The sequence below is a fragment of the Dendronephthya gigantea genome, unplaced genomic scaffold (assembly GCF_004324835.1).
Source record: "Dendronephthya gigantea isolate DGI-Jeju-01 unplaced genomic scaffold, DenGig_1.0 000111F, whole genome shotgun sequence".
NCBI lineage: Eukaryota > Metazoa > Cnidaria > Anthozoa > Malacalcyonacea > Nephtheidae > Dendronephthya > Dendronephthya gigantea.
In genome coordinates this window covers 716427-777500 of record NW_021163121.1, presented here as the reverse complement: position 1 = coordinate 777500, position 61074 = coordinate 716427, and the positions used below count along the sequence as shown (strand labels likewise).

The window sequence follows — 61074 nt, the reverse complement described above, 5'->3', positions numbered from 1 at the left end:
TATTTCTCGCAAACGGAAGGCTTGCAATCTTTTAACGCTGTGTGCGATCAAGCAGAATCACAATCAAACTTCAACGCATTTCATGCCAAGCGCAATTCTATATGCACAACGGGCAACGCGCGATATGCATATTAATTATAAATTGTGCTTCGAGAAATATACCCGCATGTTTGTATATAAGAATATTATAAACAATTAACCTTTTATGTTTTTTAAAGTATCCTCAAAACAATATACTCTGATTCATTAAATACTTCACATATCCAATGACTATAACAATTGCAATGCACGTCAATGATAAAATTTATCGCAGAGTAAAAGCACAATTTATGACAAAGGGATCAGAAATTAATTCAGTCCTGTGTCGCTTCAAAGCGTCTTCGTTCCAATGAACCTAAACAAGCCAGATATATTCTACATATTCTGCTACAAGGTCAGTGTTTAGTTTCTTTCCGAGCCGGAATAGAATTATTTCTTTCTCAAAAGCGATATCGGCTCTAGGATACAGGCGAAGTTGTATAGAACAGGTGTAGTAGTAATGTATAGTTAATGATATACCGGCAACTATATATTCCCTTAACCCCACTCAGGACACGTTCTTAAGAGCGAGGGCGCAGAAATAATATATTAAACACGTTCTAATGACATTGCTTTGGTAACACACTTAAACTGTGTACAAAAGGAAACGCAAACGTTTTAACCGCCAGTGGATACGAATACAATTGCGTTTATAGTTTTCATGATTAAAGCAATTTAACTCCGAGTCTATAATTTAAAAATCAGATATTTGTAACAAAACTAAAAAAAATGGAAAACTCACGCTTTTTAGCTGTATAGCGAAGGAGAATTTTTTTTCAATCATTTGCATGCACCTGTCGCAATGAAGGTTTTTAGTCCCATTGCAGTCACCGGGTTTCCCTGGCTTTATCTCATCCTGAGTTATTTCCAGTCATCGCATTGTTAAGACAAAACGAGGCAAGGGGGCAGCGTGAAACCTGCGGCTCCCACAAAAAATTGATTGTAGAATGCATGCACTTGCACAAGCCCTACACGACCCTTGCACGACCCTTTTGAGGCCTGACTACGTCCTTTGTAAAGGTCTATACACACAATACCACTAGTAAATAGTGGTTTTAACAACGAGCAAAGGAAAGCTACCTAACACCTCTCGCAATTCTTCATATTTTTGAAGTCATCGATCGCGTCTGCCTCGTTTTATTTCATTAAAGGTTTTATTTCTTGTCATCTCACTCACTTACAAATAAACCTCGCTTCACAGGCAGCTTATCATTGTCTCATGCACGGACGATATATTGCAATAATTATCTAACATGAAGCATGATATCGTTAGAGTCGAGCTATAAAACGATGACAATTTCATTTTACATTTTGCTTTATTCAACCTTGCAGGTGTTTTTAACAAAATATCTAGACTTATACAATGCAATACTTGTAAACATGTAAAATCTTCTTAATAATTATTAATAGGTTTCCAAGGCTATAATTGGTAAAAATTTTGAGTTTATATACATGTAATAAAGTCGGATAAGTTCCCAAATTGGAATTGAACAAATGAATTTGCTTTTAATTTGAAGAAATTAGACGGGAATTGGCTGTAAATTGAAATGTGACTCAGTGTGGTTCTAATCTGCCGAACCGAGAGCGCTACGCCGCTAGCTTGGGACAACAATCAGGCTTTAACGTACCGTGAAGATAAGGTTGAAAAAAAAACGTACGAAACAAAACAAAACAAAACAACAGCAGTCGCTTCAAAACAATTATACTTTACTCAAGGTATACATGAATGCATTATACAATATATAAATTCATGCTTCGATAAATAAAACTGCATGAATGAATGTATTAAATGAATATAAACAAGCCCATGAAGCTCCATAAACTTTAATTTTATCTTTCATTCCATAGAATACAATCCATTTATAAAATAATTCATATGTAATTTCACTGAACTAACAAATGCAACGAGCAACATCAGTAAAATATATCATGCATATATATAACAAAAGGAACAGTTTTTGACCACGATGAAACTGAGCAAGCTATAATTCTATGATAGAAAAGAATTCCTACCTTAGCTGGCTTGGTTTTTCTTTCAGAGGCAATATATAATAATGTCTTCTTCAAAACCGATATCTGCTATACAAGATATAGCAAAGCAGCTTATTTCTGAGTGAACTATATACGTGCGGCTACATATATTTTACATACATAGACACGTCCTTCAGATGAAGAGCTTTTGAAAATTTTCTTATTAATTTCACCGGTTTTTATGACATTGCTTTGGGAACGCACTTAAACTATGTACAAAGGAAGAAATTAAACGTTTTAACCGTCAGCATACGAGAATATAAAATACGTGTGCTTTTTTTGTAGTTAAGACTAAAGTAATATAAAACCACGTGAAAAAATGAAATTATTTAATTTAGTTACAAGATAATTACTATAATGTTGGAAAATTGCGATTTTATTAACAATATAGCAAAGAAATAAAAATATATTAAAATTTGCAGCTGTCGCAATGAAATTCATCTCATACATGCACTTGTAAAGGCGTATTCACACAATACGATTAGTGTCTCTTTCTCGACATAAATTATCAGCAAATCTGCTTAGAATCAGGGTTATAAACCCTAGCGCAACTTTGAATCATTATAAAATTTGCCAACATTTTAACCTTTCCCAGATTTTAAACAATAAACTGCAATTTATTTGGCGTAAAAACAATTACAGGTAAGAATACAGTAATAATTCCTAAGATGTTTTCAATATGATTACTGTGTTGTCGTTCTCAGCAGTTCATAACTTTCCCTTCGGAAGCGAACGGCAACCGCTATCGTATTTTCCCTCGCGGTCCACTATCGGTCGACCGCAACCATAGGCAGCCCAATGGCGAATGGTTTATTTGAGATAAAAGTGCACTAAAACATTGAAAATTAGAACAAAGCTATTTGTATTTTGATTAAACTGAAACACGTATCAGTTATTCGTGCTAACTATAATACTGACATCATGTGTATTACGCAACGGGCGACTCGCGTACCTGACAGTGTTCAGGCAATGCAGGCATTATATAGTATATATATAAATATATATATATATATATATATATATATATATATATATATATATATATATATACAGGATGTCAGGATTTTAGTTAGCACGAATAAATGATAAATGCATGTTTCAGTTTAATCAAAATACGAATAGCTTTGTTCTAATTTTCAATATTTTAGTGCACTTTTATTTCAAATAAAACCATTCGCCATTGGGCTGCCTATGCCGCAACCGAACCGCAACCGCAGTGTTAAGGCTGCTTTCCACTCACGCGTTTTTATACGCATACACGTACGGAAAATTTTAAATGCTTTTAAATTTTTATTATTTAACATCTAGGTCAACTGATACATACTAAAATATGCAGAAAACTAAGTTCCTTCGATTTATTCAATTAGTTAAAGTAACATGTATAAGGATTTAGACTTTTACGTGTGTGTTCGTGCGTATGAAAAACGCGTAAGTGGAAAACAGCCTTTAGGAAAAGTTTATACAGCGCCAAGCGCCGGTTGCCAAGTTCGGGATTTTATCCCGAGATCTCGGGATTTTTTCAACAGTTGGGATTCTTTTTGGATTTTTTTTTGAAGTGCAAATCTCGGGATTTTCTTTCGGGATTTTTAATTACAGTTTAATAGCCAATATTTCGGTAAACCTGACCAAAAAAACATGTGTCACAAATCTAGTTTTCGTCAAATCGTACTTATTTTGAAGTTTTGTTCAGCTGTTTAATTTGATTTCTAGTCGCATTTTGCGCCTTAAACATTGACGCACAAGATTTCATATAATCCCAGAGGCAAGATATTTGATTATTACAGGAGGACTGGGAACTATGGGCAGGAAATATCGGGTATTTTTAGGAAATCTCAGGATATTTCGGGAGCTTACGAGGTATTTTTTACGACGGAAACTGACACAATGAGTTTATATTACCCGTGATAGCCTGGCCCGCGAACAGGGTTGTATTGCTACCTCCCAAGCAGGCTCTAGGGAGCATTTCGGGTGATTTCGGGAAATCAGTAATACTGAATAATACTGATTTATACATAATCACTAATACTCTCGCTTACGTTTCTAAATTTCTGCCCGCGAAATATCACCGCCCGCAATATTTGCCCGAAAAGGGCCTGCGGATGAGGTAGGTTGTATTTATTTAGAGCCTGTTTATGAATAGGGTTCCAATCATTCAGTAATGAAAAGTTTGTTTTTTTAAATGTAGCAAAACTGCCTGTCAGTGTCTCGATCTTGTTAACCCATTAGCTTGTAATGCACCCAGATGTAATCTACTTTAGTATTTGACTCTGTCTAATGTCAGATGGTTTTACTCATCAATGGAAGAGTACTGTCAGTTAATAAGTTAACGTCAATTAATAAGTTAACTATCTGTCAGTGTCTCTTGTTAACCCATTAGCTTGCAATGCACCCACATATTGGTGTGGCCTACTTTAGTATTTTACTCTGGTGTCTATTGCCAGATGATTTTACTCATCAGTGTGTAGCGAGAAAAATTAACAATCTAGCCAGCGGTCTCTGCCAGCCTAGATACGATGAACTTAGTGTTAGAAGGATTGATAAGGTTAATCGAACATCGACATTTTTGTAGAGTGTAAACAATATATGTGTGTTGAATAAAGAGTTTAGAATATTGTTATACGCGTGAATTCTACATTGGTGACTCCGACGACACTTCGTTATCATGGCAACTCCTCCTTCGTCGAGTAACTCCAGCGAAAATCAACAATCTACGGCCGTTACGAACGTCGTAACTGCGAACGCCGTAACTGTCAAAATCCCGCCATTTTGGCCATCCGATCCGGAACTCTGGTTTGCCTAAGTGGAAGCCCAATTTACGGTGAAGAATATCACATCACAACGTACTAAATTCGCTCATGTTGTTGCGGCCTTATCTCCTGAAGCTGCCACTGAGGTTCGCGACCTGATTCTGACACCTCCTCCTACGAATCCGTTCGACGTACTTAAAGCTACACTTACCGCACGAGTATCGCTTTCCAAACGTCGAAAGATCCAACAACTCTTACACGCTGAAGAGCTAGGGGACCGAAAACCCTCGCAGCTTCTTCGACATCTACAACAATTACACGGTACTTCCGACAACGAGCTCTTACGTGAGCTTTTTCTACAGCGCCTGCCTTCCAATGTTCAAATTGGCCTATTATCCCACCCCGACAAATCGTCGGCCGATTTAGCCTTAAAGGCTGACGGAATGATGGAGTTAACCGACGTACGATCATCAATTACCCAGATCGCAACACCCGAGTCAGCAGAAGTCTCGTCCATCCGGTCCGATCTCAATAAAGTACTCAAGCTTCTCGACAAGGGAATGCACAGACCTCCTGCTACCCCAAGCCGTCCAAGGAAGGCCTATGTTGGTATCACACTCGATTTGGCGCCCAGGCCTCAAAGTGTCGTCAGCCCTGCACCTATACTGCATCGGGAAACGACAACCCCGGTCACCAGTAGAGGCGCACGTGTCCGGGGCTTCTTATAGCTGCCTGTTGTATGTGATGGACAAACATTCGAAGACACGGTTCCTCGTTGATACCGGAGCCGAGGTCAGCGTTTTCCCCGCTACTCGACAGGACAAGCAACACCGCAAAGAAGGTGTTTCTCTCACAGCGGCGAACAATTCTACAATCCACACCTATGGGACACGAGAACTTCGCCTGGACCTTGGTCTTCGCCGACAACTAAAATGGACTTTCCTTATTGCCGAGTGAATCAACCGATCTTAGGCGCAGACATCTTGCGACATTATAGCGTCCTGGTTGACGTTGCCAATTCTTGCATCGTTGATGCAGCAACGTCAGTCACTTTTCCTGCCCAGACTTCACCATTTCGCTCACTCTCCCTTAACCGCATTGCATTGACCACCCCCACCAATGATCTTAATAACATTTTTGCTGAATTTCCCGCTGTCTGCGAACCCTGCATCTCGGATCCAGCTGTTAAGCACAAGGTTCAGCATCATATTATCACCACCGGACCACCAACATTTGCAAAAGCCAGGCGTCTCTCTCCCGAAAAATTTGCAGCAGCAAAAACAGAGTTTGACCAGATGCTAGCGTCACATACCGTTTGTAAGTCGTCGAGTAACTGGGCATCTCCACTTCACATGGTCCCAAAGTCGAATGGTGACTGGCGCCCTTGCGGCGACTACCCCGCTCTCAACGCAGCAACTAAACCAGATCGTTACCCGGTGCCACATGTTCAGGATTTCTCTGCTCACCTTGCTGGTTGTAAAATCTTCTCCAAGCTTGATCTGGTCCGGGCATACCATCAGATTCCAATCGCACCTGAGGACGTTCCAAAAACAGCAGTAATCACACCATTCGGTCTCTTTGAGTTTTAACGCATGCCGTACGGACTTCGCAACGCAGCCCAGACTTTCCAAAGATTCATGGATGAGGTCTGTCGTGATCTAGACTTCGTGTTCGTATACATTGACGACATTCTCGTTTTCAGCACAACGCCTGTTCAACATCGCGAGCACCTGCGTCAACTTTTTCAGCGACTGGAGCAATATGGCTTGATCATCAATCCAACGAAATGTGAGCTAGGACGTCCACAGCTATCATTCTTAGGTCATCAGGTCAGTGCTCACGGGATTTCTCCCCTGTCGTCGCGCGTACAAGCTGTTACAGAATTTCCCCGTCCAGCTGATAAGAAGAAGTTACGCGAGTTCCTCGGCATTGTCAATTTCTATCATCGCTTCATACCTCATTGTGCTGGAAAACTACAGCCTTTGCATAAACTATTATCTTCCACCGAATTCACTTGGTCTCCGGAATGCGAAGAAGCATTTCAATTCTGTAAATCTGCTCTAGCTAATGCTACACTCTTGGTTCACCCACAATGCGATGTACCAACTAGCATTACGTCGGATGCCTCAGATCAAGCTGTCGGCGCTGTCTTTGAACAATTTATTGACCATGAGTGGCGCCCCATCGCCTTCTTTTCTCGTAAATTACAGCCGGCAGAAACACGTTATAGTACGTTTGACCGAGAATTGCTTGGGGTTTACTTAGCTATCCGTCACTTTCGTTGGTTTTTTGAAGGTCGTGTGTTTCATGTCTACACCGATCATAAACCACTGACTTTTGCAATCTCAAGTGGTTCAAATCAACACTCTCCACGTCAAACCAGGCAGTTGGCCTTTATCTCGGAATTCACCACTGACTTGCGACATGTCAACGGTAAGAATAATGCAGTTGCCGACGCATTTTCTCGAGTCGAAATTAATGCAACTTCCTATACCGAAATTGATTTTCGGGCAATGGCAAACGCTCAAGTTGTTGATCAGGAGAATCAGACGTTGAAAGCGGGTACGACCACTTTAAAGTTAGTCGACGTGAGGAGACGACAACCTTACGCTTCTCTGCGACACCTTTCAAGGACGTGTACGACCAGTCGTTCCCGAACCTTTTCGACGGGAGACCTTCAACTTGATACACAACCTTTCCCATCCAGGTGCCAGATCCACCTGTAAGCTTATTAGTGCTAGTTTCGTGTGGAACGGTCTCAATCGTGATGTTCGACGGTGGACGCGCTCCTGCCAGGCTTGCCAGAAATCTAAAATCCATCGTCATACTTCTGCGCCACTCCAGCAGTTTGATCTTCCCGACCATCGTTTCGACGAGATTCACGTCGACATTGTTGGCCCACTTCCATTATCACGCGGATTTCGCTACCTCTTCACATGCATTGATCGCTTCACCCGGTGGACTGAGGCTATTCCAGTGGTTGACATGACGGCGGACAGTTGTGCACGGGCCCTATTACATGGTTGGATATCACGCTTCGGCCTGCCTAGAAGCATTAAGTCTGATCGCGGCCAGCCGTTCGAATCAAATCTGTGGAGATCTCTCATGCTCCTTCGTGGAATTAAGCGAAAGCGTACTACAGCGTACCATCCACAATCTAATGGTATTGTTGAGCGCTTCCATCGCCAGCTCAAGACATCCCTTAAAGCTCGCCTCACTAGTTCCAATTGGTGGGACGAATTCAGTCAGTGGGACCTTCAATGCAGTCCAGCTGAGTTGGTCTACGGAACCACCCTTCATCTGCCCGGGGAATTTTTCACCCCCCACAACGATACAGTCGACCACACCTCGTTCCTTGGTCGACTACGAGCGACGATGAACGCACAACGCCCTCTCCCACCGAAAAACCATGGCTTGCGTCCATCCTACGTACCTCGTGAATTACGTCAAGCCACACATGTTTTTGTCCGTCAACGATGCGATCAAAAGCCCCCTGCAACAACCCTACGACGGTCCATTCCTAGTCCTTCACCGATATGACAAGTTCTTTACCATCAACAAGCCGTGAATGGGTCCCCAAACACTGTTTCCATCGACAGACTAAAACGCGCATTTCTGGAAAAACAGAAGGTCACCCTGCCAATCTCACATCCTACAACACCTGAACCTCCCAACCCAGTTGACCCACCCTTACCTATGGTCATACCTACACCACCGTCGTACATGACACGTTCTGGTCGTACGGTAACCGTACCAATACGTTACCGCACTGGGGGGGAGCCTTGTAGCGAGAAAAATTAACAATCTAGCCAGCGGTCTCTGCCAGCCTAGATACGATGAACTTAGTGTTAAAAGGATTGATAAGGTTAATCGAACATCGACATTTTTGTAGAGTGTAAACAATATATGTGTGTTGAATAAAGAGTTTAGAATATTGTTATACGCGTGAATTCTACAAGTGCATGGAAGAGTACTATCAGTTAATTTTTTGTTACTACAGCAGGAAACTTATTGATCCAGTATTACTAACTTACTACAGAAGGAAACCTGACCCTTTCGTTTGCCGTCAAAAAACAGTTCCATGTTTGGGGCCAAACCAAAATATGTTTCTTGATAGTGATGAAAACGCATGTTGGGCTTCTGGGTTGGATTTCAAATGAATTTCAAAACATGGGTACAGAACAGTGAACTCAAAAAAACTGGAAGGCTACCTCTGGCCGGAGATTTGAAGCCAAATTTTGGGGTCATGCCCAGTCTTTTCACGCAACTAAACACGCGGTTTTTTGAAACTTCAAAAATAATACTTCAACGTGGAAGCACTAAAAACATCTTTTAGAGAACATAAAGTGCGTTTTGCACAGTATTCTTACGAAAAAAGCATCCGTGAAATACTATACTAAAATACTAAATTTATCTGTATGAAACTCGCAATTAAATTGCCCTTTCGTGACCCTTGTGAAAAACGTTGAACGAGGAGTGAAGCCGGGACAATTCAAAAGTGTTTGTGTGAATTCACTTATTTAATTTCATTGTTTATCAATTTAATCCCTCTGAAACTTACGAAAAAACATTCTAACAATATTTATTTAACAACAAACTACAGCTAAATTTTCTTTAGAGTTCAATGGTACAGAATCATTACGTAATTACCTATTTCTGTTTGGAAATTGAAACTCTCGTTCTCAAAACTCAAATTCAAACTCTGACTATTGCATTGTTGTGGCTGATTTCAATAGTTTTGGGGTACATCGTGTAGAAATGAATAAAATGATATACAAATGACCCCCTCCACCCATATCTATATTTTATTTAAGAATTAAAAAACGAGTCGCGTGCCTTTATGGTGTAATAATGCACGATGGGGGAATGTTGGGAGAATACGAGAGAAGCTTGTAAAACACGAGGTGTAGCCGAGTGTTTTATAAGCTTCTCGAGTATTCTTCCAACATTTCCTCGAGTGCATTATTACACCATAAAGGCACGCGACGAGCTTTTTTAATTCTTTTATAATATAAGAAGAAATTTTAGAGCAACAACAAAATTTATTTATTTGATCAATAATGAAATTCTCCTTACATGTTATTTAAGATGTTGCTTAGCAACAAAAACTTCAAAAGCCAGAAGCGTGCATTATGGCCTCACAATGCACGCGCGGTAGCCAACCAAAGTGCTCGTTATATCGTACTTATATTATAATAGACTATATAGCATTTTGACCTGCCGTCCCTTACTCCAGTTCTTTCCCGAGCTCAGTGGTTGCCATGGCAGCTAATCAAAATTCAAAAAGAACCTGGTGGTCGGTAGGGGTCTGCGGGAAACATTCACTCACTGAGCTATATTATTTAAGAAATAGAAAACATTTTCCGTGTTTCTATACAGTTATAGAAACACGCGTGGGAGTTTGGGAGAACGAGAAATAATCAATGGGAAAACGAGCCCGTAGGGCGTGTTTTTCCACGTTATTTCGCCTTCGTTGACTATTCGCTCATACACAACTATCATAGACAACTCGGACTCGTTGTCTAATTGTTAAATAGAAACACGCTTCTCCACCAATCAGCACACGCGTACTATAAATGTTATATTATTAATATAGCTCAGTGATTCAATGCTCCAAGCCTCCAAGCACAATGTCGAAACGAAAACAAATCTCTTGTGTTTTGACCCTGGTTTATCGAGCAAGAGTGCGTTAAATCGACGATGATTTTACTAAAGAAAGGCTACTTTATCCCGTGCTAGACACCGAAGTATGTTCAATTACATTTCGAAATGTTTTTCTCGCATATCCAAGCGGGATTCAAGGTTTGTTTGTATATTGTGTTATATTTACATTGTATTTGTATCATTTGTCAAAGCTTCGTTCCTGATTTAAACCAAAATCTCGGACATCTTTCCGGTCTTATTTACTCATTTTGCTGTGCGTGAAAACAGCTTCATGGTGCAGTAAATTGCTCCGTAATTCAGTGCGGTTACACTCGACTTAAAAGCACAGAAAATGATTTTATGAAAAAAGAGTTTTGTTCTGTTTAGAGAATTAAAATGTTTTTCTTTCGCCGATCAAACCCGATTGAAAACGATTTACCTTCTTTACCAACCATCTATCTAGTTTTAGGTGGTATTTAATTTACTGCAAGCTAATGGGTTAACAAGAGACACTACAGATAGTTTAACTGACAGTGCTCTTCCACTGATGAGTAAAATCATCTGGTATTATAGTAAAATACTATAGTAGGTCAAATCTGGGTGCATTGCAAAATAATGGTTAACAAGAGACACTGACAGATAGTTTGGTAACTCGTTATTCCATCAGCTTTCAAATTGCAACCAGATGTGGCCTACTTTAGAATATTACTCCAAATCGAGATGATTTTACTCATTAATGGAAGGATACTGTCAGTTAATATGTTAACAAAACTATCTGTCAGAGTCTCTTGTTAACCCATTAGGTTGCAATGCAGCCAGATGTGACCTACTTTAGTATTAAATTACTCTAATACCAGATGATTTTACTCATCTGAGCTAAGCGTCACTCGTGACTGTTAGCTGAGATGTTGAAATCCTAAAGTGTGCGATGTCGTGTTCTGCGTTTTCTGGCAGGCGTGGTATCCGCGTCGGATATTCAACATGTTGAATAATTTTGTGCATGAGTGAAAATTTCCTGACAGTGTGCTCGCGTCCTGAGCTATCAGCTCAGCAGTTGGAGTGAATGCGTGCACGTGTTCTTTTCATTTTTAAATTTTCACAACCCAAGTGGGTGCAAAATAACTCAATAGTTGCCGAATCAGTACTGGGAAACAAATTAGCGGATTTTTTGGCACGATTATCCCTGCATGTCTATACGAGGTAAGGTGTCCTGAGTGACCCATTTTTTCGGTGCCTGTAAGTCTTAAATGATTTGTTGACTGCTAAAAAGTAATATTGAATGTAATTTTTCTTAAGTTTAAATGTGTTTGAACCCACTCTTAGTTCATTTTACACCAGTATCATTCGCTCCAACTGCTGAGCTGATAGCTTAGGACTCGCGCACACTGTGAGGAAATGTTCACTTGTGCACAAAATTATTCCACTTTTTGAATATCCGACGCCCATAGCAAGCGTGCAAGAAAACGCAGAATACGACACCACACACTTGAGGAAACAACGCAGCTAACTACTAACAGTCATAAGTGACCCTCAACTCAGTTTCCTCCAGTGTGTCCTGGGCTTTAGTATTTTACCCAATGCCAGATGATTTTACTCATCAGTGGAAGCGTACTGTCAATTAATAAGTTAACAAAACTATCTGTCAGTGTCACTTGTTAACTCAATAGCTTGCAATGCACCCAGATGTGGCCTACTTTAGCATTTTACTGTAATACCAGATTATTTTACTCATTAGTGCATGGAAAAGTACTCTCAGTAAATGAGTTAAGAAAGCTATCTTTCAGTGTCTCTTATATATGGTGTTATATTGTTACTACAGGAGGAAACTTAAACTAAAGTGACTTTATTTTTATTGGATAGCTCTATCAGCTCTTAACTGTTCTTCCTAGAGGTCCAGTAGGGATCATCTCTTATTGATCCAGTGTTGCTACAGGAGGAAACCTAAACTAAACAAACTTTATTTATACTGCATAGCTCTATCAGTTAATCTAAACTGTTCTTCCTAGAGGTCCAGTAAGGATCATCTCTTATTGATCCATTATTGTTACTACAAGGGGAAACCTAAACTAAATTAACTTTATTTATATTGGATAGCTCTATCAGTTCTAAACTGTTCTTCCTAGAGGTCCAGTAAGGATCATCTCTTATTGATCCATTGTTACTACAGGAGTAAACCTAAACTAAACTAACTTTATTTCTACTGGATAGTTCTATCAGTTCTAAATTGTTCTTCCTAGATGTCCAGTGAGGTTCATCTCTTATTAATCCAGTGTTACTACAGGAGGAAACCTAAACTAAACTAACTTTATTTATACTGGATAGCTCTATCAGTTCTAAACTGTTCTTCCTAGAGGTCCAGTAAGGTTTATCTCTTATTGATGCAGTGTAGTACTACTGGAGGAAACCTAAACTAAACTAACTTTATTTATACTGGATAGCTCAATCAGTTCTAAACTAGTCCTCCTAGAGGTCCTGTGATAATCTCTATTAATCGAGTGTTACTACAGGAGGAAACTAAACTAAACTAACTTTATTTATACTAGATCTGGATAGCTCTATCAGTTCTAAACTGTTGTTCCTAGAGGTCCAGTAAGGATCATATTTCTCTGGTTTCCCGCTCTTTCTTTTGGCATAAAAAAACAGTGTCCATGTTTGGGGCCAAACTAAAACGTGTTTGTTGATAGTGATGAAAACGCGTGTTGGGCTTCTGGGTTGAACTCCCAGAACGCTGTGGGAATGATTTCAAAACATGGGGACATTGCCTAATTACCTATTTCTGTTTGGAAGTTTCAAATTCTCGTTCTCAAAACACAAATTCAAACTGTGACTATTGTATTGTTATGACTGATTTCAATAGTTTTGTGGTTTTGGGGAACACCCTGTAGAGATAAATAAAATGATATACAAATGACCCTTCCACGATTTCTATAGAAGTAATTTAGCTTGTAGGAACACCACGTAACTATTCAATACTGCGCAAAGCTTTCGGTATATAGCTGAGTGTGAGTTAGTGACCTCCCGTCCCTTTAATACTCCAGTTTCTTTCCCAAAGTTGCCATGGCAGCTAATCAAAATTCAAAAGGAACCGGTGGCCGGTGGGTGAAAAATCACTGAGCTATATTATAACTGAGGAATTATTATATAGCTCAGTGGGAAACATTCAAATATTATGCTCCAAGCACAATGTCGAAACGAAAACAAATCTCTTGTGTTTTGACCCTGGTTTATCGAGCAAGAGTGCGTTAAATCGACGATGATTTTACTAAAGAAAGACTACTTTATACCGTGCTTGACACCGAAGTATGTTCCATTACATTTGGAAATGTTTTTCTCGCATATCCAAGCGGGATTCGAGGTTTGTATTATTATTGTGTTATATTTACATTGTATTTCAGGAATTATTTATCAAGTCTTCGTCCCTTATTTAAGCCAAAATTTTGGACATATTTCCGGTCTTGTTTACTCATTTTGCTGTACGTGAAAACTGCTTGAAGGTACGGTAGATTGCTGAATAATTCAGAGCGGTTACACTCGACTTAAAAGCACAGAAAATCATTTTGAAAGAATCGAATTTCAATTGTGTATAGATTTGCGACAAATTTTGATACAAAACTGTTATTGTGTGGAGATTTCAAACTTCATATGTTAGGCATTGATAACGCTGGTAAATCAACTACTATCAATAATTTGAAAGGAGGTATTAAGATATTATTTAGAGCCTTTTTACGAAAATAATATCTTCTTACTGATGAGAGTTTGAATCATACTGTGATGAAAAGTTTGACATGTTTTAAAATATAGGCAGATATGCATACCAGTATATTAGTATTTTACTCTGTCTAATGTCAGATGATTTTACTCATCATTGAAGAGTAATGTCAGTTAATGCAACTATCTGTCAGTGTCTCTTGTTAACCTAGCTTACAATGCACCCAGATGTGACCTACTTTAATTATATTTTACTGTTACATCAGATGACTTTATTCATCAATTGAAGAGAATTGTCAGTTAACGAGAAAACAAAACTATCTGTCAGTGTCTCTTGTTAACCTATTAACTGACAGTACTCTTCAATTGATGAGTATAATCATCTGGTATTACAGTAAAATACTAAAGTAGGACACATCTGCGTGCAATTTGCAACCTAATGGGTTAACAAGAGACACTGAAGTATATTTTGGTGACTCATTAACCGATTAGCTTTCAAATTTCACCCAGATGCAACTCCAAATCGCGATTATTTTACGCATTAGTGGAAGAGTACTGTCAGTTAATAAGTTAACAAAACTTAGCATCAAATGTGGTATATAACAACTGCGTAAACAGACAAAATACTTCTCGACCTGAGGTCCTTGGTCAGGAGAGTTGGAAAGCAACTCTCCTGACGAGGGTCCTCAGATCGAAACGTTGAGAAGTATTTTGTATATTTAAGCAGTTGTTGTAGCACATTTGATGCTAAGTTGTTTGAAGACGCTGCCACGTTGCTCTCTGGCTATATTGAAAGTTAACATAACTATCTGTCATTGTCTCTTGTTAACCGGTTAGCTTGCAATGCACCTACATGTGACCTACTTTAGTATTTTACTGTAATACCAGATGATTTTACTCATCAATTAAAGAGTAAAGTCAGTTAGTTAACGAGTTAACAAGTTAATGAAACTATCTGTGAGTGTCTCTTGTTAACCATCAACTGACAGTAGTCTTCCACTGATGAGTAAAATCATCTGGTATTACAGTAAAATACTAAAGTAGGACACACCTGGGTGCAATATTACAAGCTAAATGGTTAACAAGAGATACTTACAGATAGTTTGGTAGCTTGATCATTAACCAATTAATTTTCAATGCACGCAGATGTGAGCTACTGGTCACTCGTGGCTGTTAGCTGAGATGTTGAAATCCAAAAGTGTGCGATGTCGTGTTCTGCGTTTTCTGGCAGGCGTGGTATCCGCGTCGGATATTCAACATGTTGAAAAATTTTGTGCATGAGTTAAGATTTCCTGACAGTGTGCTTGCGTCCTGAGATATCGGCTCAGCAGTTAGAGCGAATGTGTGCACTTGTTCTTTTCATGTTGTAAATTATTTTTACAACCTAAGTGGGCGCAAAATATTAACTCAATTGTTGCCGAATCCGTACTGGAAAACAAATTAAGCCCGCTGCACACGAGGCCGAGGGCTATTAGCTAAATACCTCGTGCGGCGCTTTTAGCTTACGGCAAGTTACTCTCGTGTGCGGATAGTTTTTCGTGAGGAATTGACCTGGAGAGGCAAGTTTCTGACGTGTGCGGATGGTTTTCAGGCGAGCTCAATGCCTCGCATGGTCTTTAGCTCATCTAATACCTCGTGTGTGCGGCAGGCTTTAGCGGATTTTTAGCACAATTATCCCTGTCTATGCGAGGTAAAGTGTCCTGAGTGACCCATGTTCTCATTTTTTTGGTGCCTTTAAATCTTAAATGATTTGTTGACAGTGCTAAGAAGTATTTGAATGTAATTTTTCTTAACTTTAAGTACATATACTATATAAGCGCCTTGTTTTGAACCCACTCTTAATTCATTTTACGCGAGTATCATTCGCTCCAACTGCGGAGCCGATAGCTCAAGACGTGTGCACACTGTGAGGAAATGTTCACTTGTGCACAAAATTATTCTACTTTTTGAATATCCGACGCCCATAGCAGGCGTGTAAGAAAACGCAGAATACGACACCACACACTTGAGGCCACAGCGCAGCTAACTGTTAACAGTCATGAGTGAAATTCATCTCAGTTTCCTCCAGTGTGCGCTGGGCTTTAGTATTTTACCCAACACCAGATGATTTTATACTCATCAGTGGAAGAGTACTGTCAATTATTAAGTTAGCAAAACTATCTGTCAGTGTCTCTTGTTAACTCATTAGCTTGCAATACACATGCATATAGATGTGGCCTACTGTAGTATTTTACTGTAAGTATTTTACTCATTAGTGGAAAAGTACTCCCAGTAAATGAGTTAACAAAGCTATCTGTCAGTGTCTCTTATATTTGGTGTATTAATTAAGCTAAAGTAACTTTATTTTATTGGATAGCTCTATCAGCTCTAAACTGTTCTTTCTGGAGGTCCAGTAAAGTTCATCTCTTATTGCAGTGTAGCACTACAAGAGAAACCTAAACTAAATTAACTTTATTTATATTGGATAGCTCTATCAGTTCTAAACTGTTCCCTAGAGGTCCAGTAAGGATCATCTCTTATTGATCCATTGTTACTACAGGAGTAAACCTAAACTAAACTAACTTTATTTCTACTGGATAGTTCTATCAGTTCTAAATTGTTCTTCCTAGATGTCCAGTGAGGTTCATCTCTTATTAATCCAGTGTTACTACAGGAGGAAACCTAAACTAAACTAACTTTATTTATACTGGATAGTTCTATCAGTTCTAAACTGTTCTTCCTAGAGGTCCAGTGAGGATCATCTTTTATTGATCCATTGTTACTACAGGAGTAAACCTAAACTAAACTAACTTTATTTCTACTGGATAGTTCTATCAGTTCTAAATTGTTCTTCCTAGATGTCCAGTGAGGTTCATCTCTTATTAATCCAGTGTTACTACAGGAGGAAACCTAAACTAAACTAACTTTATTTATACTGGATAGCTCTATCAGTTCTAAACTGTTCTTCCTAGAGGTCCAGTAAGGTTATCTCTTATTGATGCAGTGTACTACTGGAGGAAACCTAAACTAAACTAACTTTATTATACTGGATAGCTCTCAGTTCTAAACTAGTCTCCTAGAGGTCCTGTGAGGATAATCTCTTATTAATCGAGTGTTACTACAGGAGGAAACTAAACTAAACTAACTTTATTTATACTAGATCTGGATAGCTCTATCAGTTCTAAACTGTTCCTAGAGGTCCAGTAAGGATCATCATATTTCTCTGGTTTCCCGCTCTTTCTTTTGGCATAAAAAACAGTGTCCATGTTTGGGGCCAAACTAAAACGTGTTTGTTGATAGTGATGAAAACGCGTGTTGGGCTTCTGGGTTGAACTCCCAGAACGCTGTGGGAATGATTTCAAAACATGGGGACATTGCCTAATTACCTATTTCTGTTTGGAAGTTTCAAATTCTCGTTCTCAAAACACAAATTCAAACTGTGACTATTGTATTGTTATGACTGATTTCAATAGTTTTGGTTTTGGGGAACACCCTGTAGAGATAAATAAAATGATATACAAATGACCCTTCCACGATTTCTATAGAAGTAATTTAGCTTGTAGGAACACCACGTAACTATTCAATACTGCGCAAAGCTTTCGGTATATAGCTGAGTGTGAGTTAGTGACCTCCCGTCCCTTTAATACTCCAGTTTCTTTCCCAAAGTTGCCATGGCAGCTAATCAAAATTCAAAAGGAACCGGTGGCCGGTGGGGAAAAATCACTGAGCTATATTATAACTGAGGAATTATTATATAGCTCAGTGGGAAACATTCAAATATTATGCTCCAAGCACAATGTCGAAACGAAAACAAATCTCTTGTGTTTTGACCCTGGTTTATCGAGCAAGAGTGCGTTAAATCGACGATGATTTTACTAAAGAAAGACTACTTTATACCGTGCTTGACACCGAAGTATGTTCCATTACATTTGGAAATGTTTTTCTCGCATATCCAAGCGGGATTCGAGGTTTGTATTATTATTGTGTTATATTTACATTGTATTTCAGGAATTATTTATCAAGTCTTCGTCCCTTATTTAAGCCAAAATTTTGGACATATTTCCGGTCTTGTTTACTCATTTTGCTGTACGTGAAAACTGCTTGAAGGTACGGTAGATTGCTGAATAATTCAGAGCGGTTACACTCGACTTAAAAGCACAGAAAATCATTTTGAAAGAATCGAATTTCAATTGTGTATAGATTTGCGACAAATTTTGATACAAAACTGTTATTGTGTGGAGATTTCAAACTTCATATGTTAGGCATTGATAACGCTGGTAAATCAACTACTATCAATAATTTGAAAGGAGGTATTAAGATATTATTTAGAGCCTTTTTACGAAAATAATATCTTCTTACTGATGAGAGTTTGAATCATACTGTGATGAAAAGTTTGACATGTTTTAAAATATAGGCAGATATGCATACCAGTATATTAGTATTTTACTCTGTCTAATGTCAGATGATTTTACTCATCAATTGAAGAGTAATGTCAGTTAATGCAACTATCTGTCAGTGTCTCTTGTTAACCTAGCTTACAATGCACCCAGATGTGACCTACTTTAATTAATATTTTACTGTTACATCAGATGATTTTACTCATCAATTGAAGAGTAATGTCAGTTAACGAGTTAACAAAACTATCTGTCAGTGTCTCTTGTTAACTTACTAACTGACAGTACTCTTCCACTGATGAGTAAAATCATTTTGTATTACAGTAAAATACTAAAGTAGGACACATCTGGGTGCATTTTGCAACCTAATGGGTTAACAAGAGACACTGACAGATAGTTTGGTTATTCATTAACCGATTAGCTTTCAATGCACCCAGATGCATGTGGGCTACTTTAGAACATTACTCCAAATCGAGATTATTTTACTCATTAGTGCAAGAGTACTGTCGGTTAATTAGTTAACAAAACTATCCGTCAGTGACTCTTGTTAACCCATTAGCTTGTAATGCACCCAGACGTGACCTACACTAGTATATTACTCTAATGCCAGATGATTTTACTCATCAGTAGACAGTAGATGAGTATTGACAGTTAATGAGTTAACTATCTGTCCATGTCTGTTGTTAACCCATTAGTTTGCAATGCACCCAGATGTGTCCTACTTTAGTATTTTACTGTAATACCAGGTGATTTTATTCATCAATTGAAGAGAATTGTCAGTTAACGAGTTAACAAAACTATCTGTCCTTGTCTGTTGTTAACCTATTAACTGACAGTACTCTTCAACTGATGAGTATAATCATCTGGTATTACAGTAAAATACTAAAGTAGGTCGCATCTGGGTGCAATTTGCAACCTAATGGGTTAACAAGAGACACTGAAATATATTTTGGTGACTCATTAACTGATTAGCTTTCAAATTTCACCCAGATGCAACTCCAAATCGCGATCAATTTATGTATTAGTGGAAGAGTACTGTCAGTGAATAAGTTAACAAAACTTAGCATCAAATGTGGTATATAACAACTGCGTAAACAGACAAAATACTTCTCGACCTGAGGTCCTTGGTCAGGAGAGTTGGAAAGCAACTCTCCTGACGAGGGTCCTCAGATCGAAACGTTGAGAAGTATTTTGTATATTTAAGCAGTTGTTGTAGCACATTTGATGCTAAGTTGTTTGAAGACGCTGCCACGTTGCTCTCTGGCTATATTGAAAGTTAACATAACTATCTGTCATTGTCTCTTGTTAACCGGTTAGCTTGCAATGCACCTACATGTGACCTACTTTAGTATTTTACTGTAATACCAGATGATTTTACTCATCAATTAAAGAGTAAAGTCAGTTAGTTAACGAGTTAACAAGTTAATGAAACTATCTGTGAGTGTCTCTGTTAACCATCAACTGACAGTAGTCTTCCACTGATGAGTAAAATCATCTGGTATTACAGTAAAATACTAAAGTAGGACACACCTGGGTGCAATATTACAAGCTAAATGGTTAACAAGAGATACTTACAGATAGTTTGGTAGCTTGATCATTAACCAATTAATTTTCAATGCACGCAGATGTGAGCTACTTGTCACTCGTGGCTGTTAGCTGAGATGTTAAAATCCAAAAGTGTGCGATGTCGTGTTCTGCGTTTTCTGGCAGGCGTGGTATCCGCGTCGGATATTCAACATGTTGAAAAATTTTGTGCATGAGTTAAGATTTCCTGACAGTGTGCTGGCGTCCTGAGATATCCGCTCAGCAGTTAGAGCGAATGTGTGCACTTGTTCTTTTCATGTTGTAAATTATTTTTACAACCTAAGTGGGCGCAAAATATTAACTCAATTGTTGCCGAATCAGTACTGGAAAACAAATTAAGCCCGCTGCACACGAGGCCGAGGGCTATTAGCTGAGCTAAATACCTCGTGCGGCGCTTTTAGCTTAGCAAGTTACTCTCGTGTGCGGATAGTTTTTCGTCAGGAATTGACCTGGAGAGGCAAGTTTCTGACGTGTGCGGATGGTTTTCAGGCGAGCTCAATGCCTCGCATGGTCTTTAGCTCATCTAATACCTCGTGTGTGCGGCAGGCTTTAGCGGATTTTTAGCACAATTATCCCTGTCTATACGAGGTAAAGTGTCCTGAGTGACCCATTTCTCATTTTTTCGGTGCCTTTAAATCTTAAATGATTTGTTGACTGCTAAAAAGTATTTGAATGTAATTTTTCTTAACTTTAAGTACATATACTATATAAGCGCCCTGTTTTGAACCCACTCTTAATTCATTTTACGCGAGTATCATTCGCTCCAACTGCGGAGCCGATAGCTCAAGACGTGTGCACACTGTGAGGAAATGTTCACTTGTGCACAAAATTATTCTACTTTTTGAATATCCGACGCCCATAGCAGGCGTGTAAGAAAACGCAGAATACGACACCACACACTTGAGGCCACAGCGCAGCTAACTGTTAACAGTCATGAGTGAAATTCATCTCAGTTTCCTCCAGTGTGCGCTGGGCTTTAGTATTTTACCCAACACCAGATGATTTTATACTCATCAGTGGAAGAGTACTGTCAATTATTAAGTTAGCAAAACTATCTGTCAGTGTCTCTTGTTAACTCATTAGCTTGCAATACACATGCATATAGATGTGGCCTACTGTAGTATTTTACTGTAAGTATTTTACTCATTAGTGGAAAAGTACTCCCAGTAAATGAGTTAACAAAGCTATCTGTCAGTGTCTCTTATATTTGGTGTATTAATTAAGCTAAAGTAACTTTATTTTTATTGGATAGCTCTATCAGCTCTAAACTGTTCTTTCTGGAGGTCCAGTAAAGTTCATCTCTTATTGCAGTGTAGCACTACAAGAGGAAACCTAAACTAAATTAACTTTATTTATATTGGATAGCTCTATCAGTTCTAAACTGTTCTTCCTAGAGGTCCAGTAAGGATCATCTCTTATTGATCCATTGTTACTACAGGAGTAAACCTAAACTAAACTAACTTTATTTCTACTGGATAGTTCTATCAGTTCTAAATTGTTCTTCCTAGATGTCCAGTGAGGTTCATCTCTTATTAATCCAGTGTTACTACAGGAGGAAACCTAAACTAAACTAACTTTATTTATACTGGATAGCTCTATCAGTTCTAAACTGTTCTTCCTAGAGGTCCAGTGAGGATCATCTTTTATTGATCCAGTGTTACTACAGGAGGAAACCTAAACTAAACTAACTTTATTAATACTGGATAGTTCTCTCAGTTCTAAACTTTTCTTCCTAGAGGTCCAGTAAGGTTCATCTCTTATTGATCCAATGTTACTACAGGAGGAAACCTAAACTAAACGAACTTTATTTATACTGCATAGCTCTATCAGTTCCTAGAGGTCCAGTAAGGATCATCATATTTCTCTGGTTTCCCGCTCTTTCTTTTGGCATAAAAAAACAGTGTCCATGTTTGGGGCCAAACTAAAACGTGTTTGTTGATAGTGATGCAAACTCGTGTTGGGCTTCTGGGTTGAATTCCCAGAACACTGTGGGAATGATTTCAAAACATGGGTACAGAATCATTATGTAATTACCTATTTCTGTTTGGAAGTTTCAAATTCTCGTTCTCAAAACACAAATTCAAACTGTGACTATTGTATTGTTATGACTGATTTCAATAGTTTTGTGGTTTTGGGGAACACCCTGTAGAGATAAATAAAATGATATACAAATGACCCTTCCACGATTTCTATAGAAGTAATTTAGCTTGTAGGAACACCACGTAACTATTCAATACTGCGCAAAGCTTTCGGTATATAGCTGAGTGTGAGTTAGTGACCTCCCGTCCCTTTAATACTCCAGTTTCTTTCCCAAAGTTGCCATGGCAGCTAATCAAAATTCAAAAGGAACCGGTGGCCGGTGGGTGAAAAATCACTGAGCTATATTATAACTGAGGAATTATTATATAGCTCAGTGGGAAACATTCAAATATTATGCTCCAAGCACAATGTCGAAACGAAAACAAATCTCTTGTGTTTTGACCCTGGTTTATCGAGCAAGAGTGCGTTAAATCGACGATGATTTTACTAAAGAAAGACTACTTTATACCGTGCTTGACACCGAAGTATGTTCCATTACATTTGGAAATGTTTTTCTCGCATATCCAAGCGGGATTCGAGGTTTGTATTATTATTGTGTTATATTTACATTGTATTTCAGGAATTATTTATCAAGTCTTCGTCCCTTATTTAAGCCAAAATTTTGGACATATTTCCGGTCTTGTTTACTCATTTTGCTGTACGTGAAAACTGCTTGAAGGTACGGTAGATTGCTGAATAATTCAGAGCGGTTACACTCGACTTAAAAGCACAGAAAATCATTTTGAAAGAATCGAATTTCAATTGTGTATAGATTTGCGACAAATTTTGATACAAAACTGTTATTGTGTGGAGATTTCAAACTTCATATGTTAGGCATTGATAACGCTGGTAAATCAACTACTATCAATAATTTGAAAGGAGGTATTAAGATATTATTTAGAGCCTTTTTACGAAAATAATATCTTCTTACTGATGAGAGTTTGAATCATACTGTGATGAAAAGTTTGACATGTTTTAAAATATAGGCAGATATGCATACCAGTATATTAGTATTTTACTCTGTCTAATGTCAGATGATTTTACTCATCAATTGAAGAGTAATGTCAGTTAATGCAACTATCTGTCAGTGTCTCTTGTTAACCTAGCTTACAATGCACCCAGATGTGACCTACTTTAATTAATATTTTACTGTTACATCAGATGACTTTATTCATCAATTGAAGAGAATTGTCAGTTAACGAGAAAACAAAACTATCTGTCAGTGTCTCTTGTTAACCTATTAACTGACAGTACTCTTCAATTGATGAGTATAATCATCTGGTACAGTAAAATACTAAAGTAGGACACATCTGCGTGCAATTTGCAACCTAATGGGTTAACAAGAGACACTGAAGTTATTTTGGTGACTCATTAACCGATTAGCTTTCAAATTTCACCCAGATGCAACTCCAAATCGCGATTATTTTACGCATTAGTGGAAGAGTACTGTCAGTTAATAAGTTAACAAAACTTAGCATCAAATGTGGTATATAACAACTGCGTAAACAGACAAAATACTTCTCGACCTGAGGTCCTTGGTCAGGAGAGTTGGAAAGCAACTCTCCTGACGAGGGTCCTCAGATCGAAACGTTGAGAAGTATTTTGTATATTTAAGCAGTTGTTGTAGCACATTTGATGCTAAGTTGTTTGAAGACGCTGCCACGTTGCTCTCTGGCTATATTGAAAGTTAACATAACTATCTGTCATTGTCTCTTGTTAACCGGTTAGCTTGCAATGCACCTACATGTGACCTACTTTAGTATTTTACTGTAATACCAGATGATTTTACTCATCAATTAAAGAGTAAAGTCAGTTAGTTAACGAGTTAACAAGTTAATGAAACTATCTGTGAGTGTCTCTTGTTAACCATCAACTGACAGTAGCTTCCACTGATGAGTAAAATCATCTGGTATTACAGTAAAATACTAAAGTAGGACACACCTGGGTGCAATATTACAAGCTAAATGGTTAACAAGAGATACTTACAGATAGTTTGGTAGCTTGATCATTAACCAATTAATTTTCAATGCACGCAGATGTGAGCTACTGGTCACTCGTGGCTGTTAGCTGAGATGTTGAAATCCAAAAGTGTGCGATGTCGTGTTCTGCGTTTTTCTGGCAGGCGTGGTATCCGCGTCGGATATTCAACATGTTGAAAAATTTTGTGCATGAGTTAAGATTTCCTGACAGTGTGCTTGCGTCCTGAGATATCGGCTCAGCAGTTAGAGCGAATGTGTGCACTTGTTCTTTTCATGTTGTAAATTATTTTTACAACCTAAGTGGGCGCAAAATATTAACTCAATTGTTGCCGAATCCGTACTGGAAAACAAATTAAGCCCGCTGCACACGAGGCCGAGGGCTATTAGCTAAATACCTCGTGCGGCGCTTTTAGCTTACGGCAAGTTACTCTCGTGTGCGGATAGTTTTTCGTGAGGAATTGACCTGGAGAGGCAAGTTTCTGACGTGTGCGGATGGTTTTCAGGCGAGCTCAATGCCTCGCATGGTCTTTAGCTCATCTAATACCTCGTGTGTGCGGCAGGCTTTAGCGGATTTTTAGCACAATTATCCCTGTCTATGCGAGGTAAAGTGTCCTGAGTGACCCATGTTCTCATTTTTTTGGTGCCTTTAAATCTTAAATGATTTGTTGACAGTGCTAAGAAGTATTTGAATGTAATTTTTCTTAACTTTAAGTACATATACTATATAAGCGCCTTGTTTTGAACCCACTCTTAATTCATTTTACGCGAGTATCATTCGCTCCAACTGCGGAGCCGATAGCTCAAGACGTGTGCACACTGTGAGGAAATGTTCACTTGTGCACAAAATTATTCTACTTTTTGAATATCCGACGCCCATAGCAGGCGTGTAAGAAAACGCAGAATACGACACCACACACTTGAGGCCACAGCGCAGCTAACTGTTAACAGTCATGAGTGAAATTCATCTCAGTTTCCTCCAGTGTGCGCTGGGCTTTAGTATTTTACCCAACACCAGATGATTTTATACTCATCAGTGGAAGAGTACTGTCAATTATTAAGTTAGCAAAACTATCTGTCAGTGTCTCTTGTTAACTCATTAGCTTGCAATACACATGCATATAGATGTGGCCTACTGTAGTATTTTACTGTAAGTATTTTACTCATTAGTGGAAAAGTACTCCCAGTAAATGAGTTAACAAAGCTATCTGTCAGTGTCTCTTATATTTGGTGTATTAATTAAGCTAAAGTAACTTTATTTTTATTGGATAGCTCTATCAGCTCTAAACTGTTCTTTCTGGAGGTCCAGTAAAGTTCATCTCTTATTGCAGTGTAGCACTACAAGAGGAAACCTAAACTAAATTAACTTTATTTATATTGGATAGCTCTATCAGTTCTAAACTGTTCTTCCTAGAGGTCCAGTAAGGATCATCTCTTATTGATCCATTGTTACTACAGGAGTAAACCTAAACTAAACTAACTTTATTTCTACTGGATAGTTCTATCAGTTCTAAATTGTTCTTCCTAGATGTCCAGTGAGGTTCATCTCTTATTAATCCAGTGTTACTACAGGAGGAAACCTAAACTAAACTAACTTTATTTATACTGGATAGTTCTATCAGTTCTAAACTGTTCTTCCTAGAGGTCCAGTGAGGATCATCTTTTATTGATCCATTGTTACTACAGGAGTAAACCTAAACTAAACTAACTTTATTTCTACTGGATAGTTCTATCAGTTCTAAATTGTTCTTCCTAGATGTCCAGTGAGGTTCATCTCTTATTAATCCAGTGTTACTACAGGAGGAAACCTAAACTAAACTAACTTTATTTATACTGGATAGCTCTATCAGTTCTAAACTGTTCTTCCTAGAGGTCCAGTAAGGTTTATCTCTTATTGATGCAGTGTAGTACTACTGGAGGAAACCTAAACTAAACTAACTTTATTTATACTGGATAGCTCAATCAGTTCTAAACTAGTCCTCCTAGAGGTCCTGTGAGGATAATCTCTTATTAATCGAGTGTTACTACAGGAGGAAACTTAAACTAAACTAACTTTATTTATACTAGATCTGGATAGCTCTATCAGTTCTAAACTGTTGTTCCTAGAGGTCCAGTAAGGATCATCATATTTCTCTGGTTTCCCGCTCTTTCTTTTGGCATAAAAAAACAGTGTCCATGTTTGGGGCCAAACTAAAACGTGTTTGTTGATAGTGATGAAAACGCGTGTTGGGCTTCTGGGTTGAACTCCCAGAACGCTGTGGGAATGATTTCAAAACATGGGGACATTGCCTAATTACCTATTTCTGTTTGGAAGTTTCAAATTCTCGTTCTCAAAACACAAATTCAAACTGTGACTATTGTATTGTTATGACTGATTTCAATAGTTTTGTGGTTTTGGGGAACACCCTGTAGAGATAAATAAAATGATATACAAATGACCCTTCCACGATTTCTATAGAAGTAATTTAGCTTGTAGGAACACCACGTAACTATTCAATACTGCGCAAAGCTTTCGGTATATAGCTGAGAGTGTGAGTTAGTGACCTCCCGTCCCTTTAATTTTCCAGTTTCTTTCTTTCCCAAAGTTGCCATGGCAGCTAATCAAAATTCAAAAGGAACCGGTGGCCGGTGGGTGAAAAATCACTGAGCTATATTATAACTGAGGAATTATTATATAGCTCAGTGGGAAACATTCAAATATTATGCTCCAAGCACAATGTCGAAACGAAAACAAATCTCTTGTGTTTTGACCCTGGTTTATCGAGCAAGAGTGCGTTAAATCGACGATGATTTTACTAAAGAAAGACTACTTTATACCGTGCTTGACACCGAAGTATGTTCCATTACATTTGGAAATGTTTTTCTCGCATATCCAAGCGGGATTCGAGGTTTGTATTATTATTGTGTTATATTTACATTGTATTTCAGGAATTATTTATCAAGTCTTCGTCCCTTATTTAAGCCAAAATTTTGGACATATTTCCGGTCTTGTTTACTCATTTTGCTGTACGTGAAAACTGCTTGAAGGTACGGTAGATTGCTGAATAATTCAGAGCGGTTACACTCGACTTAAAAGCACAAAATCATTTTGAAAGAATCGAATTTCAATTGTGTATAGATTTGCGACAAATTTTGATACAAAACTGTTATTGTGTGGAGATTTCAAACTTCATATGTTAGGCATTGATAACGCTGGTAAATCAACTACTATCAATATTTTGAAAGGAGGTATTAAGATATTATTTAGAGCCTTTTTACGAAAATAATATCTTCTTACTGATGAGAGTTTGAATCGACATACTGTGATGAAAAGTTTGACATGTTTTAAAATATAGGCAGATATGCATACCAGTATATTAGTATTTTACTCTGTCTAATGTCAGATGATTTTACTCATCAATTGAAGAGTAATGTCAGTTAATGCAACTATCTGCCAGTGTCTCTTGTTAACCTAGCTTACAATGCACCCAGATGTGACCTACTTTAATTAATATTTTACTGTTACATCAGATGATTTTACTCATCAATTGAAGAGTAATGTCAGTTAACGAGTTAACAAAACTATCTGTCAGTGTCTCTTGTTAACTTACTAACTGACAGTACTCTTCCACTGATGAGTAAAATCATTTTGTATTACAGTAAAATACTAAAGTAGGACACATCTGGGTGCATTTTGCAACCTAATGGGTTAACAAGAGACACTGACAGATAGTTTGGTTATTCATTAACCGATTAGCTTTCAATGCACCCAGATGCATGTGGGCTACTTTAGAACATTACTCCAAATCGAGATTATTTTACTCATTAGTGCAAGAGTACTGTCGGTTAATTAGTTAACAAAACTATCCGTCAGTGCTCTTGTTAACCCATTAGCTTGTAATGCACCCAGACGTGACCTACACTAGTAAATTACTCTAATGCCAGATGATTTTACTCATCAGTAGACAGTAGATGAGTATTGACAGTTAATGAGTTAACTATCTGTCCATGTCTGTTGTTAACCCATTAGTTTTGCAATGCACCCAGATGTGTCCTACTTTAGTATTTTACTGTAATACCAGGTGATTTTATTCATCAATTGAAGAGAATTGTCAGTTAACGAGTTAACAAAACTATCTGTCCTTGTCTGTTGTTAACCTATTAACTGACAGTACTCTTCAACTGATGAGTATAATCATCTGGTATTACAGTAAAATACTAAAAGTAGGTCGCATCTGGGTGCAATTTGCAACCTAATGGGTTAACAAGAGACACTGAAATATATTGGTGACTCATTAACTGATTAGCTTTCAAATTTCACCCAGATGCAACTCCAAATCGCGATCAATTTATGTATTAGTGGAAGAGTACTGTCAGTGAATAAGTTAACAAAACTTAGCATCAAATGTGGTATATAACAACTGCGTAAACAGACAAAATACTTCTCGACCTGAGGTCCTTGGTCAGGAGAGTTGGAAAGCAACTCTCCTGACGAGGGTCCTCAGATCGAAACGTTGAGAAGTATTTTGTATATTTAAGCAGTTGTTGTAGCACATTTGATGCTAAGTTGTTTGAAGACGCTGCCACGTTGCTCTCTGGCTATATTGAAAGTTAACATAACTATCTGTCATTGTCTCTTGTTAACCGGTTAGCTTGCAATGCACCTACATGTGACCTACTTTAGTATTTTACTGTAATACCAGATGATTTTACTCATCAATTAAAGAGTAAAGTCAGTTAGTTAATGGACAGGCGTTCGGAAACTCTATATGAAGTACGTGCTTACCATATCGCAGGCTCTAGAAAAACAACGTGGGTTGTAACGTTTTGCTTTGAAAATTGAGTTGTGGTAAAAGAATTTGGACAATTTGAACGTTTTCTGATGGACATCCTTTGTTATTAGACTGTTTTCGGTATCGTTCTGTTATTTGGCTTGAACTGAAGAAGATTTGACTGTGTTTGAACGGTAAAATAAGCATGATTTCACTGATTTATTTACGTCGTGAAAAGTGCCAAGTGACAGTCATAGTATTTAATTTGTATTGTCTTATTTTCCTTGTTTATGTTCTTTGTAAGGTTAATATGTTTGTTTAGATATTTATGTCCTATTTTACTTTGTAATTTTATAAATATTTGTCCTTTTTAGCGTGAAAATAAAACCGTTCGTTATTCTGTGTGTACTTCATGTAACATTGCACATAATTGCAAAATATCGAAGGCGCTTGGGTTGGTCGTCAACTAAACATTGAAACGAGGCCTAACGCGTGAACATTTTGGTCCTTCGAGCCGGATGAGAGTATAACTAGACAGAACTGACAAAAGCTAAATAATTTTGGAACAATACAATGTCTGTAGCTGAAAATACAAGATCGCGAAAGGATAAAAGGTCTCAAAAGGATGAAACGGAGCATGAGGAGACAAGGCAAACCTCTCAAGCTGATCAGAACGTCGAGAAGGTAGATAACTCAAGAAATGTTAGGGAAGACCCATCAACCCCCCTCTCCGAAGTAATTAAAGGTATTCGCTTTAAGAGACGTGTTGCGATAGGTGTTATCAACAGATATATTGATGCGACCAACAAAATGATGGAAGAAAAACGTAGCCGAACTGCTATAAAGAGAAATCTACAAGACATCCAAAGTAGATTCAAAGAAGTAGTAGCCTACAATGACCAGCTCGAAAAGTATCTTGAAGGGGATGAAGAAATACTTGCAGACATGTATATCCTCACCGACTTAACAGTGGATGTAAACTGCATAACCGGAATGGTACAGGAACATTTAGAAGATCGAGCCGGTGAGACCTCGACACATACTGGTTCGGAGACTAGTTCGCAGCATGGTAGTCCACCCCCTGAACCCCAAGTGGAAGGCGATGATCAAGATAAAATTGACAAGCAGCAACTGAAAGACCTTGAAGCTGAACAGAAAAGAAAAGATGAAGCAGCCCATCTCTCGGAATTAGCCCACCAAAAAAGAACTGAAGCCGCTCAACTTGAAGCAGAAGCCGAGGAAGCTGAAAGGCAGTCAGAAGCGATTGGAGGTATGTGTGACCAGTCAAGGCCGAAACTGCCCGTAAACCTGCCTACACAACCGGCGATATGTGGTGAAGAAAAGGCTGCGCTTTATGTACAACACCTTGAAAAGGTCAAGACGCAGGGAGCCCAATCTGAGAATCCTAGTACAGAAGATTGGATTGTTGAATTCCGAAAGACACTGGAAGTTGATGTTCAATCAGTGAACCCTGGAAAGCTTCCTGTAAGAGCGGACGTGCCCATTTATTATGGTGATCCATTAAAATGGTTGTCATGGAGTGGTCTCTTCAAAGCGCTTGTACACAACACGAAGATGACCTCGGAGGCCAAGATGGGATTTCTTCACACGAAACTGTCTAAAGAATGTGACCAAGTGATCGCGGGTCTATTCCCAGATGACGAAGGATACGCCGAAGCCCTGATGCTGTTACGGGACAGATATGGGCATCCAACTACGCTACAAGCAGCTCATCTACAAGTACTAAAGTCACTACCCGTGGTTGATTCCAGAGGCTCAGACAATTCAGCACTTAGTTTCCAGTCCTTCGTTGATCAAGCGAGAAGTCACCTTTCTGTACTTAAACGATATAGTAAAGGAGAATCTCCATTCGTGTCATCTCTTATTATGAACTGACTGATAAGTTACCACAGGAGGATGCCAAAGCCTGGCGGTCAAAAGTTGGTGAAGGTCAAGTGAAGATGACGCTAGAATCATTTAGTACATGGTTGGGAGCAAGAGGAAGGTGCTATTGGAGTGCATTACCCCCACAAAATGCTCGAAGAAAAGAGAATCGGAACAACCGAAATCGCCCCAGGAGATCTCTATTTGGCCAGCAGGTTGCCAAGTGCTCGAAATGTGATGACAAACACAGGACGGAGAACTGTACTAAGTTTAAAGAGCTGTCAGCAGACAACCGTCTCAACCTTGTGAAAGAGAAGCGCCTTTGTTTTGGTTGCTTAGAAGAATCTCACATTTCTCGAAATTGCCCAAAGAAAAAGGAATGCGGCATAGGGAACTGCAAAAAGAAACATCACCCGTTATTACATCAAGAAGAAAATGTACATGCAACCACCACGAAGACACCACAGTCCGGTGTAGCCTTTGGAGTTGTGGAAGTTTCCGTTGTTGGTGCTGGTGGAACTCAGGTGAAAGGAAACCTTTTGTTCGACGATGGTTCAGACACAACGCTGGTATCAGAATCTTTCATGAGGAAGCTGGGATTGCGGGGAAAGAAGACCACGCTCAACATTTCAGGTGTTGGAGGCAAAGAAAGCAAGAGAACATCTTCTCAAGTCACTCTCCGTGTTAAGACACCAGAGGGTGATGCTGAATATTTTAATCTCACAGCCTGGAGCCTTCCCAAGATCTGTCAGCCAGTTGGAACAGTTCCATGGCCTGATATTAAAGGAAAGTGGACGCATCTGGAGAACATCAACCTAAAAGCCATTGGCGGTGAAATTGATATCCTGCTTGGCCTGGATCATGCTGATTTGTTGATACCTTTGGATGTAAAGATGGGGAAACCACGAGAACCCGTAGCAAAAAAGACAAGTTTCGGCTGGATGGCAGTTGGACTGGTCAGTGAGTCTCATGGTAACATCCACAACTATCATATTGCTCGGGCTGGGCCAGAATCACTAGATGTTGCCTTTAAGCGGTTCTGGGACAGTGAGTCGTTCGGAACCGGGACAACTAATGCACCACACTACTCCAAGGATGAACAGCGGGCCTTGGATATATTGGAACGCGAGACCAAGAAGTTGGAGAACGGTTATGAGGTCCCATTGTTATGGAAAGAAAACGAGCCACAGCTTCAAAACAATCGAGAAGTCGCGCAAAAGAGACTGGAAGGCTTGCAACGGCGATTTGAGCGAGACCCACAGTATGAGAAGGACTATCGTAAAGCAGTAAGCAAGTATGTAGAAGACGGATATGCGCACAAAGTGGACAAAGAAGACAATCTTGGTGGACCGAACCAGTGGTATCTCCCCCATCACGGAGTGTATAAGAAATCATCCGCCGAGAGAAAGCTACGAGTAGTATTTGATGCCTCAGCTAAGTACAAAGGTAAATGTTTGAACGATGCTCTGCTACCAGGCCCAGTTTTACAGAACGAACTTCCGCAGGTTCTCACAAAGTTTCGAGAAGGTGATGTTGCGTTCGGAGCTGACATTGAGGCAATGTTTAGCCGAGTAAGATTGCAGAAACAAGACGCAAGATACCATCGCTTTCTGTGGAAGGAGGAAAACAGTGATGTTGTGGACACTTATCAGATGGACAGATTAGCATTTGGGGACACTTCGTCGCCATGTGAAGCAATTTACGTCACTCGCCGAGCTGCTAAAGATTTTGGCCAGGGACAAGAAGATGCTGTAAAAGCTATCAACGAGAACTTGTATGTGGATGATTATCTTGACTCTGCAGAGACAACGGAACGAGCAATAGAGAGAGGACAGCAAGTAAAGGAAATCTTAGCGAAGGGTGATTTACATTTAAGGAAGTGGACTTCCAACGTCCCGGAGTAGTATCTGAGCTCGGAGAAGAAGAAGAAACAGGATGTCGACGCTGTGACCAAATCTTGTCGAACATGAACCAGAAAAGAAAATTCTCGGGGTCAAATGGAACACTGAAACAGACGAACTTACATTCGCAGTTGCACCTGTTGAAGATGTAACCTACACACGACGAGGACTCCTCAGTAAGTTAGCCGGTGTATTTGACCCCCTTGGGTTAGCTTCGCCATTCATCATCAAGGCAAAGATCCTAACACAACAGTTGTGTCTACTCGGCCTCGATTGGGATGACCCCATTCCTAATTCCCACCTGACCAAATGGAAAACTTGGTTGCAAAGACTGCCGGAGCTAGAGCGAGTGAGTGTACCACGATGCATACAACCTAAGAAGAAAAACGTGATTGAATCAGAGCTTCATACGTTTTGTGATGCCTCGGAGGAAGCCTTTGCAACCGTGGTCTACTTGAGAAGCATTTACGACGATGACGACATACGGTGCTCCTTCCTGATGGCCAAAACAAAAGTAGCTCCAAAGAAAGCTTTGAGTGTAGCAAGACTTGAATTGCAAGCTGCTCTTCTAGGTGCCCGCCTGGCAAATTATGTTAAAGAAGCTATGACACGACACATCGATCGCGTCTTCTTTTGGACGGACAGTAAATGTGCTATCGGTTGGATACGGTCTACCGCAGTCTGGTACAAACCATTCATTGCGCACCGAGTTGGTGAGATCCAAACCCTGACAGACCCGAAGTCTTGGCGCCACGTACCTGGCAAACTGAATGTGAGCGATTGTGCTACCCGTTCGAGATTCGATGAGCGATCGGAATTGATCCCTGTTCGTTGGTTCACAGCTCCAGATTTCCTTTATCAAGGTGAAGATAATTGGCCAAAGGAAATTCCTGTTGAGGAACTACAGCAACACGAAGAAATCAAACCAAGCAAAGTATTCGTTGCCAAATCCAATCCTGAGCGTGTTCCCGTCTATGCTGACGTCGATTTAGAACGACTTTCTTCTTTGTGGAAAGCACAGCGAGTGGCAGCACAAGTTCATCGCTTTTTCAATATATGTAAAGGAAAGAAACAGCAGAGTGGTGTCCTAACTGTAGAGGAATTACGAGTCGGACTGACCGCCCTAGTACGGCAATGTCAACGAGAAGCATTCCCCGACGAGCTCCAATCCTTGAAAAGAACCAAAAGTGTCAGCAAACGATCGAAGTTGTTATCATTTACTCCCTACCTTGACGAAAGTAACGTAATCCGCGTTGGAGGAAGACTTGACCGTGCTCGATTACCCTACGAAATACGACACCCGATCCTCTTGCCTCAGAAACACCGTTTGACCGAACTGATTGTCCAGAGCTATCATCGTTCAGAAAACCACGGAGGAACTGATCACGTTTTGGCTGCAGTTCGTCAAAAGTTCTGGATAATTCGTGGACGACAGGAAGTCAAGAGTTTCAAAAGAAAGTGCACCGAGTGTAAGAAAGAACGAGCGAAGCCTGGCAGTCAGCTTCTAAGTGAACTTCCTATTGAAAGAATAACTGCCATGCAACCAGCATTTTACCATACTTCTGTGGACTATTTCGGGCCAATCGAAGTTAAGTTGACTCGCAACACGACGGCGAAAAGATACGGCGCCCTGTTTACATGCATGACGACCCGATGTGTTCATTTGGAAGTCGCAGAATCGTTGTCCACCCCTGATTTTCTGCAAGTCCTTCATAATATGATTGCGAGACGCGGAGAGCCAAGAACCATCTACAGTGACAATGGCACAAACTTCGTCGGCGCAGTATCTGAATTGAAATCGCTGGTCAGAGAATTGAATCATAGTGAAGAACTCCAAAACCGCCTAGCTAGAATTGGAGAAGGGATCACCTGGAAGTTTCAGCCACCCGCAAGTCCTCACTGGGGAGGAGTACACGAGAGTTTAGTTAAGTCAGTCAAGACAGCACTTAACCGTACCCTGAATCCAAAAGGAGGACCGAAGATAAGTAACCCTACAGATTTGCAGTTGTCTGCCCTATTTGCGGAAGTCGAGCGATTCGTCAATTCACGACCGATAACCTACGTCAGCAACGACCCTGAAGACATAGAGGCTTTGACACCTTACCACTTTTGGTTACACCGACGCTCGCCAGTTGTCCCACTCGGAGAGTATAGCCGACCAAACTTGCAAGATCGTTTCAAACGGACTCAGCACTTAGCAAATCTCGTGTGGCAGCAGTGGGTGAAGCTCTACCTACCTAACCTCATCTCTCGGAAGAAGTGGCGTAAAGAGGAAAGGAACATTTCAGTTAATGACGTTGTTCTTATAGCCGATCCGGGTGTTTTACGTGGTGAGTGGAAGTTAGGACGAGTCGTTGAAACATGCCCTGGAAAAGACGGACGAGTTCGAGCTGCTAAAGTGAAGACCAACAATGGCGTTTACACTAGACCTGTTACAAAATTATGTCTTCTCGAACAGGACTGCGGGTACGATCGTCGCCCCGAAGAAATCGAGACGAACGATGGGGAGGAGTGATGGACAGGCGTTCGGAAACTCTATATGAAGTACGTGCTTACCATATCGCAGGCTCTAGAAAAACAACGTGGGTTGTAACGTTTTGCTTTGAAAATTGAGTTGTGGTAAAAGAATTTGGACAATTTGAACGTTTTCTGATGGACATCCTTTGTTATTAGACTGTTTTCGGTATCGTTCTGTTATTTGGCTTGAACTGAAGAAGATTTGACTGTGTTTGAACGGTAAAATAAGCATGATTTCACTGATTTATTTACGTCGTGAAAAGTGCCAAGTGACAGTCATAGTATTTAATTTGTATTGTCTTATTTTCCTTGTTTATGTTCTTTGTAAGGTTAATATGTTTGTTTAGATATTTATGTCCTATTTTACTTTGTAATTTTATAAATATTTGTCCTTTTTAGCGTGAAAATAAAACCGTTCGTTATTCTGTGTGTACTTCATGTAACATTGCACATAATTGCAAAATATCGAAGGCGCTTGGGTTGGTCGTCAACTAAACATTGAAACGAGGCCTAACGCGTGAACAGTTAACGAGTTAACAAGTTAATGAAACTATCTGTGAGTGTCTCTTGTTAACCATCAACTGACAGTAGTCTTCCACTGATGAGTAAAATCATCTGGTATTACAGTAAAATACTAAAGTAGGACACACCTGGGTGCAATATTACAAGCTAAATGGTTAACAAGAGATACTTACAGATAGTTTGGTAGCTTGATCATTAACCAATTAATTTTCAATGCACGCAGATGTGAGCTACTTGTCACTCGTGGCTGTTAGCTGAGATGTTAAAATCCAAAAGTGTGCGATGTCGTGTTCTGCGTTTTCTGGCAGGCGTGGTATCCGCGTCGGATATTCAACATGTTGAAAAATTTTGTGCATGAGTTAAGATTTCCTGACAGTGTGCTGGCGTCCTGAGATATCCGCTCAGCAGTTAGAGCGAATGTGTGCACTTGTTCTTTTCATGTTGTAAATTATTTTTACAACCTAAGTGGGCGCAAAATATTAACTCAATTGTTGCCGAATCAGTACTGGAAAACAAATTAAGCCCGCTGCACACGAGGCCGAGGGCTATTAGCTGAGCTAAATACCTCGTGCGGCGCTTTTGCTTAGCAAGTTACTCTCGTGTGCGGATAGTTTTTCGTCAGGAATTGACCTGGAGAGGCAAGTTTCTGACGTGTGCGGATGGTTTTCAGGCGAGCTCAATGCCTCGCATGGTCTTTAGCTCATCTAATACCTCGTGTGTGCGGCAGGCTTTAGCGGATTTTTAGCACAATTATCCCTGTCTATACGAGGTAAAGTGTCCTGAGTGACCCATGTTCTCATTTTTTCGGTGCCTTTAAATCTTAAATGATTTGTTGACTGCTAAAAAGTATTTGAATGTAATTTTTCTTAACTTTAAGTACATATACTATATAAGCGCCCTGTTTTGAACCCACTCTTAATTCATTTTACGCGAGTATCATTCGCTCCAACTGCGGAGCCGATAGCTCAAGACGTGTGCACACTGTGAGGAAATGTTCACTTGTGCACAAAATTATTCTACTTTTTGAATATCCGACGCCCATAGCAGGCGTGTAAGAAAACGCAGAATACGACACCACACACTTGAGGCCACAGCGCAGCTAACTGTTAACAGTCATGAGTGAAATTCATCTCAGTTTCCTCCAGTGTGCGCTGGGCTTTAGTATTTTACCCAACACCAGATGATTTTATACTCATCAGTGGAAGAGTACTGTCAATTATTAAGTTAGCAAAACTATCTGTCAGTGTCTCTTGTTAACTCATTAGCTTGCAATACACATGCATATAGATGTGGCCTACTGTAGTATTTTACTGTAAGTATTTTACTCATTAGTGGAAAAGTACTCCCAGTAAATGAGTTAACAAAGCTATCTGTCAGTGTCTCTTATATTTGGTGTATTAATTAAGCTAAAGTAACTTTATTTTTATTGGATAGCTCTATCAGCTCTAAACTGTTCTTTCTGGAGGTCCAGTAAAGTTCATCTCTTATTGCAGTGTAGCACTACAAGAGGAAACCTAAACTAAATTAACTTTATTTATATTGGATAGCTCTATCAGTTCTAAACTGTTCTTCCTAGAGGTCCAGTAAGGATCATCTCTTATTGATCCATTGTTACTACAGGAGTAAACCTAAACTAAACTAACTTTATTTCTACTGGATAGTTCTATCAGTTCTAAATTGTTCTTCCTAGATGTCCAGTGAGGTTCATCTCTTATTAATCCAGTGTTACTACAGGAGGAAACCTAAACTAAACTAACTTTATTTATACTGGATAGCTCTATCAGTTCTAAACTGTTCTTCCTAGAGGTCCAGTGAGGATCATCTTTTATTGATCCAGTGTTACTACAGGAGGAAACCTAAACTAAACTAACTTTATTAATACTGGATAGTTCTCTCAGTTCTAAACTTTTCTTCCTAGAGGTCCAGTAAGGTTCATCTCTTATTGATCCAATGTTACTACAGGAGGAAACCTAAACTAAACGAACTTTATTTATACTGCATAGCTCTATCAGTTCCTAGAGGTCCAGTAAGGATCATCATATTTCTCTGGTTTCCCGCTCTTTCTTTTGGCATAAAAAAACAGTGTCCATGTTTGGGGCCAAACTAAAACGTGTTTGTTGATAGTGATGCAAACTCGTGTTGGGCTTCTGGGTTGAATTCCCAGAACACTGTGGGAATGATTTCAAAACATGGGTACAGAATCATTATGTAATTACCTATTTCTGTTTGGAAGTTTCAAATTCTCGTTCTCAAAACACAAATTCAAACTGTGACTATTGTATTGTTATGACTGATTTCAATAGTTTTGTGGTTTTGGGGAACACCCTGTAGAGATAAATAAAATGATATACAAATGACCCTTCCACGATTTCTATAGAAGTAATTTAGCTTGTAGGAACACCACGTAACTATTCAATACTGCGCAAAGCTTTCGGTATATAGCTGAGTGTGAGTTAGTGACCTCCCGTCCCTTTAATACTCCAGTTTCTTTCCCAAAGTTGCCATGGCAGCTAATCAAAATTCAAAAGGAACCGGTGGCCGGTGGGTGAAAAATCACTGAGCTATATTATAACTGAGGAATTATTATATAGCTCAGTGGGAAACATTCAAATATTATGCTCCAAGCACAATGTCGAAACGAAAACAAATCTCTTGTGTTTTGACCCTGGTTTATCGAGCAAGAGTGCGTTAAATCGACGATGATTTTACTAAAGAAAGACTACTTTATACCGTGCTTGACACCGAAGTATGTTCCATTACATTTGGAAATGTTTTTCTCGCATATCCAAGCGGGATTCGAGGTTTGTATTATTATTGTGTTATATTTACATTGTATTTCAGGAATTATTTATCAAGTCTTCGTCCCTTATTTAAGCCAAAATTTTGGACATATTTCCGGTCTTGTTTACTCATTTTGCTGTACGTGAAACTGCTTGAAGGTACGGTAGATTGCTGAATAATTCAGAGCGGTTACACTCGACTTAAGCACAGAGAAATCATTTTGAAAGATCGAATTTCAATTGTGTATAGATTTGCGACAATTTTGATACAAAACTGTTATTGTGTGGAGATTCAAACTTCATATGTTAGGCATTGATACGCTGGTAAATCAACTACTATCAATAATTTGAAAGGAGGTATTAAGATATTATTTAGAGCCTTTTTACGAAAATAATATCTTCTTACTGATGAGAGTTTGAATCATACTGTGATGAAAAGTTTGACATGTTTTAAAATATAGGCAGATATGCATACCAGTATATTAGTATTTTACTCTGTCTAATGTCAGATGATTTTACTCATCATTGAAGAGTAATGTCAGTTAATGCAACTATCTGTCAGTGTCTCTTGTTAACCTAGCTTACAATGCACCAGATGTGACCTACTTTAATTAATATTTTACTGTTACATCAGATGACTTTATTCATCAATTGAAGAGAATTGTCAGTTAACGAGAACAAAACTATCTGTCAGTGTCTCTTGTTAACCTATTAACTGACAGTACTCTTCAATTGATGAGTATAATCATCTGGTATTACAGTAAAATACTAAAGTAGGACACATCTGCGTGCAATTTGCAACCTAATGGGTTAACAAGAGACACTGAAGTATATTTTGGTGACTCATTAACCGATTAGCTTTCAAATTCACCCAGATGCAACTCCAAATCGCGTTATTTTACGCATTAGTGGAAGAGTACTGTCAGTTAATAAGTTAACAAAACTTAGCATCAAATGTGGTATATACAACTGCGTAAACAGACAAAATACTTCTCGACCTGAGGTCCTTGGTCAGGAGAGTTGGAAAGCAACTCTCCTGACGAGGGTCCTCAGATCGAAACGTTGAGAAGTATTTTGTATATTTAAGCAGTTGTTGTAGCACATTTGATGCTAAGTTGTTTGAAGACGCTGCCACGTTGCTCTCTGGCTATATTGAAAGTTAACATAACTATCTGTCATTGTCTCTTGTTAACCGGTTAGCTTGCAATGCACCTACATGTGACCTACTTTAGTATTTTACTGTAATACCAGATGATTTTACTCATCAATTAAAGAGTAAAGTCAGTTAGTTAACGAGTTAACAAGTTAATGAAACTATCTGTGAGTGTCTCTTGTTAACCATCAACTGACAGTAGTCTTCCACTGATGAGTAAAATCATCTGGTATTACAGTAAAATACTAAAGTAGGACACACCTGGGTGCAATATTACAACCCTGGTAGAAATCCTAGTTAGGATCTTATATAAGATCTTATTAAGATCTTGCATAAGATCTTGCATAAGATCTTACAATACAATCCTATAGGATCCTATAAGATCTTATAGGATCTTACATTAAGATCCTATAGGATCCTATAAGATCCTATAAGATCTTAAAGGATCTTAAATAAGATCTTAAGTAGGATTTTAAAGATTCCTATAGGATCCTACAAGTATCTTAATTAGGATCCTAGGCAGGATCTTATAATTTCCTAAATATTCTTTTAGGATCCTAGGCAGGATCTTATAATTTCCTAGATATTCTTTTCAGATCCTAGGCAGGATCTTATAAATTCCTAAATATTCTTTTAGGATCCTAGGCAGGATCTTATAAGTTCCTAAAGATCTTTTTAGGATTCTAGGAATGCAGGATCAAAGCTTGATCTTAAACAAAATATCTAAATTTATTAGATAAATAACACAACACAAACATGGTAAATTGTATTAAATAATGTTTATTTTTGCGTTACATAAAAAATTACTCTATCAAAATATAAGACAAATATTACCCCAGATAAAGTTCAAATTAATGTTCATCTTTTTAGTCTTTTAGTTCTGTAGACATTGATATTTTTTTTGTACTGTCTTACTTTGTCCTGGCACTTCTGATTGAGACTTTGCCAAATTTCAGGCCATCCATTGAGTTGCCTTGTCCCCATATTTCACCATCACTGACTGTATTTGACATAATAAAAAGAGGAAACTGGATTAGACTACAGTGCGTGGAAGCAATCTAGGTTTCAATTAGGACAAAATGCAGAAATTAAGCACTTGTCTTAATTTCTGTGATTTGGCTACTCATGAAAACCTCCTGTGCTTACCCAGAAAATTATTTTGCGGTAATGTCCACCATTAATTTTGTCTCTTTGAAAACCTAAAATGTATAGAGTTTAGAAAAAGAATAATCACATGATTGTTGAATGCACCAATTTGTCATAATGCACAAATGAACACCAATTATGGATAGTTATACTCACAAATGAAATGATGGTTATTTTGTCAAATGAATTATTGTTACCTTATGAATTCAGAGTCCTCAGTTTGCAAAATGTTTTCCCCTTGCAAATGGCTTAACAACATTGAGATGGCCCTAAAATATAAACAATAAAAGGCTTAGCACAGCTATATCAACAAACACTATGTAATGCAGAAATGTGAGACTTATCTCATGTTCAGGTGGATAATCCAGATCCATCTGATAATATGCTGTTGTGAACACATTTTTCATGGTAGTCCATACACCAGTGCCTAAGAAGTACCATATAACTTTGAAGAATTGGCCCTAAAATTAGAAGAGATTTATGAATCAACTTCTAGAATCTAGCTAGCTAGACCTTAATTTTAAACAAATTTCATATTCAGTATCAATATAATATATAACAAGCTCATGTTATAACAGCAGCATTCAAATTATAGCCAGTCAATGCTGCCTTACTGGCAATGGATACATATTTAGTAAGCCTATAGTTAGTAAGAAAGAAATCGAAGAATTCGCGCAACGCCGCAACAGTCAACACACAAATATTCATTAAGTCTGAATTTACCTTCGATAAGAGACGCTGCCTCGGGAACTTGCCTTCATATTTCTTTCAACAAAGAAATCGCACAATTGGCCATTTTTTAAAACACTAAAATTGTGTCGAAAGTATATAAAACGCCAAGCGAAGGAAGACAGACGAAGTGAAATTACAGTTTACAGTTGTAAAATGGCGCGTTTGAAATTTGAATTTGACGCAGTGCTTCCATACACGGAACTGCGCTTCCCTTGAAATTTTTTAGTTATCGCAGACGCAGAGGACCACATACCATACCACTGCTACATAAAATACATAATAAATATATCATTAAACTATGATATCATGATATAGTAGATATACATTATCTTTCGTGCATGTGTGGCTGCATGTATGTTGGGCTGTATATGATAAGAATATGTATAAGAATTTGGTAAGATCTTAAGGAGATCCTGTAAGAATTCCAAAAGATCTTGAAGAATCCTGTAGGAATATAATAAGATCTTTAAAAAAATCCTGTAAGAATACAAAAAGATTTTTAAAAAATCTTGTAAGAATGTGGTAAGATCTTAAAAAGATCCTGTAAGAATTTCATAAGATCTTGAAGGGTCCTGTAAGAATATAATAAGATCTTTAAAAAATCCTGTAAGAATACAATAAGATTTTTAAAAAATCCTGTAAGAATATGGTAAGATCTTAAAAAAATCCTGTAAGAATTTCATACGATCTTGAAGAATCCTGTAAGAATATAATAAGATCTTAAAAAATTCCCGTAAAAATACAATAAGATTTTTTTAAAATCTTGTAAGATTATGGTAAGATCTTAAAAATGTCCTTGACGAATTTCATAAGATCTTGAAGAAACTTGTAAGAAAATAATAAGATCTTTAAAAAATCCTGTAAGAATATGGTAAGATCTTAAATAGATCCTGTAAGAATTTCATAGGAATATATATATCCAAAAAATCCTGTACAATATATAAATATTGAAGAAGGAAATCCCATAAGAATTATAAGATCTCAGAGAAATCTTTAGTTCTTATTGTGTGATATTTTAAACAGTTAAGCAAACAAAATTGTAGCAATTAAGCATGACAGGATTGGGGAAACTACATTTTCCCAGTTCCCAGTACATATTTTATTATTTATGATCAGATTATGATCCTGTAAGAATTTTAAGATCTTATTTATAATCCTGAATAAATTAGGATTTTCTGTTTAGGATCAGCCAATATCTTAAGTCATTTAAGATCTTTTAGGATCTTGGACAGGAATTTGTTAGGATCCTGAAAAATATAGGATCTTAAAAGAATCCTAGAGGATCCTATAAGATCCTATAAGATCTTATAGGATCTTATATAGGATTTCTACCAGGGAAGCTAAATGGTTAACAAGAGATACTTACAGATAGTTTGGTAGCTTGATCATTAACCAATTAATTTTCAATGCACGCAGATGTGAGCTACTGGTCACTCGTGGCTGTTAGCTGAGATGTTGAAATCCAAAAGTGTGCGATGTCGTGTTCTGCGTTTTCTGGCAGGCGTGGTATCCGCGTCGGATATTCAACATGTTGAAAAATTTTGTGCATGAGTTAAGATTTCCTGACAGTGTGCTTGCGTCCTGAGATATCGGCTCAGCAGTTAGAGCGAATGTGTGCACTTGTTCTTTTCATGTTGTAAATTATTTTTACAACCTAAGTGGGCGCAAAATATTAACTCAATTGTTGCCGAATCCGTACTGGAAAACAAATTAAGCCCGCTGCACACGAGGCCGAGGGCTATTAGCTAAATACCTCGTGCGGCGCTTTTAGCTTACGGCAAGTTACTCTCGTGTGCGGATAGTTTTTCGTGAGGAATTGACCTGGAGAGGCAAGTTTCTGACGTGTGCGGATGGTTTTCAGGCGAGCTCAATGCCTCGCATGGTCTTTAGCTCATCTAATACCTCGTGTGTGCGGCAGGCTTTAGCGGATTTTTAGCACAATTATCCCTGTCTATGCGAGGTAAAGTGTCCTGAGTGACCCATGTTCTCATTTTTTGGTGCCTTTAAATCTTAAATGATTTGTTGACAGTGCTAAGAAGTATTTGAATGTAATTTTTCTTAACTTTAAGTACATATACTATATAAGCGCCTTGTTTTGAACCCACTCTTAATTCATTTTACGCGAGTATCATTCGCTCCAACTGCGGAGCCGATAGCTCAAGACGTGTGCACACTGTGAGGAAATGTTCACTTGTGCACAAAATTATTCTACTTTTTGAATATCCGACGCCCATAGCAGGCGTGTAAGAAAACGCAGAAACGACACCACACACTTGAGGCCACAGCGCAGCTAACTGTTAACAGTCATGAGTGAAATTCATCTCAGTTTCCTCCAGTGTGCGCTGCTTTAGTATTACCCAACACCAGATGATTTTATACTCATCAGTGGAGAGTACTGTGCAATTATTAAGTTAGCAAAACTATCTGTCAGTGTCTCTTGTTAACTCATTAGCTTGCAATACACATGCATATAGATGTGGCCTACTGTAGTATTTTACTGTAAGTATTTTACTCATTAGTGGAAAAGTACTCCCAGTAAAGAGTTAACAAAGCTATCTGTCAGTGTCTCTTATATTTGGTGTATTAATTAAGCTAAAGTAACTTTATTTATTGGATATTATCTTACAGCTCTAAACTGTTCTTTCTGGAGGTCCAGTAAAGTTCATCTCTTATTGCAGTGTAGCACTACAAGAGGAAACCTAAACTAAATTAACTTATTTATATTGGATAGCTCTATCAGTTCTAAACTGTTCTTCCTAGAGGTCCAGTAAGGATCATCTCTTATTGATCCATTGTTACTACAGGAGTAAACCTAAACTAAACTAACTTTATTTCTACTGGATAGTTCATCAGTTCTAAATTGTTCTTCCTAGATGTCCAGTGAGGTTCATCTCTTATTAATCCAGTGTTACTACAGGAGGAAACCTAAACTAAACTAACTTATTTATACTGGAAATGTTCTATCAGTTCTAAACTGTGTCTTCCTAGAGGTCCAGTGAGGATCATCTTTTATTGATCCAGTGTTACTACAGGAGGAAACCTAAACTAAACTAACTTTATTAATACTGGATAGTTCTCTCAGTTCTAAACTTTCTTCCTAGAGGTCCAGTAAGGTTCATCTCTTATTGATCCAAGTTACTACAGGAGGAAACCTAAACTAAACGAACTTTATTTATACTGCATAGCTCTATCAGTTCCTAGAGGTCCAGTAAGGATCATCATATTTCTCTGGTTTCCCCGCTCTTTCTTTTGGCATAAAAAACAGTGTCCATGTTTGGGCCAAACTAAAACGTGTTTGTTGATAGATGCAAACTCGTGTTGGGCTTCTGGGTTGAATTCCCAGAACACTGTGGGAAGATTTCAAAACATGGGTACAGAATCATTATGTAATTACCTATTTCTGTTTGGAAGTTTCAAAATTATCGTTCTCAAAACACAAATTCAAACTGTGACTATTGTATTGTTATGACTGATTTCAATAGTTTTGTGGTTTGGGGAACAACCCTGTAGAGATAAATAAATGATATACAAATGACCCTTCCACGATTTCTATAGAAGTAAATTTAGCTTGTAGGAAACCACGTAACTATTCAATACTGCGCAAAGCTTTCGGTATATAGCTGAGTGTGAGTTAGTGACCTCCCGTCCCTTTAATACTCCAGTTTCTTTCCCAAAGTTGCCATGGCAGCTAATCAAAATTCAAAAGGAACCGGTGGCCGGTGGGGGAAAAATCACTGAGCTATATTATAACTGAGGAATTATTATATAGCTCAGTGGGAAACATTCAAATATTATGCTCCAAGCACAATGTCGAAACGAAAACAAATCTCTTGTGTTTTGACCCTGGTTTATCGAGCAAGAGTGCGTTAAATCGACGATGATTTTACTAAAGAAAGACTACTTTATACCGTGCTTGACACCGAAGTATGTTCCATTACATTTGGAAATGTTTTTCTCGCATATCCAAGCGGGATTCGAGGTTTGTATTATTATTGTGTTATATTTACATTGTATTTCAGGAATTATTTATCGAAGTGGCTAGACAGCCGGCAGCCGGCTGTATAGTTTTTACTTGTCAAGCCTAAATAACCGGCAGCCGGCCATATTGTTGCTTGAAGTCAGCTTGAAATACTAAACGGCCGGCAGTTATCTAATCTGCAGTATCCACGTATTGTCTACACGAGTATCCTAATACAAAATGCCAAGAATTCGTATTTTCGCACGAATAAAGTTTATTAAATGCCATTGTATATATATCGTGTTGTTTTATAAATAATTTGCAGTAATTGAGCCGTCATACATGAGGAATCCGAATATTTTCCCCTTTTTTTACTTGTTATTCTCTGTTTGAAGAAAATGGTTTCGAGTACAAGATATTTGCGACTCGTATAAACCAGTAAAACCACTACTCAGAAGCTTTTGTTTATATGTATTATTGCAAAAGCGCTGTCTGGCCCCTAATAACCTGGGAACAAAAACGTGCGCGACGCGCGAAAAAGACACGCTATTGCGCGCCTACGCGGTATATACAGATGGCGGGAAGTTGGAATATTCAACAAGTCAATTTGTAATACAAATTTGCAAGATTGTATCCATATGGCTGAAAACAGTAAAGGTAAATTGGAATACACTTAGAAATCTTGCTCAAAAACTCAAATATTTACTTTATTTACTAAATTTTAAACTATTTGTTCAGAAGAGATCGCAGCAAATATCAACCTAAGCCTAGTACAGGTATCTAATAATCAGTGGCTCAATGACGAGGTAAGACAAGCTTTATACAATCCATTTGGCGTATGGCTACTGTTTCCCAAATCCCAATGGCAAAGCTAACCATAGTGCAAGTGGTCATCGAATGGTCATCCACACATTTGCTAGCCCCCCCCCCCCCCCTCCCCAACTGACTAAATATACCCCTAAGGAATTAAATCCGCTTTGTATAATCCAGCCAGTACCATCCCTACAGTATTGTATCATTCTGTTCTTGTTGGTGCTTCCCATTACGGTGCAGAGTTCTATGGTGGGCCGTACTTTGACCCACTGTTGATTACTACAATGCATTGCCACATTACTAGTTTACTGTATGGTATTTATACTCTGTCCAACAGATGAACTTACACTCATTTAAGGGAGAGTTTTGCAGCTTAAGGATAAGGCAAGCTTTCCTTAGAGGTTACTAATTTATAATCATTAATTGTTTGGTTCCTTTCTAGATAATAAATTTCTATGGAAATCTTCTACAAGAATGCGCACAGAAGATGCCTGTATGTATATGATTCATTATGTTATGCTACATACATGCATGCACTTCATAATCAATTAATCAAGGATGCTATGTCTAAACACACTATTATACTATAAGCTGTTGAGGAATACATGGCCAATTGCAAAACCATGCATACATTCAAGGCAACCATGGTGTCCCATGATATTGCACTGTATGGTATTACTACACAATAGTGTACATGTGTTATGAATTTTATATGTGTCTTGATCATATATTCCATTGCATGTTCTCTGATAATAATTAGAATAGGTGAGCATTGCTAGGTTTACTGTATATGTTAATGTTATAATTGATTGATTAATTAATTATTGGTATATATATGTATATTGTCTCTTACAGAATGTATCAATCACAATTAAAAACAGCTTCTGTTTCACAAAGTTTAAAAAAGAGGAATTTTCCAATTCATTTGCTAGATGGATGGACAAGGTACACCTGTAGCAACTGGAGAGCCTGCTTGCAGGCTATATTATTAATAATATCAATGCGCCATTCCTCTTTTGAATTTCGAAAGTTAACAGTACAGCAGAAAAAAACATGTAAAATACAGAAATATATAGCCCTGTGATGTTGGCAAATTTTTTATATTTTTGTATTTGTGTGGAAAATGCTTACCCCTTTTTTTAAAGTAGTAGGGGATTAAGCTATACTGTTTAACTTGCCTAGTCCGAAAGTCTAAAAAGGAATGGTGCATCTCTGTAGGTGGTAAAACAATAAACAAAATAATAAAACAATCATGTGTTAATTACATTTTTTCTGTTTTTAAAAGTGACTGACAATACCTCGATCAATTAAGTAGTACTGCTCTAAATTGTATGCATTATTTATGTTGCAACACTATAATTATGTTGAGAAATAACAAGATATTGCTAGATAGTCAACTGTTAATTACATATGATAAAAAATAATAATTTATTTGTATTTTTTAGGATAGTTCAGTTCTAAGTGACTTGCTCATGTTCCCTATCAATGAAGATAAACACTGGACACTATGTGTATGTATGACATGTGCATGCATGGACTAGCAGAGTAGACTACTTTATTAGTGTACTACATATGACATATTGTATAGTATATTTTAGCTCACATGTACATGTAACACAGTAATCATGTCCGACAAGGATTTCACAGAACGTCAAGCCTTCGCCAAATGCTTTCCCAGCGCATCCCTACTTATATGCCTTTATCATACACTTCGAACTTTCAGAAGGGAGATAACAGTTGAGAAAATGGGGATAACGTCAGGTGAACGGGACAGAGTTCTTGAGATATTAACCGCAATAATTTATTCCAAAACAGAAGAAGCCTATGAAGAAAACGTAAATCTGTTAAAGGAAACCAAATCAAAAGCTGTAAGAAACTATTTCTTTGACAATTGGCACCCTATAAAAGAGCAATGGGTTTCTTGTTTTAAGGATTCAACTTTTAACCTTGGTGAAACAACCAACAATCGTTTAGAGAGTGCTAATGCGAAGATTAAAAGTGTTTGCTCTCGCTATGCAACACTTTTACAATTTTTTACAGAAATGTTTGCACTCCTTGGAACATTGCGGAATGAAAGGACACACCAGAAAATTATGGCAACATTACGCAAGCCCATATCAATTGAATCGTGTGAGGAGGACATCCGCACATATGCTGAAGTTCTAACACCATACGCTTTCAAACACCTTAAGCGTCAAGTTGAACTTGCCAAACGTTTAACCGTACAACAGGTTTTGTCCGAGAACAAAGTTTTAATAAAGAGTTGTACCTATGGTGAAGTAACAGTGTCAGGTAACACTTGCCAATGCACGTATCCTGTGAAAATGGGACTTCCATGTAGACACATCCTTAAAGCCAGAACTGCGCTTAAGTTATCTCGATTTGATCCTTCCCTCCTCTCTGCCAGATGGACCGTTGAATACTATAATAAAGCTTCTGAGGCAGCCAATGTGCCAACCACATGCGGCATCAGCAACGTCGATGTCCTTCATGAAAGTAAAGAGAAATCTACCACTTTGACGCAAGCCCAGAAATTCCACAAGGCAATGAATGTGGCACGAACCCTGGCTTCACTGGCAAGTGAAGGCGGAATGAAGACATTTGACAGTAGAATGGCTGATCTGCAACAAATTCTCAACCTTTGGCAAGCACAAGACAGTCTTGGAAGATGCAGCAACACTGAAGACACAACAAATATTGATGAAGAAAAGCCCACCAAAACCCAAAACGAACATTTTCGTAACAAAGATCATGACATACCCTATGATAAAAGAGATTTTGGTCCCATTCCCCGTGATCAAAAGAAGGCCAGTAGAAACAAAAACAAATCAAATGTTCCAGGTGACGTTGCCAAAACTTCTCCCACCATCCTCGCTGATAAGTCTAAGACTGCTGGTACATCTTCACAAGTAAAGAGCAAAGAAAATGATTGCAAGCAGAAAGAGCTTAAAAACATAAAATGCCACCGAAAATGCTCAAGAGAGGAAGGCCCAAAGGAGCGGAATTAACTGTCATTGGGCTACCCAAAGTAAAGAAAGCAAAGAAAGGGTTGCTGCCATTTTGCAAGGTGAAAGCAGTAGAAAAGGACAGGATTCTTTTAGAGTGCTTTGTCCGTTGTTCAGTTGCTAACAACGCAATCCAAAGTGGTGATTTAATACCACCAGAAGAAGTCGAAACAAATCCTCTTAAGCTTCCAGACATGATTCGTGACAAAGAGAATGTCGATTTGAATAGGATTGAGAAATATTTTGTTGCCAATGCATGGAAAGTTGTTCTTAATGTCAGTGAAAAAAAGAACAAGACAAAGTGGATATGTCCTGGATGTTCAACCACAATCAGCAGCAAAGATGAAAGTGTAGCATGTGAAAGGTGCCTGTGTTGGTATCATATTAAATGTACTTCACTGAAAAGACCACCCAAGACAAGGAATTGGTTTTGCAGCAAATGCAAAGCTAAGCACGTATAAAACTGGTCACTAATTACTAGACTTTGGTATATAAGACAATGAACACTTATACTTAATAATAATATTTTGATAACTAAAATCATATTTACACATTTTGATGTAAAGATGGATTTCTCGTGACGTAATTTGTTTAGATTGCACTGGAGGCAGAAGAGAAATCAATAAATCATTTTCACTAACATAGATTTAACAACATCAAGCGACCAATCATTAATTTTTGTAGTTTAATAATAAGTACTTCCGCCTCCAACACAAACATTGCAACCCGTCTATACAGTCTATATACATACTTTAATATTAACCAAACCTGGCACTACATAATTTTTGGTTCCAGCAACGATATTGACTAGAAGCCTTACAAAAATATATTTCTTCATACTTGCACACCAACTGAAATCCCGAAATTACGCCATCGCAAACGAAGAATACTGCCGGCCGTTTAGTATTTCAAGCTGACTTCAAGCAACAATATGGCCGGCTGCCGGTTATTTAGGCTTGACAAGTAAAAACTATACAGCCGGCTGCCGGCTGTCTAGCCACTTCGATTATTTATCAAGTCTTCGTCCCTTATTTAAGCCAAAATTTTGGACATATTTCCGGTCTTGTTTACTCATTTTGCTGTACGTGAAAACTGCTTGAAGGTACGGTAGATTGCTGAATAATTCAGAGCGTTTACACTCGACTTAAAAGCACAGAAAATCATTTTGAAAGAATCGAATTTCAATTGTGTATAGATTTGCGACAAATTTTGATACAAAACTGTTATTGTGTGGAGATTTCAAACTTCATATGTTAGGCATTGATAACGCTGGTAAATCAACTACTATCAATAATTTGAAAGGAGGTATTAAGATATTATTTAGAGCCTTTTTACGAAAATAATATCTTCTTACTGATGAGAGTTTGAATCATACTGTGATGAAAAGTTTGACATGTTTTAAAATATAGGCAGATATGCATACCAGTATATTAGTATTTTACTCTGTCTAATGTCAGATGATTTTACTCATCAATTGAAGAGTAATGTCAGTTAATGCAACTATCTGTCAGTGTCTCTTGTTAACCTAGCTTACAATGCACCCAGATGTGACCTACTTTAATTAATATTTTACTGTTACATCAGATGATTTTACTCATCAATTGAAGAGTAATGTCAGTTAACGAGTTAACAAAACTATCTGTCAGTGTCTCTTGTTAACTTACTAACTGACAGTACTCTTCCACTGATGAGTAAAATCATTTTGTATTACAGTAAAATACTAAAGTAGGACACATCTGGGTGCATTTTGCAACCTAATGGGTTAACAAGAGACACTGACAGATAGTTTGGTTATTCATTAACCGATTAGCTTTCAATGCACCCAGATGCATGTGGGCTACTTTAGAACATTACTCCAAATCGAGATTATTTTACTCATTAGTGCAAGAGTACTGTCGGTTAATTAGTTAACAAAACTATCCGTCAGTGACTCTTGTTAACCCATTAGCTTGTAATGCACCCAGACGTGACCTACACTAGTATATTACTCTAATGCCAGATGATTTTACTCATCAGTAGACAGTAGATGAGTATTGACAGTTAATGAGTTAACAAAACTATCTGTCCATGTCTGTTGTTAACCCATTAGTTTGCAATGCACCCAGATGTGTCCTACTTTAGTATTTTACTGTAATACCAGGTGATTTTATTCATCAATTGAAGAGAATTGTCAGTTAACGAGTTAACAAAACTATCTGTCCTTGTCTGTTGTTAACCTATTAACTGACAGTACTCTTCAACTGATGAGTATAATCATCTGGTATTACAGTAAAATACTAAAGTAGGTCGCATCTGGGTGCAATTTGCAACCTAATGGGTTAACAAGAGACACTGAAATATATTTTGGTGACTCATTAACTGATTAGCTTTCAAATTTCACCCAGATGCAACTCCAAATCGCGATCAATTTATGTATTAGTGGAAGAGTACTGTCAGTGAATAAGTTAACAAAACTTAGCATCAAATGTGGTATATAACAACTGCGTAAACAGACAAAATACTTCTCACCTGAGGTCCTTGGTCAGGAGAGTTGGAAAGCAACTCTCCTGACGAGGGTCCTCAGATCGAAATGGAGAAGTATTTTGTATATTTAAGCAGTTGTTGTAGCACATTTGATGCTAAGTTGTTTGAAGACGCTGCCACGTTGCTCTCTGGCTATATTGAAAGTTAACATAACTATCTGTCATTGTCTCTTGTTAACCGGTTAGCTTGCAATGCACCTACATGTGACCTACTTTAGTATTTTACTGTAATACCAGATGATTTTACTCATCAATTAAAGAGTAAAGTCAGTTAGTTAACGAGTTAACAAGTTAATGAAACTATCTGTGAGTGTCTCTGTTAACCATCAACTGACAGTAGTCTTCCACTGATGAGTAAAATCATCTGGTATTACAGTAAAATACTAAAGTAGGACACACCTGGGTGCAATATTACAAGCTAAATGGTTAACAAGAGATACTTACAGATAGTTTGGTAGCTTGATCATTAACCAATTAATTTTCAATGCACGCAGATGTGAGCTACTGTCACTCGTGGCTGTTAGCTGAGATGTTGAAATCCAAAAGTGTGCGATGTCGTGTTCTGCGTTTTCTGGCAGGCGTGGTATCCGCGTCGGATATTCAACATGTTGAAAAATTTTGTGCATGAGTTAAGATTTCCTGACAGTGTGCTGCGTCCTGAGATATCGGCTCAGCAGTTAGCGAATGTGTGCACTTGTTCTTTTCATGTTGTAAATTATTTTTACAACCTAAGTGGGCGCAAAATATTAACTCAATTGTTGCCGAATCAGTACTGGAAAACAAATTAAGCCCGCTGCACACGAGGCCGAGGGCTATTAGCTGAGCTAAATACCTCGTGCGGCGCTTTTAGCTTAGCAAGTTACTCTCGTGTGCGGATAGTTTTTCGTGAGGAATTGACCTGGAGAGGCAAGTTTCTGACGTGTGCGGATGGTTTTCAGGCGAGCTCAATGCCTCGCATGGTCTTTAGCTCATCTAATACCTCGTGTGTGCGGCAGGCTTTAGCGGATTTTTAGCACAATTATCCCTGTCTATACGAGGTAAAGTGTCCTGAGTGACCCATGTTCTCATTTTTTCGGTGCCTTTAAATCTTAAATGATTTGTTGACTGCTAAAAAGTATTTGAATGTAATTTTTCTTAACTTTAAGTACATATACTATATAAGCGCCCTGTTTTGAACCCACTCTTAATTCATTTTACGCGAGTATCATTCGCTCCAACTGCGGAGCCGATAGCTCAAGACGTGTGCACACTGTGAGGAAATGTTCACTTGTGCACAAAATTATTCTACTTTTTGAATATCCGACGCCCATAGCAGGCGTGTAAGAAAACGCAGAATACGACACCACACACTTGAGGCCACAGCGCAGCTAACTGTTAACAGTCATGAGTGAAATTCATCTCAGTTTCCTCCAGTGTGCGCTGGGCTTTAGTATTTTACCCAACACCAGATGATTTTATACTCATCAGTGGAAGAGTACTGTCAATTATTAAGTTAGCAAAACTATCTGTCAGTGTCTCTTGTTAACTCATTAGCTTGCAATACACATGCATATAGATGTGGCCTACTGTAGTATTTTACTGTAAGTATTTTACTCATTAGTGGAAAAGTACTCCCAGTAAATGAGTTAACAAAGCTATCTGTCAGTGTCTCTTATATTTGGTGTATTAATTAAGCTAAAGTAACTTTATTTTTATTGGATAGCTCTATCAGCTCTAAACTGTTCTTTCTGGAGGTCCAGTAAAGTTCATCTCTTATTGCAGTGTAGCACTACAAGAGGAAACCTAAACTAAATTAACTTTATTTATATTGGATAGCTCTATCAGTTCTAAACTGTTCTTCCTAGAGGTCCAGTAAGGATCATCTCTTATTGATCCATTGTTACTACAGGAGTAAACCTAAACTAAACTAACTTTATTTCTACTGGATAGTTCTATCAGTTCTAAATTGTTCTTCCTAGATGTCCAGTGAGGTTCATCTCTTATTAATCCAGTGTTACTACAGGAGGAAACCTAAACTAAACTAACTTTATTTATACTGGATAGCTCTATCAGTTCTAAACTGTTCTTCCTAGAGGTCCAGTGAGGATCATCTTTTATTGATCCAGTGTTACTACAGAGGAAACCTAACTAAACTAACTTTATTAATACTGGATAGTTCTCTCAGTTCTAAACTTTTCTCCTAGAGGTCAGTAAGGTTCATCTCTTATTGATCCAATGTTACTACAGGAGGAAACCTAAACTAAACGAACTTTATTTACTGCATAGCTCATCAGTTCTAGAGGTCAGTAAGGATCTATATTTCTGGTTTCCCGCTCTTTCTTTTGGCATAAAAAAACAGTGTCCATGTTTGGGGCCAAACTAAAACGTGTTTGTTGATAGTGATGCAAACTCGTGTTGGGCTTCTGGGTTGAATTCCCAGAACACTGTGGGAATGATTCAAAACATGGGTACAGAATCATTATGTAATTACCTATTTCTGTTTGGAAGTTTCAAATTCTCGTTCTCAAAACACAAATTCAAACTGTGACTATTGTATTGTTATGACTGATTTCAATAGTTTTTGTGGTTTTGGGGAACACCCTGTAGAGATAAATAAAATGATATACAAATGACCCTTCCACGATTTCTATAGAAGTAATTTAGCTTGTAGGAACACCACGTAACTATTCAATACTGCGCAAAGCTTTCGGTATATAGCTGAGTGTGAGTTAGTGACCTCCCGTCCCTTTAATACTCCAGTTTCTTTCCCAAAGTTGCCATGGCAGCTAATCAAAATTCAAAAGGAACCGGTGGCCGGTGGGTGAAAATCACTGAGCTATATTATAACTGAGGAATTATTATATAGCTCAGTGGGAAACATTCAAATATTATGCTCCAAGCACAATGTCGAAACGAAAACAAATCTCTTGTGTTTTGACCCTGGTTTATCGAGCAAGAGTGCGTTAAATCGACGATGATTTTACTAAAGAAAAGACTACTTATACCGTGCTTGACACCGAAGTATGTTCCATTACATTTGGAAATGTTTTTCTCGCATATCCAAGCGGGATTCGAGGTTTGTATTATTATTGTGTTATATTTACATTGTATTTCAGGAATTATTTATCAAGTCTTCGTCCCTTATTTAAGCCAAAATTTTGGACATATTTCCGGTCTTGTTTACTCATTTTGCTGTACGTGAAAACTGCTTGAAGGTACGGTAGATTGCTGAATAATTCAGAGCGGTTACACTCGACTTAAAAGCACAGAAAATCATTTTGAAAGAATCGAATTTCAATTGTGTATAGATTTGCGACAAATTTTGATACAAAACTGTTATTGTGTGGAGATTTCAAACTTCATATGTTAGGCATTGATAACGCTGGTAAATCAACTACTATCAATAATTTGAAAGGAGGTATTTAAGATATTATTTAGAGCCTTTTTACGAAAATAATATCTTCTTACTGATGAGAGTTGAATCATACTGTGATGAAAGTTTGACATGTTTTAAAATATAGCAGATATGCATACCAGTATATTAGTATTTTACTCTGTCTAATGTCAGATGATTTTTACTCATCAATTGAAGAGTAATGTCAGTTAATGCAACTATCTGTCAGTGTCTCTTGTTAACCTAGCTTACAATGCACCCAGATGTGACCTACTTTAATTAATATTTTACTGTTACATCAGATGACTTTATTCATCAATTGAAGAGAATTGTCAGTTAACGAGAAAACAAAACTATCTGTCAGTGTCTCTTGTTAACCTATTAACTGACAGTACTCTTCAATTGATGAGTATAATCATCTGGTATTACAGTAAAATACTAAAGTAGGACACATCTGCGTGCAATTTGCAACCTAATGGGTTAACAAGAGACACTGAAGTATATTTTGGTGACTCATTAACCGATTAGCTTTCAAATTTCACCCAGATGCAACTCCAAATCGCGATTATTTTACGCATTAGTGGAAGAGTACTGTCAGTTAATAAGTTAACAAAACTTAGCATCAAATGTGGTATATAACAACTGCGTAAACAGACAAAATACTTCTCGACCTGAGGTCCTTGGTCAGGAGAGTTGGAAAGCAACTCTCCTGACGAGGGTCCTCAGATCGAAACGTTGAGAAGTATTTGTATATTTAAGCAGTTGTTGTAGCACATTTGATGCTAAGTTGTTTGAAGACGCTGCCACGTTGCTCTCTGGCTATATTGAAAGTTAACATAACTATCTGTCATTGTCTCTTGTTAACCGGTTAGCTTGCAATGCACCTACATGTGACCTACTTTAGTATTTTACTGTAATACCAGATGATTTTACTCATCAATTAAAGAGTAAAGTCAGTTAGTTAACGAGTTAACAAGTTAATGAAACTATCTGTGAGTGTCTCTTGTTAACCATCAACTGACAGTAGTCTTCCACTGATGAGTAAAATCATCTGGTATTACAGTAAAATACTAAAGTAGGACACACCTGGGTGCAATATTACAAGCTAAATGGTTAACAAGAGATACTTACAGATAGTTTGGTAGCTTGATCATTAACCAATTAATTTTCAATGCACGCAGATGTGAGCTACTGGTCACTCGTGGCTGTTAGCTGAGATGTTGAAATCCAAAAGTGTGCGATGTCGTGTTCTGCGTTTTCTGGCAGGCGTGGTATCCGCGTCGGATATTCAACATGTTGAAAAATTTTGTGCATGAGTTAAGATTTCCTGACAGTGTGCTTGCGTCCTGAGATATCGGCTCAGCAGTTAGAGCGAATGTGTGCACTTGTTCTTTTCATGTTGTAAATTATTTTTACAACCTAAGTGGGCGCAAAATATTAACTCAATTGTTGCCGAATCCGTACTGGAAAACAAATTAAGCCCGCTGCACACGGCCGAGGGCTATTAGCTAAATACCTCGTGCGGCGCTTTTAGCTTACGGCAAGTTACTCTCGTGTGCGGATAGTTTTTCGTGAGGAATTGACCTGGAGAGGCAAGTTTCTGACGTGTGCGGATGGTTTTCAGGCGAGCTCAATGCCTCGCATGGTCTTTAGCTCATCTAATACCTCGTGTGTGCGGCAGGCTTTAGCGGATTTTTAGCACAATTATCCCTGTCTATGCGAGGTAAAGTGTCCTGAGTGACCCATGTTCTCATTTTTTGGTGCCTTTAAATCTTAAATGATTTGTTGACAGTGCTAAGAAGTATTTGAATGTAATTTTTCTTAACTTTAAGTACATATACTATATAAGCGCCTTGTTTTGAACCCACTCTTAATTCATTTTACGCGAGTATCATTCGCTCCAACTGCGGAGCCGATAGCTCAAGACGTGTGCACACTGTGAGGAAATGTTCACTTGTGCACAAAATTATTCTACTTTTTGAATATCCGACGCCCATAGCAGGCGTGTAAGAAAACGCAGAATACGACCACACACTTGAGGCCACAGCGCAGCTAACTGTTAACAGTCATGAGTGAAATTCATCTCAGTTTCCTCCAGTGTGCGCTGGGCTTTAGTATTTTACCAACACCAGATGATTTTATACTCATCAGTGGAAGAGTACTGTCAATTATTAAGTTAGCAAAACTATCTGTCAGTGTCTCTTGTTAACTCATTAGCTTGCAATACACATGCATATAGATGTGGCCTACTGTAGTATTTTACTGTAAGTATTTTACTCATTAGTGGAAAAGTACTCCCAGTAAATGAGTTAACAAAGCTATCTGTCAGTGTCTCTTATATTTGGTGTATTAATTAAGCTAAAGTAACTTTATTTTTATTGGATAGCTCTATCAGCTCTAAACTGTTCTTTCTGGAGGTCCAGTAAAGTTCATCTCTTTTGCAGTGTAGCACTACAAGAGGAAACCTAAACTAAATTAACTTTATTTATATTGGATAGCTCTATCAGTTCTAAACTGTTCTTCCTAGAGGTCCAGTAAGGATCATCTCTTATTGATCCATTGTTACTACAGGAGTAAACCTAAACTAAACTAACTTTATTTCTACTGGATAGTTCTATCAGTTCTAAATTGTTCTTCCTAGATGTCCAGTGAGGTTCATCTCTTATTAATCCAGTGTTACTACAGGAGGAAACCTAAACTAAACTAACTTTATTTATACTGGATAGTTCTATCAGTTCTAAACTGTTCTTCCTAGAGGTCCAGTGAGGATCATCTTTTATTGATCCAGTGTTACTACAGGAGGAAACCTAAACTAAACTAACTTTATTAATACTGGATAGTTCTCTCAGTTCTAAACTTTTCTTCCTAGAGGTCCAGTAAGGTTCATCTCTTATTGATCCAATGTTACTACAGGAGGAAACCTAAACTAAACGAACTTTATTTATACTGCATAGCTCTATCAGTTCCTAGAGGTCCAGTAAGGATCATCATATTTCTCTGGTTTCCCGCTCTTTCTTTTGGCATAAAAAAACAGTGTCCATGTTTGGGCCAAACTAAAACGTGTTTGTTGATAGTGATGCAAACTCGTGTTGGGCTTCTGGGTTGAATTCCCAGAACACTGTGGGAATGATTTCAAAACATGGGTACAGAATCATTATGTAATTACCTATTTCTGTTTGGAAGTTTCAAATTATCGTTCTCAAAACACAAATTCAAACTGTGACTATTGTATTGTTATGACTGATTTCAATAGTTTTGTGGTTTTGGGGAACACCCTGTAGAGATAAATAAAATGATATACAAATGACCCTTCCACGATTTCTATAGAAGTAATTTAGCTTGTAGGAACACCACGTAACTATTCAATACTGCGCAAAGCTTTCGGTATATAGCTGAGTGTGAGTTAGTGACCTCCCGTCCCTTTAATACTCCAGTTTCTTTCCCAAAGTTGCCATGGCAGCTAATCAAAATTCAAAAGGAACCGGTGGCCGGTGGGGGAAAAATCACTGAGCTATATTATAACTGAGGAATTATTATATAGCTCAGTGGGAAACATTCAAATATTATGCTCCAAGCACAATGTCGAAACGAAAACAAATCTCTTGTGTTTTGACCCTGGTTTATCGAGCAAGAGTGCGTTAAATCGACGATGATTTTACTAAAGAAAGACTACTTTATACCGTGCTTGACACCGAAGTATGTTCCATTACATTTGGAAATGTTTTTCTCGCATATCCAAGCGGGATTCGAGGTTTGTATTATTATTGTGTTATATTTACATTGTATTTCAGGAATTATTTATCAAGTCTTCGCCCCTATTTCAGACATCTTTCCGGTCTTATTTACTCATTTTTCTGTGCGTGAAAACAGCTTCATGGCACAGTGGATTGCTGAGTAATTCAGAGCGCTTACACTCGACTTAAAAGCAAAGAAAATCGATCGTTTTGAAAGAATTGAAATTCAATTGTGTATAGATTTGCGACAAATTTTGATACAAAACTGTTTTGTTTTGTTTAGAGAATTAAAATGCAATTCTTACTGATGAGAGTTTGAATCATACTGTGATGAAAAGTTTGACATGTTTTAAAATATAGGCAGATATGATACATATATTATTATTTTACTCTGTATCATGTCACATGATTTTACTCATCAGTGGAAGAGTACTGTCAGTTGATAAGATAACAAAACTATCTGTCAGTGTCTCTTGTTAACCCATTACCTTGCAATGCACTCAGATGTGGCCTACTTTAGTATTTTACTCTTGTCTATAATACGTTTACTAAAGTGGGACACATCTGGGTGCAATGCAAGCTAATTGGGTAAAAAGAGACACTGAGAGACAGTTTTGTTAACTCATTAACTGGCAGTACTCTTCCACTGATGAGTAAAATCATCTGGTACACAGTGAAATATTAAAGTGGTCATATCTGGGTGCATTCCAAGCTAATGGGTAAGACACACTGACAGATAGTTTGGTGACTCATTGACTGATTTGCTTTTAATGCACCCAAATGTGTCCTACTTTACAATATTACTCCAAATCGAGATTATTTTACTCATCAGTGAAAGAGTATTGTCAGTTAATGAGTTAACAAAACTGTATGTCAGTGTCTCTTGTTAGCTTATTAATTAGCTTGCAATGCACCCGGATGTGACCTACCTTAGTATTTTACCTTAATACCAGATGATTTTACTCATCAATTGAACAGTTTTGTCAGTAAAGAGTTAACAAAACTATCTGTCAGTGTCTCTTGTTAATTAACAACAGACTTGGACATATAGTTTTGTTAACTCATTTACTGACAGTACTTTGTCACTGATGAGTAAAATCATCTGGCATTAGAGTAAAATAGAAAATTCGGTCACATCTGGGTGCATTGCAAACTAATGGCTTAACAAAAGACACTGACAGATAGTTTAGTAACTCATTATCCCATTAGCTTTCAATGCAACCAAATGTGGCCTACTTTAGAATATTTCTCCAAATGGATATGATTTTACTCATTAGTGGAAGAGTATTCTCATATTTAATTGTACTGCAAGCTAATAGGTTAACAGGAGACACTGACAGATAGTTTTGTTAACTCGATAAATGACAATAATCTTCAATTGGTGAGTGAAATCATCTGGTATTACAGTGAAATACTAAAGTAGGACACATCTGAGTGCATATTGCAAGTTAATGGGTTAACAAGACACACTTCAGGACAGATAGTTTTGTTAACTCGTTAACTGACAGTACTCTTCCACTAATCAGGAAAATAATCTTGATTTGGAGTAATATTCTAAAGTAGGTCACATCTGACTGCATTGCAAGCTAATCGGTTAACAAGAGACACTGACAGATAGTTTTGTTAACTTATTAACTAACAGTACTCTTCCACTGATTAGTAAAATCATCCGGCATTAGACAGAGTAAAATATTAAAGTAGGACACATCTTAGTGCATTGCAAGCTAATGGCTGTACTGGAAAACAAATTAGCGGATTTTTTGGCCCGATTATCCCTGTCTTTACGAGGTTGACTGCTAAAAGCAATGAATGTAATATATCTGAACTTTAAATGTGTTTGAACCCACTCTTAATTCATTTTACATGAGTATCATTCGCTCCAACTGCTGAGCTGATAGCTCAGGACTCGCGCACACTGTGAGGAAATGTTCACTTGTGCACAAAATTATTCCACTTTGAATATCTGACGCCCATAACAGGCGTGCAAGAAAACGCAGAATACGACACCACACACTTGAGGAAACAACGCAGCTAACTGCTAACTGTCATAAGTGAGGCTCAACT

The 61074-nt window shown here is 38.1% G+C and overlaps 4 protein-coding genes and 1 long non-coding RNA gene across 5 annotated transcripts; 4 read left to right on the top strand and 1 right to left on the bottom strand.

Annotated features, from left to right (window-relative positions):
- Window positions 1-28952: 28952 nt before the first annotated feature.
- Window positions 28953-30866, top strand: LOC114535161. The gene is made up of 2 exons (XM_028556544.1): window positions 28953-29164; window positions 29345-30866. The coding sequence occupies exon 2, from the start codon at window positions 29544-29546 to the stop codon at window positions 30864-30866; it is 1323 nt and encodes a 440-aa protein (XP_028412345.1). The 5' UTR covers window positions 28953-29164; window positions 29345-29543.
- Window positions 30867-30931: 65 nt separating this feature from the next.
- LOC114535160 lies at window positions 30932-32758 on the top strand. Its single transcript, XM_028556543.1, has one exon. It carries the CDS (start codon window positions 30932-30934, stop codon window positions 32756-32758), a length of 1827 nt encoding a protein of 608 aa, XP_028412344.1.
- A 56-nt stretch (window positions 32759-32814) lies between these two features.
- LOC114535166 lies at window positions 32815-35785 on the top strand. Its single transcript, XM_028556549.1, has 2 exons — window positions 32815-35491; window positions 35672-35785. Exon 1 carries the CDS (start codon window positions 33255-33257, stop codon window positions 35268-35270), a length of 2016 nt encoding a protein of 671 aa, XP_028412350.1. The 5' UTR covers window positions 32815-33254; the 3' UTR covers window positions 35271-35491; window positions 35672-35785.
- A 4215-nt stretch (window positions 35786-40000) lies between these two features.
- LOC114535145 lies at window positions 40001-42936 on the bottom strand. Its single transcript, XR_003688202.1, has 3 exons — window positions 41597-42936; window positions 41071-41334; window positions 40001-40926 (listed from the first exon to the last, which is right to left on the bottom strand). It is a non-coding gene; the product is annotated as an uncharacterized LOC114535145 (long non-coding RNA).
- Window positions 42937-46193: 3257 nt separating this feature from the next.
- LOC114535168 (sentrin-specific protease 1-like) lies at window positions 46194-49327 on the top strand. Its single transcript, XM_028556550.1, has 5 exons — window positions 46194-46220; window positions 46302-46369; window positions 46819-46869; window positions 47232-47321; window positions 47822-49327. The coding sequence occupies exons 1-5, from the start codon at window positions 46202-46204 to the stop codon at window positions 47915-47917; spliced, it is 324 nt and encodes a 107-aa protein (XP_028412351.1). The 5' UTR covers window positions 46194-46201; the 3' UTR covers window positions 47918-49327.
- Window positions 49328-61074: the final 11747 nt, after the last annotated feature.

Coding starts and splice junctions, on each gene's coding strand:
- LOC114535161 (XM_028556544.1), top strand. CDS start 29,544: ATGTCTGTAGCTGAAAATACAAGATCGCGAAAGGATAAAAGGTCTCAA.
- LOC114535160 (XM_028556543.1), top strand. CDS start 30,932: ATGACGCTAGAATCATTTAGTACATGGTTGGGAGCAAGAGGAAGGTGC.
- LOC114535166 (XM_028556549.1), top strand. CDS start 33,255: ATGGCCAAAACAAAAGTAGCTCCAAAGAAAGCTTTGAGTGTAGCAAGA.
- LOC114535168 (XM_028556550.1), top strand. Junction 46,870..47,231: donor AATGCGCACAGAAGATGCCT/GTATGTATATGA, acceptor TGTCTCTTACAG/AATGTATCAATCACAATTAA. Junction 47,322..47,821: donor TTGCTAGATGGATGGACAAG/GTACACCTGTAG, acceptor TGTATTTTTTAG/GATAGTTCAGTTCTAAGTGA.